This window comes from Coregonus lavaretus, assembly GCF_964263955.1.
Source record: "Coregonus lavaretus genome assembly, chromosome: 2".
Classification (NCBI taxonomy): Eukaryota; Metazoa; Chordata; class Actinopteri; order Salmoniformes; family Salmonidae; genus Coregonus; species Coregonus lavaretus.
The window spans coordinates 39,947,450-40,019,221 of record NC_139989.1 but is presented as its reverse complement, the minus strand read 5'-3'; the positions used below and the strand labels follow the sequence as shown (position 1 = coordinate 40,019,221).

Sequence of the window (71,772 nt, the reverse complement as noted above, 5' to 3'; positions counted from 1 at the left end):
ATTAAAGGGGGTGACTACATATGCACACACCACTTTTCCGTTATTTATTTTTTAGAATTTTCTGAAACAAGTTATTTTTTTAATTTCACTTCACCAATTTGGACTATTTTGTGTATGTCCATTACATGAAATCCAAATAAAAATCCATTTAAATTACAGGTTGTAATGCAACAAAATAGGAAAAACGCCAAGGGGGATGAATACTTTTGCAAGGCACTGTATTGACTCAGGGGGTTGAATACTTATCTAATCAATATATATTAGTGTTTTATTTTCCATTAATTAATTTATTTTAGAATTGTCTTTCTACTTTGACATTACAGAGCATTTTGTTAAGATAGTTGACAAAAAATGACAATGAAATCAATTTTAATCCCACTTTGTAACACAACAAAATGTGGAAAAAGTCAAAGGGTGTGAATACTTTCTGAATAGCCCCTGCACGTATGAAAGGGATAGAATTGGATTACCAATTTCTCACCTAATCTACATCAAGAAATGTACAGAGGTAGACTTGATGATGTGCAGGGCTTGAACAGTTTGTACTCTACAGTGGTCCTCTGTAGCTCAGCTGGTAGAGCACGGCGCTTATAACGCCAAGGTAGTGGGTTCGATCCCCGGGACCACCCATACACAAAAAAAAATGTATGCACGCATGACTGTAAGTCGCTTTGGATAAAAGCGTCTGCTAAATGGCATATTATTATTATTATTACTCGCTGAAGACCACTCTGAATATTTCTCCTTGTCAGATAAGATCTATCGTTTGTCTGTCTTGTAGGCTATCTCGAAGAGAAAGAGGGGGCAGTGTATGGCATGGTACAGTATAAGTACTAGGATTGTAACAACTGACAGGTACAGTATGTGTGATTTAGGAGAGCAGAAGAGACCATGCCTTGTTGGGGAAAAAATACATAAATCTACCTGTCCCACTTCTGCTCTGTTCCTCCACACCTCTTTGTGCCTCAGCCCTAGTTCCCCCTGCCTTTTTCCTCCCTGCCCCCCCTTCTCTTCCCCTCTTCACTCAGATGAATAGGGGGAATGCAGTGAGTCAGTGGAGCAGCGTCGGGCCTTGGCCCAGTGACAGTCTCCTGTGAGCTACCTCACTTCAAAGGGCCGCTGAAACCCGACTAGCTCCTTGTAAACAGGGCTGCCTGGCCTGAAGGCCCGCTTCCTGCGCTTAACTCAACTTAATGGCTGGCTTGTTTGGCTTTTCGCTGAAGCAGAGAGAGACGAATGAGGAGAGAGAAAAGAGAAGGGGGGAGGTGGGCGGGGAGGGGTGGTGGCAGGTAGAGTCTAAGATTGTTACAAGGGGTGGGCGGGGAGGGGGTTTGGAAGGTATTTTGGAAAATTCAGTTTAATAGGGGTGCTTTTCTTCTTCCTCCCAAGGTAAAAAATAAGGGTATAAAAGGAGTATCAGGATAGGGAAAGATGCTGTTGCCATATTGTGAATCTGTAGAAGAAAAACAAATATTTTCGGGAACCTGAAAACTAAACAGAAACAGATGCCCAGATTCACTTTTCAGAATGTTTGAGTTTCGCCGGCAAAGCTCGGTTCAGGAAACCTGATGTCTGATAGCGTGACCCAGCAGGGAGACTGCAGACCTTTACATGGTTTATACCTGATGGCTATTGCACATTTGTCCTTTTGTACTATATGTAGAGGTATGATGACTATCACCCTGTACACGGGTCTCACATTTACTAGATAGAGACACAGCTATCAAGCTGCATTTATTACCGACACAAAAAAGTTGCAATCTATGTAGACCTGATATTGTCTGTTTTTTGCGCGCTATTGACCAAGTCTCTTCTAGGTGGTCTCAGCTAAGCTTGTCTATGCTGTGGATTAGCTCTCTTTCTTTGTTGGTCTGAGAGTGAAATCTGCCATGCTGCCATATTCTCTCCTCAGGGGCAAGAAGGGACAAGCAGAGGATTGGGCAGAAAGAAAGAATGCTCTTCCAGAAAATGTTAATAATGTGATCTCATATCACCCTGATTGAAAGAAGCCCTCAGAGGCTGTTAACAAAGATGGATCATGTTGTTTGTCTGAAAAAATTGACAAATAATGGGAGTGAAAAAAGTAGCTCTCTGTGAAAGTTACACAGGAAAAAAGATGCAGAAAAGGTACAAAAAATACCTAGACTTGGGTCTGTTACTAATCAAGTCTTGCTCTGATCTCAAAGAGGAGTATCATGCTCTGAGTGCTTATGCTCAATTAGTCATAGTCAGACATTAGCCCTGCTAAATGAGGGCAGTTTAGATTTTCCAGCGCTCCCTCCATATCTCTGGATCTCGTTTTCCCCTTGAAATCAAAACAGGAAGTCCAATATGTTCCCTCTCCTCCTATCCCCTGCATGGATTGCTTCCTGAGGCCGCAATATAGATTTGGGGGAGGGGGAATCAGAGAGTTGGCAGGAGAAAGTAGGTAAAAATGTGCATTTTCAGTTTCTATGTTACAGAGGCCCTCCGCTTCAATATAGTGATATCCTGTTCGGTCACGGTGCTTCTCTTTGGGCAGACCCATTGCAAATTGCCATGAAATACAGTTCAACATAATGAGTGTTTTGAATGTCCTGTCCTGGTTTTATCAGTATGCTGTGAGAGTCTTTGTGAACATAGTTCTAGATTTATTAGGCAGCAGTAGAAAAGATCACAGATTCCTTGGCTGGACACTATCAGGGGGAAAGACACACAGAAAGTGAGGGGAATGGATATTTGGAAAGCCTACTCTCAACTCCCCGACTTTGGATGATCTTACCGACTGGCCACTCAGTCAAGATAGTCCATGGTCTGTTCTGGGGCTCAGAGGATTTGTAACTTAACTACAGCAGTAGGGAAGGGAACGGAACAGAAGCGGACAACAACTGTGGTGGCAGAGCCTCTGTTACAGCCAGACTCACTTCCTCCACCCCCTCCTTGGCTCACTCTCATGCCCCACACACACCATTTGTCTAGGGTTTTATGACCCACAAAGGCCATTCAGAGGTTGCTTCAGTGAGATAGACGGGTGGGGCCCAGGCTAGGCACACATACACAAACAGAGAGAGAGTTAATAAATACAGAGTACTTTAAAGGGGCCAACTCTTCCTCTGTGCGTCTGGGTGTGGTAGAGAGACGGTCGAGAGAGAGAGAGAGGGAGTCTGGGTGTGTGTGGTAAAGAGAGAGAGGGGGGGGGGGGAGTCTGGGTGTGTGTGGTAGAGAGAGAGAGATCCATGAAGAATTTGAAAACAAACCCAATTTTGATAAACTCCCTTATCTGCTGGGTGAAATACCACAGTGTGCCATCACAGCAGCAATATTTGTGACCTGTTGCCACAAGAAAAGTGCAACCAGTGAAGAACAAACAACATTGTAAATACAACCCATATTTATGTTTATTTATTTCCCCATTTGTACTTTAACTATTTGCACATTGTTACAACACTGTATATATACATAATATGACATTGGAAATGTCTTTATTCTTTTGGAACTTCTGAGTGTAATGTTTACTGTTAATATTTATTGTTTATATCACTTTTGTTTACTACCTACTTCACTTGCTTTAGCAATGTTAACATATGTTTCCCATGCCAATAAAGCCCTTAAATTGAAATTGAAATTGAATTGAGAGAGAGAGAGAGAGAGAGAGAGAGAGAGAGAGAGAGAGAGAGAGAGAGAGAGAGAGAGAGAGAGTCTGGGTGTGTGTGGTAGAGAGAGGATAGAGAGAGGGTAGAGAGAGGGAGTCTGGGTGTGTGTGGTAGAGAGAGGGTAGAGAGAGGGTAGAGAGAGGGAGTCTGGGTGTGTGTGGTAGAGAGAGGGTAGAGAGAGGGTAGAGAGTGGGAGTCTGGGTGTGTGTGGTAGAGAGAGGGTAGAGAGAGGGGGAGTCTGGGTGTGTGTGGTAGAGAGAGGGTAGAGAGAGGGAGCGCCCCGGAGCTTCTCCATCTGCTGCACAGAGTGGTGCTGACAGCTGCGTTACAGATATTTTGGGAGCCTGGAGTTCGCCTGGGATAATAATGGGCTTGATTTGGAGGAGAGAGGGGGGTTGATACACAGCCAGACACCACACTCTTTACACAACCATGCCACTCTTAGCTAAACTCCTGGGGCCATGGCACGAGTATAGGTTAACAATCAGGTGATGAGAATACAAACAGAGCAATAGGGATAATTCTTCTAGTCAAGCCCCATATAATACCCACCACTGTGACCTGTACGCTCTTGTTGGCTGGTCCTCACTACATATTCGTCGCCAAACCCACTGGCTCCAGGCCATCTATAAATCACTGCTAGGCAAATCCCCGCCTTATCTTAGCTCATTGGTCACCATAGCAACACCCACCCGTAGTCTGCGCTCCAGCGGGTATATCTCACTGGTCATCCCCAAAGCCAACACCTCCTTTGGCCGCAATTCCTTGCAGTTCTCTGCTGCCAATGACTGGAACAAATTGCAAAAATCTCTGAAGCTGGAGACACTTATCTCCCTCACTAACTTTAAGCATCAGTTGTCAGAGCACCTTACCGATCACTGCACCTGTACACAGCCCATCTGAAATTAGCCCGCCCAACTACCTCATCCCTATATTGTTATTTATTTTGCTCATTTGTACCCCAGTATCTCTATTTGCACATCATCTCTTGCACATCTATCATTCCAGTGTTAATACTAATTGTAATTATTTTGCACTATAGCCTATTTTATTGCCTTACCTCCATAACTTGCTAAATTTGCACACACTGTATATATATGTATTTCTGTTGTATTTTTTTTTTTGACTTTGTTTTGTTTTACCCCATATGTAACTCTGTGTTGTTGTTTTTATCGCACTGCTTTGCTTTATCTTGGCCAGGTCGCAGTTGTAAATGAGAACTTGTTCTCAACTGGTTTACCTGGTTAAATAAAGGTGAAATAAAAAATAAAAAATAAAACAATTTCATCATCTTCTATTGTGCTAGTGCCACTGACTGTGAATTATCTCCTATAATATGAAACTCCAGCAACTCTCAACATTTAACTGTTTTGCTCCTGGCAGTACATGAAACAGTCGTATACAACTCTAATCCAACCTGTATACGACCCAGCCAGTTCTGTTTGACTTGTTTTCCAGCTCAGATTGTTGTCCTGACTCCCGTGGCACAGAGCCCTTGCAAAGACAAACACAAACACCAGTGGTCAATTGGGTTGAAGGATTGGGGTGAAAGCACTTACTGTCCCACCTCAGTTCACAGGAAGCCCCCTGTCTGACGTAGCTGGGGTCACTGGTTAGAGCTCACTGCCTGGCCTTCTGAATCAGCCCTTGTCTCTATAGTAGCTGTGTGGTATAGCACAGAGAGCTGCTATGGCAACTCCACTGACCTGCAGACCTGAAACTGAGAGAGGGCGGGGTTCACGGGCTAGAATAGACCTCCACGACTGATGTTAAGATTTAGGCATTAGTTAGAGTGTAGGTTTAGGCTTAAGGTTCCAAAACATATGAAATGGAGCAAAGAGAAGATTTGTTTATTTTTTTTTGAATATATCCAAATAATTAAATTAGAAAACATTGAAATTTGACATTGTAGTTAAATGTCACAATTACAACGCTCATGTCATCTAATCACAACACAGTTAGTTCTAAGTTGTATACATCTGAAATAAAAATACATGTTCTATCCCTTCTATTTCTACGGTTCCTCTCCTCTGTGATTCTGCAGGCTCTGGAACCCTTCAGGCTCCAGGTGATCACTAATTTCTCCGGCTCCTTTCTGGCGAGCGCCAATCCCTGTTTTAATGGGAGCCTTCTTAACTGCTCTTTCAGAGGAATTTACAACCTTGGCCCTCACCGCTTGCTCACTTGGCCCACGAGAGGTGAGGCAGGAGAGGGAGGGGAGCACACTGGCGCATTGTCCTGACACAGCCAGGAGTGGAAATGTACCGCCAGAAGCAAGGTGGTAGACTGGTGGCAGTGCTCATGCATGTGTTTCTGTGCATGTGATTGCATGAGTGTGTGCGTGCCTGTATGTGTAAGTGAGTGAATGAGTGAGTAAGTGGATAAAGGAGAAGGGCTGGAGCTCTGTAGGTTCTCTGTAATTTCTCCCTCCCTGTGCAGCGTAATCACTTCCATCTGGGCCCTGCCCAAAGAGAGAGAGAGAAAGAAATGGTGGAGTGGCCTCGTCAAGGAGGTGAGAGTTAAATACACACACCCATATCATATGCACACACTCATAAATAACCCATATTCTAGCAGACACACAACACCCACTAATATACACATCCAGTCTACATATTCTCATTCCAAAAACACTCAGCATAAGAGTTACTAACAGTAGCACAGTCACTTTCTACAGTTTTCAGACAAGTAAAAAACACCCTAACAGTCATGCCCAGTCTCACACCACTCATAAAATCGTTCTGTGACATTATTACGTTTGCTACTATTAGCCCTCTGAACGAGTCATATCAGAAGAAGAAAAAACATTGACTCTCATTGAAAACTTTAGCCCACACTATCAATAGAAATTGATTGAACAAATCTTAGCATTGTGTGGTTATGGTAAGGGCATAAGACCGCATTTTCTAATTTCCTTCCATCAATCCTGAGGTTTTTCCTCCCTCTTTTTTGGGGTGGTTCCGTCTGTCCTGCTGCACATGTTGATCTGTATGTTGGAAGGCCTTGGGGACAGACAGACAGGCTCTCCTACCAGATGTTCATGGTCAACATGCAGCGTAACTAATAATAATGAAATATAAAACAGGCCCTTCTGCACGCCAACCCGTCTGCCAAGCGGACCGCTCAGATAGATCTCAGCTGTACCGCTGACCACAGGGACACCTAAAGCAGGCCAATCCTAATGCTGAATGAGGTCTTATCAGTTCTATGTCCTCCTTTACCATCCTTCAGATAAGAGGCTGAATGAGAAAATGAAAGTAAAAAGAGAAAAATAAAGGTGAAAGGAGAGATGCCGTGTGATCTTATCAGACAGAGAGAGAACGAGAGAGAGAGAGAGAACACATTCCTGAAGCGACTGCAGGCTACATACAGACAGTGAATAGAGGCCCCGAAGGCCTGGATTTAGTGGTGTGTGCTGCCTGCCAGTGCTGCTGGTTTGAACATTTCCTCTAAAACACAAAAAAAGAGCAGCAAATATCCTAAATTACTCCATGCCCCCTTGGCCCACATTACAGTATTAAACATTATGAGGAGAGGGGGAGGGGAGATGTATGACTTTACATAAGAGTTATTCTACCTCTAGTGAGCAACACCCCCTGCTGTTCTCCCATGCCCAGTCAGTCACACTGGGTTAGCTCACTTCTACATGTCCTGTTATCCTGGGTGACACAGGGCAGCCACTCTTGTCATGGTTTAAGTACAGATACAAATGTGTGCTAGTGCTGATCATAGTTTTTCTTCTGCTGGGTCAATATGTCTAATTACTAATAAGGGTCCTGAAATCCTACAAATTGGGGTCGCTGGCCTGGGTGTTGGCTGAATGTGTTTGACAGCACAATCCTCAATAACAGAAGACTTACTGGGAGCACATCCAATTTCCTGGGGATGCTGAGTACTACTACTGACCTAGTTACTGACATTGCAGGGCCAGGTAGAGCAGGAGGCAGGCCCCACAGCAGACAGACAGCAGTCTCCTGTCTCCATCGAAGCCAGCCAGAGGCCCAGTGGGCCTGTTTCACTGCAGGCCAGGGAGGCCAGCCTTCAGCCCAGCCTGCCGCCATGGGAGAGGTCAGGGGCCAGCATCTGGCTGATGTGTTACACTTGGATCCACTGACAGGCAGGGTGGGGTGCAGTAAGAGTGCTTGTAAACACCCGGCATAAAATGTGAGTTTGTTATTAAGGCTGCTGTTCAGATGGGGGGGGGGATGTGCTTGGATGGAGAGCGATGGTGGTGGTGGAGCTATAGCCTTAGCTGATCCCAGCTGTCTGAATAAACTCTAATTATCACCACCACCCCTTGGAGGTGTGGGGAGCAAATGTTCCTAGTGAACCACCCAGGAACAACAGCCTCACAGCCTAAACAACATGGGAGACTGACTGTGTGTGTGGCAGGTGACTGCCTCACCTCCTGGGCCAAATGGCCTGGTAAAACATGGCAGACACGGAATGCAGACAATCAAAACGACAACAAAAACAAATCAACTCAACAATGTGTGAATTCAAGCTGCAGTGTTATTCCTTCATCCTCGCCTCCACCACCATAAAAATGCTGAACATTCCAGAATGAAAACAACAACAAAACAACCAATCACTGATAACAATTCAATATTGGGAAAAACAATAGGCTGCACAGGATCTAAACTGCATTATGATGAAACATGGTCACAAGTCACAGCATTCTCCCCCTATTTACAATAGTATGGGCATTGTCATGGGTAAATGGTTTTAGCATCGGTCTGGATCGTTCCCTCCCTCCTTAACTGAAATTCTCATACACCTCTCTCTTCTTGACGTCCCGAAAGAGCTTCATTCCCATGATGCATCCCACTAACTGATGATAAAAATGATAATAACACAGTAAGTACAATGATGCAACATGTGACCTCAGTAGGACACCTTATATGTTTGTTTTTTTGTCATCTAGCAGACACTCTTATCCAGAGCAATTGCTCCTTGCTTAAGGGCACATCGACAGATTTTTCACCTAGTTGGCTCGGGGATTAGAACCAGCGACCTTTCGGTTACTGGCACAACGCTCTTACCCACTAAGCTGTTGTTGTAGCTCTATGAGCCCCAGTACAATGCAGGCGGCACCCAGCCACACCAGGTTCCTCTTCAGGTACTCTTTGATCACCTGCACACAGCCCTGGAGGGACGACACACACACACACACACACACACACACACACACACTCTAGCACAAAGTGTTGTGAAACCTCTCTTCCAGTGACTAAATGAGCTGTTAATGAACTATGTCTGTCCTCCAGGGGCCACAGTGTCTGCAGTCAGAGAACCAGCTGATAAACATCAGGAGTATATTGACCGTGTTTAACTTTATCCTCCCAAGTCACTGCTTGTCTTACCTGCTGAATTGCAGACCTCCAGGATCTGAGCTAAGCATGACTAAAACCTTGTTATTATGGGTTTTAGTGAAAAGACTCAGGGCATTTTAGATAAAGCCTCATTACTCTTTAGGGCCCTTAAAATGTCTCATCATTGTCACAGCAATTCCCATGTAGGAAATCACGATCACTTTTTTGTTAACCTGATCTATGGCCTTGGTAACCCCCTCGCCCTTCCCTGTGCTGGTTAATACTGACCCTCTGGTAGATGTTGTCTGTGGTGACGACTTTCACACAGGCCACAGAATCCACATGGCAACAGGAGTGTGGCAAAACACTAATATTCCCATGAGAGCTCTGCAGGAGCCAGTCAGTGTAGTTCCCTGCACCACAACAATGGAACTGAAACACACATACGCACATAAACAAACTTTGATAGTGTATCTCACAGACACCATTCCCCTGGTAAGGAGTGAATAGCACCCTACTTACAGCATCCTGTAGGTCATCGATGGCAACCTTATCCCTGGGGCTGTGCTTCATGATCACCTCTTTGGCTTTCAGTGTGATCCTTCTCTCCACCTGCAGAGGGTGCAAATGACACACAAAGCATTTTCACCCTTGTCAATCAAGCAATACTAGGTGAATTCCCTGGAAAACATACAGTGATCATCCAAGACTGCAGTAGGTTGAGACAGCCGAACAGAGTCATGTTCACCTTGTTTCTGAAGACATAGAAAAGAATCCCAGACACTATCTGCAGGCTGAGGATCAGCATCCGGAAGCCTGTGAACTACAGAGTACCAACAATTAAGATGTTACTCTCCAAAAGCATAATGCAAACGTGGCAGAGCTAGGACAGGTTATGATTCTGTCAAGGATGGGCGTAGGTGTGGTGTGGAATCAATTGCAGGATGCAGATGCAAGTCCAAAAACACTTTAATGAAGTCCACAGAAATAACGGCTACAAACCGAGCCGGTTGAACAAGGAAAAAATAAACGCACTCAGCGTAAAAGTACAACAAACGCACAACGTGCGGACTCTCTAATAACATAGAGCACAAACTGACTGGCAACACCTGCTGACATGGAACAACTACACACAACCACAAGACAGAAACAACGAGAACTTAAAGGACACATAATCAAGACGAAATGAGCAACAGGTGTAACAAATCAGACCAAACAAAACACACACAGAAACAACGAACGGTGGCAGCTAGTACTCCGGGGACGACGACCGCCGAAGCCTGCCCGAACAAGGAGAAGGAGCAGCCTCGGCCGAAACCGTGACAGTACCCCCCCCCCCCCCCTTGACGCGCGGCACCAGCCGTGCGCCGACCCCGGCCTCGGGGACGACCAGGAGGACGCGGAGCAGGGCGCGTGGGATGACCACGATGGAACTCAGTCAGAAGAGACGGGTCTAAGATATCTCTCCTCGGCACCCAGCACCGCTCCTCCGGACCGTACCCCTCCCACTCCACAAGATATTGGAGACCACCCATCCGGCGTCTCGAATCCAGGATGGACCGAACTGTGTACGCCGGAGCCCCCTCGATGTCCAGCGGGGGCGGAGGAGTCTCTGCTATCTCACACTCCTGGAGTGGACCAGCTACCACCGGCCTGAGGAGAGACACATGGAACGAGGGGTTAATATTCTTATACTCAATAGGAAGTTGTAATCTGTAACACACCTCGTTCAACCTCCTCAGGACTTTAAAAGGCCCCACAAACCGCCGACCCAGCTTCCGGCAGGGCAGGCGGAGGGGCAGGTTTCTGGTCGAGAGCCAGACTCGATCTCCCGGTGCGTACACCGGTCCCTCACTGCGGTGGAGATTGGCGCTCGCCTTGTGTCGACGGATGGCCCGCTGCAGATGTACGTGAGCAGCGTTCCACGTCTCCTCCGAGCGCCGCACCCACTCCTCCGGCCGGCCCTGGCAATACGACCTCAGAAACCTACCCACATCCTGGTTTACTCGTTCAACCTGCCCATTGCTCTCCGGGTGGTACCCCGAGGTAAGGCTCACCGAGACCCCCAAGCGCTCCATGAACGCTCTCCAGACTCGAGAGGTAAACTGGGGGCCTCGATCAGACACTATATCCTCGGGTACCCCGTAATGCCGGAAGACGTGAGTGAATAGTGCCTCAGCGGTCTGTAGGGCAGTGGGAAGACCCGGCATGGGAAGGAGACGACAGGCCTTCGAGAACCGATCCACAACGACCAGGATGGTGGTATTTCCCTGGGAGAGGGGAAGATCAGTAACGAAATCCACCGAGAGGTGAGACCAGGGTCGTTGTGGAACGGGCAGGGGTTGTAACTTACCCCTGGGCAAATGTCTGGGTGCCTTACACTGGGCACATACCGAACAGGAGGAAACATAAACCCTCACATCCCTGGCTAACGTTGGCCACCAGTACTTAGTGCTAAGGCAGTGCACCGTCCGGCCAATCCCTGGATGTCCAGAGGAGGGTGACGTGTGAGCCCAATATATAAGTCGATCCCGAACCTCGAACGGCACGTACGTCCGACCCACAGGACACTGGAGGGCTAGGATCGGTACGCAACGCCCGCTCGATTTCGGAATCGACCTCCCACACCACCGGTGCCACCAGGCAAGACGGCGGGAGTATGGACGTGGGCTCAACGTACCTCTCCTCCGTGTCATACCGCCGGGACAGAGCATCTGCCTTACCATTCTGGGACCCAGGGATGTACGTGATCTTAAAAACGAACCGGGCCAGCAACATATTCCACCTAGCCTGGCGAGGGTTCAGTCTCCTAGCTGCCCGGATGTACTCCAGGTTTCGGTGGTCTGTCAAAATGAGGAAAGGGTGTTGAGCCCCCTCTAGCCAATGCCTCCACACCTTTAGGGCCTGGACCACGGCTAGCAGCTCCCTGTCCCCCACGTCATAATTTCCCTCCGCCGGACTGAGCTTTTTAGAGTAAAAAGCACAGGGGCGGAGTTTCAGGGGCGTGCCAGATCGTTGCGAGAGCACGGCCCCTATACCGGCTTCAGACGCGTCTACCTCGACCTGGAATGGGAGTGCGGGATCCGGATGCGCCAACACCGGCGCCGAGGTAAACAGGTCCTTCAGTCTCCCAAAAGCCCTATCCGCCTCAGCAGACCACTGCAAGCGCACCGGACCTCCCTTTAGTAGAGACGTTATGGGAGCTGCCACCTGTCCAAAACCCCGGATAAACCTCCTGTAGTAATTCGCAAAACCCAAGAACCGCTGCACCTCTTTAACAGTAGTTGGAGTTTGCCAATTACGCACGGCCGACACACGGTCAACCTTCATCTTAACCCCTGACGCAGACAACTGATAACCCAAAAAGGAGACAGACTCCTGGAAAAACAGACATTTCTCTGCCTTGACATACAGATCATGCTCCAACAATCTCCTCAATACTCGGCGCACCAGGGCTACATGCTCGGCTCGGGTAGAAGAATACACTAGAATGTCGTCAATGTACACGACCACTCCCTGCCCCTGCATATCCCGGAAGATCTCATCAACGAAGGATTGGAAGACTGAAGGAGCATTCATTAACCCGTATGGCATGACGAGATACTCGTAATGACCCGAGGTGGTACTAAATGCTGTCTTCCATTCGTCTCCCTCCCTAATACGCACCAAGTTGTATGCGCTCCTGAGATCCAATTTTGTGAAGAAACGCGCCCTGTGTAAAGACTCCGTCATAGTCGCAATCAGTGGGAGTGGATAACTGTATTTCACAGTAATCTGATTGAGACTGCGGTAATCAATACACGGGCGCAAACCTCCATCCTTTTTCTTCACAAAAAAGAAACTCGAGGACGCAGGGGAAGTGGAGGGTCGTATGTATCCCTGTCTCAGAGACTCGGCTATGTAAGTCTCCATAGCTCTCTTCTCTTGAGACAGAGGATACACATGGCTCCGCGGAAGCGCAGCTCCTACCTGGAGGTCTATCGCACAATCCCCCTGTCTATGTGGTGGCAATTGCGTCGCCTTCGCTTTACTAAACACAATTGCTAAATCATCATACTCGGGGGGAATGTGCAATGCCGGCAGTTGGTTTGGACTTTCCACCGAGGTCGCCCCTACGGAAACGCCCAGACATCGCCCTACACACTGGACAGACCACTCCTTGAGAGCCCTCTGTTGCCACGAAATAGAGGGATTATGAGTAATCAACCAGGGAAGCCCCAGCACCACCGGATACGCAGGAGAGTCTATAAGATATAGCTGAATAGTCTCCTCATGACCCTCCTGCGTCCCCATCCCAAGTAGAGCTGTGACCTTCCTAATCAACCCCGATCCCAACGGACGGCTATCTAAAGCATGTACTGGGAAGGGACTACTGACTGGAAGGAGGGGAATCCCTAACTCAGCACAAAATCGCCGATCTATAAAATTCCCAGCTGCGCCTGAATCTACTAGCGCCTTATGCTGGGAATGAGGTGCAACCTGTGGGAAGCAAACAGGTATGGTTAGGTGATCAACAGAGAGCTCTGGGTAAGTGGGGCGCCTACTCACCTGGAAGGACTCCCCAGAGCGTGGCCTGCCGTCTCTCCCCCTAGGAGACCCCCCCCAGCACCTGGCCGCAGTGTGTCCTCCATGGCCACAGTAGGTACAGGGGTTGGTTCCCCTGGGGCTCCTTCTCCTCTCCTCTCTAGCGCCAGCACCCCCGAGCTCCATAGGACTAGGCTCGGAGGTGCTGGAGGGTGGAATGGACGACCCCCACTCAGGACATCCGCGTGTGGCCAACAGGGTGTCGAGGCGAATGGCCATGTCAACTAACTGGTCAAACGTGAGGGTGGTGTCCCTGCAGGCCAACTCACGACGGACGTCCTCCCGTAGGCTGCAGCGGAAGTGGTCTATGAGGGCCCGCTCATTCCACCCTGCGTCTGCCGCTAGAGTCCGGAACTCCTGTGCAAAATCCTGTGCGCTCCTCTTCCCCTGTCGGAGGTAGAATAGACGTTCTCCCGCCGCCTTCCCCTCAGGTGGATGGTCGAATACAGCCCTGAAGCAACGGGAGAACTCCGCATAGGTGATCGTCGCGGGGTCTATTCTCCTCCATTCGGCGTTGGCCCACTCCAACGCCTTGCCGGTGAGACAGGAGATGAGGGCGGAAACGCTCTCGTGTCCCGAGGGCACCGGGTGTACGGTGGCGAGGTTGAGTTCTACTTGTAGGAGGAAACCTTGACACCCGGCAGCGGTACTGTCATACGCCCTCGGGAGCGAGAGCCGAATCCCACTGGGTTCCGGAGCGTGGACTAAGGGACTGACCGGTGCTGGTGGTACTGTGGGAGGAGGCGTGGGTGCCCAACTGGTCTCCAGGCGATGCAGGGTATTCATTACTCCTTGTAATGCGTTGGTGATCTGGGCTATCCTGTCATCCTGTCCGCGGACGCGCTCCTCCCATGACTCGGTCGCTGCTGCTCCTGCTGATTCCATGAATGGTGTGTAGTTCTGTCAAGGATGGGCGTAGGTGTGGTGTGGAATCAATTGCAGGATGCAGATGCAAGTCCAAAAACACTTTAATGAAGTCCACAGAAATAACAGCTACAAACCGAGCCGGTTGAACAAGGAAAAAATAAATGCACTCAGCGTAAAAGTACAACAAACGCACAACGTGCGGACTCTCTAATAACATAGAGCACAAACTGACTGGCAACACCTGCTGACATGGAACAACTACACACAACCACAAGACAGAAACAACGAGAACTTAAAGGACACATAATCAAGACGAAATGAGCAACAGGTGTAACAAATCAGACCAAACCAAACACACACAGAAACAACGAACGGTGGCAGCTAGTACTCCGGGGACGACGACCGCCGAAGCCTGCCCGAACAAGGAGAAGGAGCAGCCTCGGCCGAAACCGTGACAGATTCAGTATGTGAAGATGGAACTTGGCATATTAACTGTTCTCCAAAACATGAAGCCCCAAGTTACCATATCTCACACTGTGCTGTACTTCCCACCAATCCAAGGAGCAGACGGCTGTCGGACCACGCCCCAATGCTACCCAGGAAGACCAGCAGGGAGACGATGATGCCCACCACTATGAGGAGGATGGAGGTGTGAGACAGGCCCTGGGACATGTGGGTGAAAGACTCCACTTCAGTGTAGGTGGGACATAAACACATGCCATATAATCACAGGTTAGTCAAATAACTGTCGTTTTCTCAATACAACCTTTAAACCTTTTTAAAGGTGCACTCTAGAGCAATTGGAGTCAGTCAGGCACATATGAGTCAGCGGTCTAAATACCAGAGCACCTGCCCAAATGTGTTCTATGAAAGTGCCCCTGGAGTGATCAGGACAGGTAATGGTGTATATTTGAGGACATTGTGCATGTAAGAGGGGAATGTATGACTTACCCAGAATAGAGTGTTTAGGAAGATAAAGATGAACTTAATGCAGGAGAAAATCATTCTTCAGAAATATTTTGTTCCAAACTGAAAAGTATACAGACATTTTGAAGTCAACATTCAATATTTCTCATTTCATAGTCACTTCTCTACTTTTGTATTACTTCTACAACTTTGCCTCTACCTACTTACCATTTGTTTTGTATTAATAGGCTAAAGAAAATATCAGTTAGGGTAGGTACACCGGAACATTTTGTATTTCATTGAGAGTTTTGACATATATGCATGCCAGTATAGATCTAACACACCAAAACCACGAGACTCACCTGAAATGTGTGCAAACACCTGGAATTATTTAATAGGTGGCACAATTAACATGACATTTCTGTAGCTTCAAATGTCTATATTACTTGTCAGAGAGAGAGAGAGAGAGAGAGAGAGAGAGAGAGAGAGAGAGAGAGAGAGAGAGAGAGAGAGAGAGAGAGAGAGAGAGAGAGAGAAAGACAGAAAGACAGAGAGAGAGAGAGAGAGATGCAAAATAAGTTATTTGGATAAAGCAAGCAGACTGCATCAGCTAGGCCTATCCTTGGAATGATTCGGTTGACATAATCACTACAATGAACTGTAAAACTGGATATGATGGGTGTAATTTCGTGACACTGTTACATGTCAGTGAGAGCGCTGAGTCTCGAGACGTTGATCTAATTGAATTAAATAGAAACAGAAATAAAAGAGAACTAGGAGGGTATTCACGATTGTTCTCCTCTGTCTCGTTTTATTTCGGACTGTTATTTCTGACGGATTGTTTTTGTCAACAGTCCGTGATGTCCTATCGAAACAAATTGTTTAGGCCGGGTAAAGTTGCCCCTAGACGTTGATCTTGGGCCAGTTTCGCATTTCCCCTACTAATGGTTAATGTTAGGATTGGTAAAGGGGAAGCTGTTGATCCTACAGCAACGATGTAGCCTATTGAGCGATGCAAAGAGCTTTTAAACAGTTTCACCAGGCACCAAGTCGGACTCAGAACTGCAGAAAATAGCAGTAAGAGATACGGTGCGTCATTGTTGCTACTTAGGTCACAGTTGTTGCGCGTCATATTCCCCACATATTCACTTGGAAATTCCATCCTTTGTACATTTGGTACAGGGTGGAATTCGGGATCAGAGGCCCTGCCACCGCTGGTGCCGGAGGCTCGGTTCTTTTTCCATCTCTGGCCTATGGCGTATTGGTGATTATGCTCTTTTAAGAGGTTTGTTAAAGCTATGCATTGTATAACAATAATCCCCCTTGTTCCACAATAGCATATTCGTTTACCAATTCCAAACATGTTTTCAAAGTATTCTTTTGGGAAATTCAGGAATTTGTTTGGTAGTGGTATTGGGTTATGTGAGATTTTAAATGAGAGCACCACCTGAAGCCTTCTTAGTAGTTTAGTAAAGGCCTATCACTTTTTAGTTCAGCCCTCAGAGGCAGGTGCAGCTCAACTATTTTCCTACCAAGCAGTCATATCATCAAACAATGGAGGAAGATTGGAGCTGGAAAGAGGCAAGTCAAGTCACATACACCTGTAGGGCATGATATATCACAAAGCTATGTTATAAGGTTACATTCACATTATGTTTTCTACATCTTTGTACATAATATCTCAATACCTTATTCTGGGATGGGTCTTACATTTACCTCTATCACCCCTCCCCCTCAGCTATATTGATATATCAATGAGTGTTGTATGTTTGGGTATGTTTACCAGTGGGGGAAAAGTACCCAATTGTCATATTTGAGTTAAAGTAAAGATACCTTAATAGAAAATGACTCAAGTAAAAGTCACCCAATAAAATACTACTTGAGTAAAAGTATTTGGTTTTATATATACTTAAGTATCAAAAGTAAATGTAATAGCTAAATTATTCTTAAGTATCAAAAGTAAAAGTATAAATTGTTTCAAAATCCTTATATTAAGCAGACCAGATGGCACCATTGTTTTATTATTATTTTTATTTGTTTTACTGATAGCCAGAGTCACACTCCAACACTCAGACATAATTTACAAACAAAGCATGTGTTTAGCGAGTCCCCCAGGTCAGAGGCACTAGGGATGACCAGGGATGTTCTCTTGATAAGTGTGTGAATTTGACAATTTTCCTGTCCCGCTAAGCATTCAAAATGTAACAAGTACTTTTGGGTGTCAGTGAAAATGTATGGAGTAAAAAGTACATTATTTTCTTTAGGAATGTAGTGAAGTAAAAGTAAAAGTTGTCAAAAATATAAATAGTAAAGTACAGCTACCCCAAAAAACGACTGAAGTAGTACTTTCAAGTATTTTTACTTAAGTACTTTACACCACTGATGCTAGTGACATTTATTGGAGTGTTTTGTTCTCTCAGGAGGCCCAGAAGAAGGTGTCAAGGTTCCTGGTGAAGCTGAAGCTGAAGAGTCATTCTAGGAGCTCTGATGACAGGTCCCGTTTGGCTTCAGAGCGAGCTAACGCTGAAGTCCGCCAGTGGGCAGTCATGCAGCCTTCGGCAGAGGGCAAAGCTCACCACAGCTCGCAGGGAACTATCCATAATAACTCACCGCAGCGCTCCCCACCCACCGGCACCAATAAGAGTTGCAGAGGGGCAGAGGGATCTACGTCCCCAGAAAACACTGACAGCGGCAGGAAGAAGATCAGGTTCCCACTCCTCTTCACCAAGACAGCCGTGGCTGTGACCACCACCAACCCCCTTGTCACTCAGAATGACCGGCCCAGCGTGAAGCTTTCTGCCAAGATAGAGAAGGCACGTAAGATGGGGAGGGGGGCCAGTATCCCAGAGGAGATTGGTGCTGGAGCTAAGATCATGCAGAAGACCTTACCGGCCATATCCAAGTTCAGCTGGTCACTGCCCAGTCCAAGTGAAGGAGATGACAAAGTCCAGGGCAAAGTCAAAGACTTCTGCAAGACCAAACTAGGTAAACAGGAAGAAGATAACATCCCGCCAATAGCCAAAGAACCCAGGAGGAAAGGGTCCTTCCATGGAGCAGAGCAAGGCAGAGGCAGGGACTACAGCAGGAGGAGGGCGCCCCTCTCCTACGACATCCAGCACAGACTCAACCAAGCCATGACAGATTCAGACAGACTCAAACCTAGAGAGGTCACCAAGAGAAGCAGAACCATCCAATGTGAGAATCTCCAGCAAAGGCCCAACCGACAGATGCCAGAGTTGGAGCGATTCAAACCCAGGGATATCACCAAGAGGAGGGGCATCATTCACTGTGATGAGCTGCACCAAAGGCCCAACCAGCCAATGCCAGAGCCAGATAAAGCCTCCCTGGTTAAACTCCCAGCGATTCCACGGCAGAGGGGCTCCATCTCATATGAGAAGTACCAGAAGCTGAACCAGAAGATGCCAGTCAGCACCATCAACACATCATCACTGTCAGTACCTACCCTCTGCTCCGTACTCACCATTCATACCTCATACCTATTATATTTTCTATTCCCCACAACTGTCACTGTTATTCCCGAACACCACTATCTGCTTGTGCCTGTTTGCTTGTAGGGGAATTATTCGTATTGAAGACCTGGCAACTATGGTGCCTGACGAACCCCTGATCGATGCCCAGTCTGATGGTAAGTAGCATGCATACTGTTAGCCTGTCTTATATTGTCAACTAATACTACAAATACTACCTACGAATACAAAATCTATTTTTTTTATTAATGATGATATTCTATTGTACATGTATTTTAAAGTGATGTTCCTATGTTATGTGCAACAATCATCTATTGTATTTTCTACCCCATGTAGCCTTCAAAGAAGTCTTTGAGCAGTTTGCGAAGAACAGTGATGGCTCTATCAATGAGGAGGGCCTGGCATCCACGCTGGACAGAGTGGGGATCAGTATCAGTCCAGAGGAGGTGAAGAAAGCCCTGCAGATGGCTGACTACGACAGTATGTTTCTGCCTCAGTATCTGGAATTACACCCAAATATAATAATGTGCTTTCCATTATAAACATGTTAGAACAGAATACATAAAAATCGTTGTGTCCCAAATGGCCCCTTGTTCCCTATATAGTGCACAACTTTTGTACCCATATAGGGCTCTGGTCAAAAGTAGTGCACTATAGGGAGCCATTTGGGGTGCAACCATACACATTCCCTTAGTTGACATGAGTTGACAGGCTGGCTGACTGGCTGTTTTTGTTTCTTGGCTTCAGAGGATGGCGAGGTGGGGTTAGAAGATTTCCTGCATGTGATGGAGGACAGCCAGCACTTCTCCAAGTGTGTGAAAGGTGAAGATCCCCGACTAAGATTTTGCCTTCACTAAACATATCTGGATTCAAATATAAATATGAACATATGACTCACAGAGCTGCCATAGCGTTTGTGAGACTGTATTAAGATGGTACTTACTTTCCGTTCTCTCACCCTCACACTCCCTCTCTTTACCTCTCTCTCACTCCATTCTTTCCCTCTTTCTCTCTGAGCTGAAGGAGCGGACCCATCCCAGTCTGTTAAGGTGTGTGAGACAGTGTTTTACAAGGCCCTGACCAAGATGATGGCTGCTGGTATCCTGTCCAGTGGTACTACAAGAGAAATAGTACAGTAAGCCATTCGAAGTCATTCTACTTTCTTTTCGCATATGAATAGCCGACCAACATCATGTGAAGTGTACATGAGTGTGTACTAACTGTATGTCATCAAAGATTATGTAAGGTTATCAAGATAATTTTCATGGAAAAACAGCATCTTAAGAATTTTCAGTAAAAGTTCTCTGTTTAAACAGAAATAATACATTCTTGTGGTCAGCTGTGTCAGCCATATTTGACTGTCCCCTACCTCTGACCAGGTACTACCATAAAAAGACTCTGAGGCTGATCCGGCTGGCTGTACGACCAGATGGGGATGTTCTCACCTACTACACCAAGGGAGCTCATCTGCTAGGGCTGAAGAGCAAGCAGCTCCTCAAGTACATCCAGCCAGTGGGTGAGCAAACATATGATAACACCCAGCACATACAGTACTCCTTTCTCCCTCCTCCCTCCTCCCTATATTCATATTGAACTGCTTTAGCTTTCATACTCTCCTAGTCAAATCTACTGTATATTGATTGGCAGAGGAGTGATGAGGGACTGTTGTTGTTTTGATGTGCAGAGACAATTGCCCAGAGCCAGAAGGAGAAGGACAGCCCGTACCTGAGGCGTCCCAGCCTGAACTTGACCTACACCTCCTGGGACCCCCGATGCATGTCCCTGAACCCTGCACAGAAGTCTGTCAAGACCTGGAAGACCGTTGAGATCGAGGATCGCATCAGACAAGTAATTTTCGAAAACATTTTCACATATTGAATTATGTGAGAAATATAGAAAGGCAGCGAAAATATGTTGCTAATCTTCTTGTATTTGTACCAGCTGTCAATCAAGCACCCTGGGATGGAAAAAATGGAGATGATCACACCTGTGAAGATGAAGGTGAACATGTCCATGAAGGAGAGGGACCACCTCACTTACAATGAGATCAACCAGATCACACAGAAGGTAAGACGGGATGTGAACTGAATGTATGACGATATTGATGCAGTCAGTCTCACATTTAAGTTATCTCTGTCTCTCTGTCTCTCTCTCTCTGTCTCTCTCTGTCTGTCCAGTCTAAATCAGGTCTGAAGGGGTACCTGAAGGACCTGACCCAGCTGAAGCGCAGGGACATGTGGAACTCTTGGGGCTCCCTTCAGTGTTACTGTGTCCTCCACAGCCGGAAGGACTTCCCCAAAACCTTCACCACCTACTCCTGGTCCTGGAGCGGCTGTTGCAACATGATGGAGACTGGAGACCTGGACGCTCCCTGTAGGTCCACCCTACGCCCCCGTATAGCCAACCACTGGAACCCATCGTCAGGAAGCAGCACACCTCGTCCAATCATGGCGGCCAAAAAGAGAAGACCCCGGCGGCGACCCCCGCTGACAGGAAGAGCAGTACCCTGTAGAAAAGAGGAATAACACCAATAGCAATCATAACAATATTGATATGATCAATTACTCTAACCACAAAGATCCCACCCCCCACTTCCTCTGACCACAGTATCCACTCCCCCACCCCACCCCTCCTGATCCCAGTCCCTATGATGACTTCGACCTGAGCAACTATAGCTATGAGTGCAACAACCCCCCACGCTATGTGTACAAACAGGACCGGCCCCCTAGCTGATCTGTTGCCCTGGCCCTAAATGACATTAGCCCCACCCTGAGGCCCATGAGAGAGGGAGGAATGGAGGAGAGGACATGCAGTGTCTCCCTGCTCAGCAGAAATAAACCCATCATCTCTGAATAAATAGGAGAATGAGTCAAACAAGTGTCAATGGTTTGTTTTTCGGTCTGCTAAACATGGGAAAAATGCACCATGCAAAGGTGAGGAGGAGTAGGGATAGATAGGGAGGGATCTGGGGTCGATGTGCATGAAACCATGAAGGTAACTGAAAGAGTGATATGGACAGGGGGAAGTGGCTGTGCTTTAGGTGTCCAATGTGAATAGCAAGATAATGGGTTAAGAAAATATGGTTCAGAGCTAAAAATAGATAAATAGATAAATATTTTTCTCCAAATAAATATATAATTGTTTGGAAATCTAAAACTAGGCAAGGCTGGCCTGTGTCTTTCTCTGGATGTCATGGGGAAAGAGAGAGGGCCCCCTGGTGCCTTTGACTGGTTCCTAAAGGATTATTGTTGTTTGACTGAGACAGCCTCTTCAGATGGTTTACCACAAGGTGGTGCCAGTGTATCAGCCCATATTGTCTGGTTCATTCACATCACTTCCTCTGATAAGCTCATTGACTTGATAATGACTTTCATTTTTCTCTGTCTTGTTATAAAGAAGATATACATTTTAGGTCTAATGAATCTACCCTTTAGTATAGTAGCTTATTACTGTTGATATGAAGTAATAATATACTGTAGTAGTACTCAAAACTCTTTAAAATGTTACGCTTCATCAAACTCCTGTTGACAGATCTGTCAATATCTAACATCCCTTGTTTGTAACATGATCTTAATGTTGTTAATGATGTTCACACCAGGCTATTGACTTCTGAAACCACTTCCTTATCCTCACCAGATGTTATTTCCACAGAGGAAACGTATATTGATGTGTTGTTCACTAATCAGAGGTGAAGTCCAAGCAACAGCAGCCTTGTGTCGGGCTTCCACCTATTCATCTGTTCTTTCTCAGCTTTCATTATTGCACTCTGTATCTGAGAATGCAGGAAGGTTTCAGATCTTTAGTATTATTCGGTTTCTCTAATTTTCAGTTCTCAGTTCTCTCTCTGTACCTATTTAGTTAACTCATTTTCCTTTTGTGGGTGTTCCTTGACTTAGTAAATGGAGACAACATATATCAGGTACACATTTCCAAAAATGTGAAAATACCAGATTCTTACCCTCAGCTGCGTATCTGGCATCTCTCTTTAGAGATGTTCCTTTCAAAGTGACTGAAAGCAGCACCAGCTGCATGTTTATCTCCAGCCACATCTAGATGATGTTTAGACTGAGGAGACACTCAGCCCCCACAGGAGAGATATAAAGGCCATTTAGACTTATCACTGGAACTGTACATTTAGATAGCGTGAACGTTAAGAACCTGCATGCCAGGTGGGTGAGAGAGAGTAGGACTCACTAAGGACAGACATAACAAATGTAAACCATTTAAAAGTAATTAGATCAATTGGTGTCATTGGTGCTGTAAAGTTTATATTGTCTGTATGGATGTGGCTCCTCCCATGAATTACCCAGGAGCCTCTCTGTCCTGTGTCGTTAGAGGCTCCCGCTGATGAATGAAGCATTATCACCCTCTGTTCTCATAACGAGCTGCTTACAGCATGACTTGCCAAATGTTTATCCAACTCTGTACTGTATGCTATCCATCTATCAACACTGCACTGATTCAAACTCCTGTGTAGGCTTTTGTTAGGGAGCCCAATTTTGTTAGGGAGTACAAATAGTGTTTTTTGTGTGGATTCTGTCCTGCATAATAGGGCCTATATGAGTGGTCCTGTGTAGTAGCAAAAAAAAGCGTATAAATCTGATGCCAAATTAGACGTGTGGATGTGTGCACGGTCTACTCTGTGTGTGTCTGTGTGCGTTTGGCCTCACACTGAGTGTGTTGTAGCTGTGTTGTGGTTGGAGGAGGTAAAAAGTTTAGACAAGAGGTTATTTTATGGATTTATCAAAGAGCCCATATTACCTAGTCACACTCTGGAATCTGCCTGCAACCTGGACTCAGGTGTAGACGTAACATAGTAAACTAAAATCCAGACACCGAAATTAATATGATATGTTACGTTTGGTATGTTATGTATTAATTTGTGGATGTCCATCATCCATTTCGTATGATATGTTACAAATCACAATTCATATTATATGTTACAAATTGCAATTCATACAATATGTTCAGAATATGCAATACGTATGATATGTTATGAATTCCAATTAATTGTGGCTAATGTTAGCTAGGTGGCTAGGTGGCTTACGCTAACGTTAGCTAGGTTACGGCTTAGGGTTAAGGTTAGGAGTTAGGTTAAAGGTTAGGGGAAGGGTTAGCTAACATGCTATGTAGTTGCAAAGTAGCTATAAACTAGTAAGTAGTTGCAAAGTTGCTAATTAGCTAAAATGCTAATGTTGTCCGTGATGAGATTCAAACACGCAACCTTTGGGTTGCTAGACATTAGCGTTATACGCCAACACATCCACCCCGACCAACCACCCTCCTTTCATTTTTGCCTTAAGCAACCTTCTGTCTTATGTAGCCACACCAAATGTAACAAATCATACTAATTTTAGTGTTACAGATTTTCCTTTACTATGTTACATCTAGTGTATTAGACCAGCCTGGGAATATTTACTGTCCTTCTAGTAATGCATCTCAGCTTCATTCTCAAATTGGCTTGTGAAATAAAACGACAGACTGCCTCATCTATGAGGACTGAGGACACAGTGTTGCATAATGCCATTCACATTCATCTTGTAAGTCTTAAGTCTAAGTCCTAGTGGATCCCACTAGAAGGGATTCTAGGGATTCCTCCCTGCCTGTACACAGGGTCTGTTTTTACTATAGTGCTGTCATTCTAGTAGAAATGTGATGGTTAACAGAGTAGAGTTTAGCATGCACCTCCTAGCAGCGCATCTTGAAACATGCAGACCATCCATAGTCTTTGCTTTATTTCAGTTACTGTACCAATGGGTTGTTGCAATATGACATGTATTGCAAGTGGTGTAATTCCAATTTTGTCTTGGGTTGTCAAAGTGTAATCTAGCAAGAATGTACTTATATCACAATATCGTAGCTAAACAGCACCTCCTCACAATGTCCCCTCTCTCTCTCTATCAAATGTGTTTGCTTTGGTAATTCTTATCCCAGATTCTACAGAAACCCAAACAGCCCATCTCATCATAGACCTTGAACATGGCAATCTTTCTGTGTGGTTAATGATGTGGAATTTGGGAGGGCAGGAGCAGGCAGGGGAAGAGAGGGGATCAGAGTGATATTGAGTGAATGATCTACTACAGTATCACTGCATAATGGTATTTGAAATTAGGGCAGGGAAACACAAATGCTCTGTGTGTGAGAGGGATGCAGAAGCATTAAGGAAGGTATTAAGCAACTATCAGTAAAGGTATCAACAGTTCTGGGAACAGTTTCAATAACTATGCTAGACAACCATCTGTTGTATTTGTTGTTGCCAGTGCAGTACACAAGACTGCAATACAAGACTTACTGTCGTCAGGTTGACATATTGTAGTGTAGTTTACTGGCTTACTGTGCTGCGTGAGAGAACTGACTAGACCTAGATCTACATAGGTCATATTACTATTACCAGGGATGCTCATAGTAATACTGTCTGCATAGTGAGGCTTCTTCTCTACTGAGCCATGAGGAAAGGGAACGCACCCAGAGAGCTGCTGGTTGCTTTAGTAGCAGCCGTTTGTTCTAGCCCCTGTGTTACCATGGACACGACTCAATGTGGAGAGATTTATAGTGGCTGTCCCTCTGGGGTTTATATTTTGTTATAGGGGCGAGGCTGTTGTGTTTAATGCTCTCACCTACCGGTGTGAAATTATACATACAGTACCAGTCAAAAGTTTGGACACACCTACTCATTCAAGGGTTTTTCTTTATTTTTACTATTATTCTACATTGTAGATGTCACGCCCTGGCTCTGGGACTCTGTTATGTTGAGCCAGGGTGTGTTGTTTCTATGTGTTTTGGGTGCTAGGGTTATTACCTAGTTCATTTGTTTCCATGTTGGCCGGTGTGGTTCTCAATCAGAGTCAACGTGTATCAGCTGTTGCTTGTTGTCTCTGATTGGGAACCATACTTAGGCAGCCTGTTTTCCACAGTGTGTTGTGGGATCTTGTTCCGTTTGGTTTGTATTGTAACCGTAGGACTTCACGTTTCGTATCGTTTGTTGTTTTGTTTCGTGTGGTGAAAATAAAAGTATGTTCGCATTCCACGCTGCGCCTTGGTCCTCTGTGTATGACGATCGTGACAGAAGATCCCACCATAACTGGACCAAGCAGCGTGTCCAGGAGCCAACGCCAGAGGTGACTCTGATGAATATCAACCTCGACTGGGTCAAGCAGCGTGAGGAGGAGAGAGGCTGGACTTTGGAGCAGAGGAGCGAGAGTCTGGCGAGAGCCATGGAGGCCTGGCCCACGGGGAGGAGAGACGCCCAGACATTTTTTAGGGGGGGGCTCACGCCGTGGAAGACGGGGCAGCAGGAGGCCGGAATAGAGTGGTTCAGCGGGTTGGCAAAGGAGGCCGCCAGGTTACGGGAGTCACTGGTCACCAGGGGGAAGGAGAATGTAGAGGCACGGCGAGAGGTACTGGGGCCCGTTCCAGTCCGGTCCGGCCCGTTCCTGATTCCCGCGTAGGGCCAGTGGTGTGTGTCCCCAGTACGGTCCGGCTTGTTCCTGTCCCTCGCACCGAGCCTGTGGTGCGCGTCGCCAGCCCGGTCCGGCGTGTTCCTGCCCCTCGCACCAAGCCAGTGCTGCGCTTTGTCAGCCCGGTTCGGCCCGTCCCTGCTCCCCGCACCAAGCCTGTGGTGCGCGTCGTCAGCCCGGTCCGGCCTGTTCCTGCTCCCCGCACCAAGCCAGTGGTGCGCGTCACCAGCCCGGTCCGGCATGTTCCTGCCCCTCGCACCAAGCCAGTGGTGCGCTTTGTCAGCCCGGTTCGGCCCGTCCTTGCTCCCCGCACCAAGCCTGTGGTGCGTGTCGTCAGCCCGATCCGGCCTGCTCCCCGCACCAAGCCAGTGGTGCGCTTCGTCAGTCCAGTTCGGCCCGTCCCTGCTCCCCGCACCAAGCCAATGGTGCACGTTGTCAGCCCGGTCCGGCCTGTTCCTGCTCCCCGCACCAAGCCAGTGGTGCGCTTCGTCAGCCCGGTTCGGCCCGTCCCTGCTCCCCGCACCAAGCCAATGGTGCGCGTCGTCAGCCCGGTCCGGCCCGTCCCTGCTCCCCGCACCAAGCCAATGGTGCGCGTCGTCAGCCCGGTCCGGCCCGTCCCTGCTCCCCGCACCAAGCCTGTGGTGCGCGTCGTCAGTCCGGCACAGCCCGTGCCTGTTCCACCGGTGCCTGGTCCGGCACCGGTCAGCTGCTCCACTCCGGAGCTAGAGCAATCCGCTCCACCAGTGTTCAATCCAGCTCCGGCCAGCAGGGCCAGACCGGACCAGGGGCGCTTTGGGGGGTTTGTTGGAGGGTGGGAGTCAAGCCCGGAGCCGGAACCGCCTCCGAGGAGGAATGCCCACCTGGCCCTCCCCTGTTCGGTTTATGTTTGGCGCGGTCGCAGTCCGCGCCTTTGGGGGGGGGGGGGTACTGTCACGCCCTGGCTCTGGGACTCTGTTATGTTGAGCCAGGGTGTGTTGTTTCTATGTGTTTTGGGTGCTAGGGTTATTATCTAGTTCATTTGTTTCCATGTTGGCCGGTGTGGTTCTCAATCAGAGGCAACGTGTATCAGCTGTTGCTTGTTGTCTCTGATTGGGAACCATACTTAGGCAGCCTGTTTTCCACAGTGTGTTGTGGGATCTTGTTCCGTTTGGTTTGTATTGTAACCGTAGGACTTCACGTTTCGTATCGTTTGTTGTTTTGTTTCGTGTGGTGAAAATAAAAGTATGTTCGCATTCCACGCTGCGCCTTGGTCCTCTGTGTATGACGATCGTGACAGTAGAATAATAGTAAAGACATCAAAACTATGAAATAACACATATAGAATCATGTAGTAACCAAAAAAGTGTTAAACAAATCAAAATATATTTGAGATTCTTCAAAGTAGACACCCTTTGCCTTGATGACAGCTTTGCACACTCTTGGCATTCTCTCAATCAGCTTCATGAGGAATGATTTTCCAACAGTCTTGAAGGAGTTCCCACATATGCTCAGCACTTGTTGCCTGCTTTTCCTTCACTCTGCAGTCCGACTCATCCCAAACCATCTCAATTGGGTTGAGGTCAGGTGATTGTGGAGGTCAGGTCATCTGATGCAGCACTCCATCACTCTCCTTCTTGGTCAAATAGCCCTTACACAGCCTGGAGGTGTGTTTTGGGTCATTGTTCTGTTGAAAAACAAATGATAGTCCCACTAAGCGCAAACCAGATGGGATGGCGTATCGCTGCAGAATGCTGTGGTAGCCATGCTGGTTAAGTGTGCCTTGAATTCTAAATAAATCACTGACAGTGTCACCAGCAAAGCACCCCCACACCATCTCCTCCATGCTTCACGGTGGGAACCACACATGCGGAGATCATCCGTTCACCTACTCTGCGTCTCACAAAGACACGGCGGTTGGAACCTAAAATCTCAAATTTGGACTCATCAGGCCAAAGGACAGATTTCCACTGGTCTAATATCCATTGCTCGTGTTTCTTGGCCCAAGCAAGTCTCTTCTTCTTATTGGTGTCCTTTAGTAGTGGTTTCTTTGCAGCAATTCGACCCTGAAGGCCTGATTCACGCAGCCTCCTCTGAACAGTTGATGTTGAGATGTGTCTGTTACTTGAACTCTGTGAAGCATTTATTTGGGCTGCAATCTGAGGTGCAGTTAAAGCTAATGAACTTATCCTCTGCAGCAGAGGTAACTCTGGGTCTTCCATTCCTGTGGCGGTCCTCATGACAGCCAGTTTCATCATAGCGCTCGATGGGTTTTGTGACTGCACTTGAAGAAACCTTCAAAGTTCTTGACATTTTCCGGCTTGACTGACCTTCATGTCCTAAAATAATGATGGACTGTTGTTTGTCTTTGTTTTTTTTAGCTGTTCTTGCCATAATATGGACTTGGTCTTTTACCAAATAGGGCTATCTTCTGTATACACCATACCTTGTCACAACACAACTGATTGGCTAACACATTAAGAAGGAAAGAAATTCCACAATTTAACTTTTAATAAGGCACACCAGTCAATTGAAATGCATTCCAGGTGACTACCTCATGAAGCTGGTTGAGAGAATGCCAAGAGTGTGCAAAGCTGTCATCAAGGCAAAGGGTGGCTACTTTGAAGAATCTCAAATATAAAATATATTTTGATTTAACACGTTTTTGGTTACTACATGATTCCATATGTGTTATTTCATAGTTTTGATGTCTTCACTATTATTCTACAATGTAGAATAATAGTAAAAATAAAGAAAAACCATGGAATGAGTAGGTGTGTCCAAACCTTTGACTGGTACTGTACGTAACAGAGATGTCACACACATCCACATTTCAGTCACTACACTGATAAGTGAGCACTCAAACAGTAAGACAGGTGAATGTGAGTAAATCAAACACTTGACAAAGCGACCTTTAGCTGTGTGTGTGTATGTGTGTGAATAATCTCTCTCTTTCTGTAGGTGTGTGTTTCTATTGGCTGTGTGAGAAGGGGACAGAGAGATACACAGACACACTGATAGGGACAAAGTGAAAGGGAAGAAGAGATAGAGAGAGGGGTTTGAGGGAGGAGACTAACTAAGACTAAACTATGAGTTGGCTGTGAGTATGAAAAAGCAGCAGTGAGAGAGAGAGGGAGAGGAAGCTTGATAAGCGGCTTGGGAAATGACTGTTGATGTTTGTGTGTTGTATGCAGAGACATTGTGGTGCCGGACATGAGCAGTGACAGCAGCTCCAAGAAGCGTTATGTATCAACCCTCAGGATGTACATCGGACCCACCAACACTTCCCCTGGGCAGGGAAAAAACGTCTTGGCAGCCAGGACCACTTCTGCTACTGTCACTAGGACTGGGATAGACACAGTCTCTGGTACAGGTAAGAGACAGCCATAGCGTGTGTGTGTTCAGTCTGTGTGCATGTTCAGTGTGTGTGCGTGTTCAGTGTGTGTGTGTGTGTTCAGTGTTAATGCGTGCGTGCGTGTGTGTAATGTATGTGGTGGTGGTGGGGGTGGGGGGGGGGGGGTCTAGGAGTGTAACTATTGGCATTACTGTCTAGTTGTTCGGGTCAACATTGTAATAAACAAGTTAGAACAGACGTTTATCTCAGAGATTGCACAGCTGAATGAACCCTAACCACACACCATGACTTTCATTTTCAGACAGCTTGTTTTACATGACAATGATTTTTATTAGTTTTGTTTCTGCTTACCAGGTTGATATTGCAGATGTTAACATCTTCTATTGTGTTTGGACTCTGTACTTCTTGAGTACTGGCTTTTGTTTTGTCGTTGTTTATAGTTACAGTGCAGAACTTCCACTGCTATCCACCTAACAAAATGTTTGAACATGTATGTATTGAGATGTATTATGTGTACTTCCTTATACGTGCACCATCAAAGCGCATAGCATGTACAGTATTTAATGTATTTTCTGATTTTCCTAATTAGCATTGGCTTCATGCCCATTACCTGAGAAGTGAAGGGTGCAGGAATCTACATGCTCAGTTGTTTGTGAGTGCATTTAAAGGCCATGCTGTTAACGGTTCTCGTTTTGAACAACCTGAGGGAGGGGTTTGGAGAAAAAACATGAGTCCCCCCGCCCTCAGCCTCCTTTATACATGTTTTGTGATTGTGTTTCTCTCAGAGTGTAGTATCCTAAAAACCTGTGATGGTGTATGACATTACTGTGACAGTTCCATCCACACTTGAAAGTAAAAGAGGCGTATAAGCAGAGTGCAAATTATATCGTTACATTCGGGGGGCTCAATTATTTATTACATTCATTGATGATGTGATAATCACAGCTAAGTCAGTTCTAGAAGGCAGATGGATTTTGGAGGATCTGGAAGAGCTCACCAAATGGGCCAGAATGGAGTTCAAGCCTGAAAAAGGGAAGTGTCCAGAAACGGTACCAATTCAAGATTGGAGAGGAGACCATCCCCACCGTCAGGATGGGTATGGTCCTGGGGAAGTGGTAAAGTTCTCTGGTCTAGAGGCACCAAGGTGGTCCACCTCGAGCCTGGGGAAGTGGTACAGGGCTGAGCTCAATGACAAAGAGAGTGTGAAGGAGATGCTCTTGCAAGCCGACACGTGGATGACATCTCTGAAGAAGAGCGGCCTACCAGGCAAGTTTAAGGCATGTGGCTACCAACACAGGGTACTTCCCAGACTCCTCTGGCCACTGCTTGTCTATGAGTTACCTCTTTTAACAGTGGATGCACTAGATAGGAAAATTAACAACTTCCTCAGGAGATGGCTGGCGGTCCCAAGAAACTTCTCCTCCATCTTCCTGTACAGCACAGACAGCAAGCTGCAGCTGCCATTTTTGGTAGAGGAGTACAAGGCAACAAAAGCACGTCAGGCTATGATGCTGCGGGACAGCAAGGATGAGAGGGTTCGCCAGGCAGAGATTGAGGTCAAAACAGGTCGCAAGTGGTCAGCTAGCAGAGCGCTCACGGAGGCGGAGGAACGGCTGCAACACGCTGACATCGTTGGGTCGGTAAACCAAGGCAGGCTGGGTCTGGGATGCACAACCAGGCCAAGCTGGAAGAAAGCAGGTCCAGAGGAGCTTCGTGGCATGGTGCAGAGGGCGGTCCGAAAGGCTAAGGAAGAAAGCAGGTATGTCAGAGCTGTAGCCAGGAAAGAAACAGGGCAGCTGGACATGCGTGCGAGAGAGGGCACTCACCTGGCAAGACATCTGGAATATGGAAGGGCAGCGGATTACGTTTCTGCTTCTCTCTGTGTATGATGTGTTGCCCACACCAACAAACCTCCACACATGGGGGTTGGCAGAGAGCCCCACCTGCACACTATGTGGATGACCAGCCAACCTGGAGCACATTTCCTCTTGACAAGCAGGTCTGACCGATGAAAAATTCAGGTGGCGACCAAATACTTACTCAGGACTGGCCACGGGACTGGAGCAAGCAAGGAGAAAGCCAAAACATCTCACTCAGGGCACCTGTTTCATCCACTTCCTGTTTCAGGAGAGAGCGCAGCAAAGGGAACAAGGACCAAAGGGATCCTTGCCACAGCAGGTGACTGGAAGATGTGGGCCAACTTCAAGAAGCAGCTCCAATTCCCAGAGATGATAGCCAGCACAAGCCTCAGACCAGATATTGTTCTCTGGTCTACAGGCACCAAGCATGTGGTCCTCATCGAGCTCACAGTGCCCTGGGAGGAGAGGATAGAGGAGGCACATGAGCGGAAGCTTGAGAAATACCAGTCCCTCATCATTGAGTCAGCAGAATTGATGGAGAGTCTGGAATCTACCAGTTGAGGTCGGCTGCAGGGGCTTCGCAGGCCAATCACTCTGGAGAGCCCTGGGGCTGCTCAGCATGGAAGGAGTGGCAAGGAAGAAGCTAGTGGCTGACGTCAGCAAGCAGGCAGAAGTGGAATCCCGTTGGATCTGGCTGAAGATTAATACCAGGGATCAATGGTAAGATGGAAATCAAGATGAAAGTTAGGTTGTTGTCAATCAATATGTATTGTTGCATAACACATGGCAATGCACAGAACGGATTTACAGTTCAGATACTGTGAGATGTTTTAGTGCCGAGATGTTGGCTGTGTGCTACTGCTGTCTTTATACTAATTTGGTGGTCTGTTGGAGAAACACAGAGGAAGTGTTTCAGTGTTTTGGTTGCAGTTGTTTTTGTTCAGGCTTATTTTCCCAATATACTGTACATGTGTGGGTTTGGGCTATTTGTGTCTGTGTTGTAGACAATGTAGTAGGTGTGAAGGCATGCTGGAGTCTTTCCTGTAACAGGCAGAGCTGATAAATACACTTCTAGATGAGAGATGTGGTTAGCACATTAGAGCAGAGGAAGAACAGAAACACAAAAGCAGTGATGAGGAAACGTTGTCAGTAATGCAAGATGACAGGCCTGGCTGAACACCCCGCTGTTAGTGCCGGCAAGCTGACCAAAAGTATTTTAGCAGCTGTTTTCCTCCTGTGTGAGAAAACAGAGTGGTCAAATTCCACCCAAATTAGTAGGTCTATCGGTATCCAAAAACGAAGTGCTGAGTGTTGATTGATTAATTTCAGAGCACATGCACAAAGACGTTACATGTACATGTGGTTGTTTCACATGCCAGAGCAACACAGCTATAGGAGCCTGCTTATCAGGCTGTCATAGACCAGATGGCCTGCTGTATGAATTTCAAATGTGCTTATGATACTCTCTGTCCCTGTCTCTCACCCCCTTGTCGCCGGGCCCTGCACCATCTCATCCAGGGGACAGCTGCCCCACACCAACCCCCCTCAGAGGTCTGGATCCACCCCTGTTCACAGAGCCATTGGAGGACTGCTCGGTGGATGAAGGAAGTGACATCACACTCCGAGGGGTTATCACAGGAAGTCAGCCGATCAGTGTGTCCTGGCTGCACAATGGTGAGCTGAGAACAGGCCTTATTCTCCATGTCCTGCACAGAGTTTGGCTCTATGCCATTAGAATTCAACTTTATGAATTTGACTTGGAATTTGAATAGAAAATGTCATTAAAATCAATGTCCACTATGACATTTTATATCCATTGCCAAATGGACTTGAACACCCAAACAACTAGCTAATTTGAGGTAAATAAAAAACACATTTGCGTCACTCTGCTGCCCTGCCCTGCTGCCCAGGTCGCAGTTGTAATTGAGAACTTGTTCTCAACTGGCTTACCTGGTTAAAGGGAGGTAGCTCAGTTGGTAGAGCATGGCGTTTGCAACGCCAGGGTTGTGGGTTCAATTCCCACGGGGGGCCAGTATGAAAATAAAAAATAATAATGTATGCACTAACTGTAAGTCGCTCTGGATAAGAGCGTCTGCTAAATGACGTAAAATGTAAATGTTAAATAAAGGTGAAATAAAAATAAAAGTAAATGTTGCAAATTAGTACAACCTTGTGATGTTTTTTAGTTCTTTATATATCACTACATTTTAGTCATTTAGCAGACGCTCTTATCCAGACCGACTTACAGTTAGTGAGTGCATACATCATTTTTTTATTTTTCATACTGGCCCCCCGTGGGAATCGAACCCACAACCCTGGCGTTGCAAACGCCATGTTCTACCAACTGAGCTACATCCCTGCCGGCCATTCCCTCCCCTACCCTGGGCCAATTGTGCGCCACCCAATGGGTCTCCCGGTCGCGGCCGGCTACGACAGAGCCTGGATTCGAACCAGGATCTCTAGTGGCACAGCTAGCACTGTGATGCAGTGCCTTAGACCACTGCACCACTCGGGGGGGTCTAAGGATAAGAAACTACTTTCAAGTGACACTGCTCACGCTCCATTAACACCTTCATTACATTTTCATTTTAGGACAGTGGGTGTTCACCCTCCCACATACTCTGTTTTTCTCTCTCTATGCTTCTCTCTATTTCACATTCATACTCTCTGAGACGAACAGACACACACACTGAAGCTGAGGACTAGTGGCAGTGGCCTGAGCTCTGAGAGAGTGTTTCATGTTGCTGTATCTGGGTGTTCCTGTGGGCAGGTGAGGCTGTGTTTTTTGGGATGCCCCTCTTCGATGGCAGTGAGACTAGGCTGGTGGTGAGGGAGTGCCTACCTGAGGACGCGGGCGCCTACACCTGTGTGGCAGAGAACCGAGCGGGCAAGACCTCCAGCAGCGCAGCTGTGTGTGTGAGAGGTAAGACAACACACACACACAATGCTGAAATGAGCTCAGGTCACTGGCGTACCACACGCAGCCCCGCGAAACTGTAGTATGCCACTGGCTCAGATGGTACAGCCGGTGGCTTTATTTTGCATGAACACCAACAACACAAAGGGTTAACTGCACTGCAGTAAGATTTTAGATTCTGATGTTGTGGTTTTTTCTTTTGTCCCTTCTGTAACGGGATATGAAACTGAAATTGTCCCCTGATGGAAACAATCCAGACTTTGAGACTATCTGCGGAGTCCTAAACTCAACTTCACACACTTCCCCTCCCCTCAACAACAGCATTATGGAAAACAGAGGCTCAAAGTTACTTCTGTCATCCAACAATGACAGTGTCTTCAGACAATCCAGCTCCCCAACTAGCTCGAACACCCCGAGCCCAGGAGGAACCCGAAAAGGTAAAACATGAACTCATTAGAGACGATCTCTTATACACTGAGTGTACAAAACATTAGGAACACCTTCCTAATATTGAGTTGACCCCCTTTTGTCCTCAGAACTGCCTCAATTAGATGGGGCATGGACTCTACAAGGTTTCAAAAGCGTTCCACAGGGATGCTGGCCCATGTTGACTCCAATGCTTCCCACAGTTGTGTGAAGTTGGCTGGATGTCCTTCGGGTGGTGGACCATTCTTGACACACACGGGAAACTGTTGAGCGTGAAAAACCCAGCAGTGTTGCAGTTCTTGACACATTCAAACTGGTGCACCTGGCACCTACCATACCCCGTTCAAAGGCACTTAAATATTTTGTCTTGCCCATTCACCCTCTGAATGGCACATACACAATCCATGTCTCAATTGTCTCAAGGCTTAAAAATCCTTCTTTAACCTGCCTCCTCCCCTTCATCTACACTATTTGAAGCGGATTTAACAAGTGACATCAATAAGGGATCATAGCTGTCATCTGGATTCACCTGGTCAGTCTATGTCATGAAAAGCGCAGATGTTCATAATGTTTTGTACACTCAGTGTATATATCTTTCATATTGTATACATCTCTTTAAAGCAGGCAAGGTTATTTTTACAAAAATGCTACATTTACTTTTGGCTCATTTTCAAAGACATGAATATGCTTTCTGTCCAACACACTATGGGTTATTACCTGGTTAAGGTTCATATGAACCACATCAGTCATATTTGGGCATTAATCACTTCAACCATTCAATGCTTAGTTCAACAAAGGAGTCTCTGTATGGAAGTCCCATCCAGCTGACTGCCTTTGCACCGTTTCCCTTGTTCTGTATTACAATGCTGCTTTGATCTGCTCTCTCACCGCTCTCTGTACAGCACCATGTAGGGGAAGAGACAGTCCACTGTAGCATAGTTAAACCTAGAGACAGTGGGTGTGTCCGAATACCCATACTAGCGTACTACAAACTAAAACTGCATACTCATTTCGACGTTTCAACTAGTAGAATTCACTCATCTTTACCGACTCATGTGTTTGACAACAGCTGATAATCAAATAAATTGACCTCGCTGTACCAAAGTGAACGAATGACGAGAGTCAATGCAATCGCGCATTAGATGACAAAATGTCACATACTATAAGACATTATTTTTTTAGGAAACTATTTAGTACGCTGGTATGGGTACTACAAAAACTGTAATTGCTAATTTGCTACGTGAGGCTTATTTGATCGAATAGTAGTTTTGCAATGGTTAGGTTGTTATGAATCCACTGATAAGTGGACACACGTGGCATTTTCGGCAACTCACCCCAAAATTACCAGTTGTTCCAGTTGTCATAGAGATAAAGGACTCATCATGGAAATAACCCATTTTAGCATGGACGTTGCCATTGAGGGCTTCCACCATTTTAAACTAGTCAACTGGGTGGGGATTCCTATGCATTGGGAGCAATCAGCCAATGATGAAGGAAATGTACTACTTTAAAATGGAGATGCCAATGCTGTCACAGACACTATAATGGCACAGATAAAAAGATGAGCCCTCTATTTATCTCTATGGCTTGGTGTTCACACGCATATCTGCCTTCTCATTGGCTAGAATGGTCCCACCTGATCTCGCCTCCTCCCGTCTGGCTTCCATATTTGAGGACATCTATTTCCATTGTTAGAGCGTTCACTCGAATATCTTGTCAATATAATAGACAATCTTTGGTAATGGTCCAGAGAGAGCTTAGCCACGCCCTCCCACACCCCTATCACTAACTACCTGCACCTGTGATCTCATCTCGCCTCACCTCCATTCCACCAGTCTCCACAGAAGTCACGCCAAAGAAGAGAGCCAGCTCAGGGACAGGTAAGATACACACTAGTCTTTCTCTCTCCCTTCCTCTGTGAGCAAGCCAAGAGCTGCACCTGTCTCTGTCTCTCGTTCAATGCATTTATTCTGTATGACATTTCCAGTTGCTGTCCTTGCTTTCATCTATTGTGTTTATATCAACCCACAGCTTTTAAATCATATTGTCGTCCAGCCTCAGATACTAGAACTACACATTTAGTTTGACCCTTTGTACTCTTCTGTATTGTCAGGGTGTGTTGTGTTGCTGTAGTGAGGGACTTCGCTCTGGTCTGGGTAAGGCTAGAGTGTTATTGTGTATGAACTGGGTAAGGGTGTTACCAGGTAGACCCATAAAAGCATGTATAGTTCACGCGGGCCACCAGTTGCCCATCCCTGACTTAATTGCATACGTTTGTGTAGATAACTTGTAACTTTGTCACTAGATGGTGTAGGTTTACGTCGTTCAGTGGATTGCACAGAAGCTGATTTGTCATAACTTAATGTATGCTGACTGTCCACTCTTATCAGTTGCCTCTAATCTGTGTGTAAGAAAGAGGAAAGTTGTTTACAAGTAGACCGGTAACTGAATAATTTTATTCAATTTGAAATGGAGTGATTAATATAGAGCTATTTGTTAGGCTAGATGGACATCAGTTGAATGCATTCCATGGGAGGTTTTGTGACGTCAGTCCTACTTGTCTCAAAGAGAAAGTGCTTTATACACTCACACCAATTAAAACACAAGTGCAGCTTTATCTTAGTGGTTCTAGTCAAATCTACCATACTGCCATACTGATTTGACTACTGACTGGAAAGAGGCTGTATCCACAAAGCCCTTCGGGCTTTGCTCTTAAAAGGAATGATCTTCTGTAATGTAATGTCAGGGTTATAAGGAAGTTATCTGTACGTGGTTATGAATTATATCTAACCATTTATCTTCAGCATACTTGATAACAGTATTGACAATTCATTTACATTGAAAATGAGTGTTTGGTCTGTATGCTTGACCATGTTATGTACTAGTGTGTAGGCGTTTGTAGTTGAACTTGTTGGATACTCATGGTCTCATAAGGACTGCTCCTACTTGTGTGGTATGTCATCTGTGTTTGGTCATGAAATCCTGCCTTTGTTTTCGGTTGATACATCAGGCCCACCATGAATCGTGGTAGTAAGGGTTGCTAGTGATGAGAGGAACTTGCGCGCGTGTGCACAGACAGACAGACCTACAGACAGACGTAACCACGCAAACACACATACACAACAGTGTACTAACAAACAGAACCACTTACACACATACAATAACACTTACATGTACAAAAACAAACATAGTTGTTCTCACACACAGTTAATAATGTTTTGTACCCAAATCATTCTTGTGGCCCCTAGTCAAAACTCTGAAGTTGGTTTTACCCTGTCTTTCACAGCCTCGTTGCAGTTTAAAGATCCCCCGTCCCTCATTGAGGCACGGCTAGGAGAGACAGCCCATCTGACGTGTGTGTTCAGTGGCAGTCCCCCTGTGGTGTCCTGCTGGATACGAAATAAAGAACCGGTACCAATATTATTTTATTATTATATCATTTTCGAATGAGTGAACAAATATCACTAGCCTTCTTTTCGCAGCCTTCTGAACATGTGAGTGTACAGGTTGTGTCTTTCTTTGTCTAACTCACTCTCTCTGTAGGTTGTAGATGGGTCTGAGTTGTGGGTAGAGAGCAGTGATCAGAGCAGTACGTTGGTGATAGCAGAGCCAGGACCTGAGCACGCAGGACGCTACACCATTGTAGTACGAGACCGCAAGAGCTCGGCGCAGCACACCGTCGTTCTTTCTGTCATACGTAAATAACACTCGCAAAACATTTCTGTGCTTTGTGTGTTTTTCTGCCGAACCTGTTTGTAACCTGTACCGTGTCTTCCTGGTCCCAGAGCGGCCCCAGTCCCCAGCCTCCAGCCCTGTGGTGTCTCTCCTCTCTGTCTCTCCTCTCTGTTTGGTCCTGTCCTGGTCTGGGCCCTGCTACGACGGAGGCAGTGCTGTCCTGGGCTACGTGGTAGAGGTGAGGAGAAAAGGCCCCGCTGAGTCTGGGGACTGGAGTGAGCTCACAGCCCATTGCAAGAGCACCTCTTACAAGGTGCGCTCCGGGCTTGAGCCCCAGGCGGAGTACTGCTTCCGGGTGAGGGCCTACAACGTGGTGGGGGTGAGCGAGCCCAGTGAGGAGTCCCAGCTTATCAAGATGGAGCAGAAAGGTGAGCCATGTCAGTGTCTAGTTGATTGGTTCCAGCAGCAGTAGTATACCCTGTAGCTCAGTTGGTAGAGCATGGCGCTTGCAATGCCAGGGTTGTGGTTTCGATTCCCACGGGGGACCAGTACGAAAGATGTATGCATTCTCTACTGTAAGTCGCTCTGGATAAGAGTGTCTGCTAAATGACTCAAATGTAAAATGTTAATCTAGCTTGTTTATCACATGGACTTCATGCCTTCAGCTGCAGACAGGAACACATTGACAGGATTTTTCGGTCTGTTTCCTATAGATTTGTATCAACAGCGTGCAATAGGTGCATCGTTTCATGCTGCCTATCTGATGACTGACAGCTCAAATGTCTGTCTCTGTGTGTGATCTGTAGCTGAGCCACAAGAGGAGGAGTCTCCTCGGACATATGAGGACGTCACTATCGACTCCACCCACAAGGTCACTGATCACTACAATGTACTGGAGAAACTGGGAGTGTGAGTATCTCCCATGAAACATTACACAAAACACACATTGAATACTTTAATGTTCACAACAAAACACACACACATGCCTGTGTGTGATGCAGTGTAGCTAACAAAATGAGTTAAACTTACTGCCCCCAGATCGGCAGGTTAGCGATAATCTCTCTTATTCTCGTGTAGGTTCATTGACAAAAACAAAAATGTATGTTCATCTACAGGTAAGGAACACTCACTATCTTGTTTAATGCCAGCTCTTGTTCACAAGGTTTTTCAAGCGAAACAAATGGTTCCCTCCTCTCTGAAATGTCAAAGTCATGGCTGATCTGGCCTTGACAAAAACACTTGTTGATTCAGTGTTCAGTGAACAGAGAGAGGAGAGGAGAATATCGCTGGGCCTGCCAAGTCACAGAGCATGGAGGAGAGAAGTGTTCAAACAGACAGACCATATAGCAACACTGATCAGCTCCGTTTAGTCAGAATGAGGGATGTGGTTTAATTTTCTGACCCATTCACTCTACCATTTCTTTACATGTGTATGTATCTCCACTAACACCTAACTCTAGCTCTCCGTCCTCTGAACTCATACAGTATGAAGGCAGAGAGTTGTCTAAGTGATTTTAGTGGTTAGGACCATATAAATATAATCTCTTCATTCTAGTTCTGTAGTTGAGACCCTGAGTTTTTCCTGACAATGACCTGACCAGGAAAACCCCAGAGTTTTTCCTGGTCAGGTCACATGGTCAGGGAAAACTCAGAGAAAGCAACCCTTCCTCTACATTCCTGAGTAGATCTAGGTCAGATCTCTAGTTAGCTCAGATCTCCAGATGGAGGAAGTGGGTCTGAAGCCATGATTATACATGGGCTTTACAGACGGTTTGGCACCGATTACCATTGCATTATGGTCCATGGGGTTCACAGCTCTGTGTGTCTATGTACAGTACCAGTCAGAAGTTTGGACACACCTACTCATTCAAGGGTTTTTCTTTATTTGTACTATTTCCTACATTGTAGAATAATAGTGAAGACATCAAAACTATAAATTAACACATATGAAATCATGTAGTAACCAAAAAAGTGTTAAACAAATGAAAATATATTTGAGATTCTTCAAAGTAGCCACCCTTTGCCTTGATGACAGCTTTGCACACTCTTGGCATTCTCTCAACCAGCTTCATGAGGAATGCTTCTCCAACAGTCTTGGAGGAGTTCCCACATATGCTTAGCACTTGTTGCCTGCTTTTCCTTCACTCTGCGGTCCATCTTATCCCAAACCATCTCAATTGGGTTGACGTTGGGTGATTGTGGAGGCCAGGTCATCTAATGCAGCACTCCATCACTCTCCTTCTTGGTCAAATAGCCCTTACACAGCCTGGAGGTTTGCTTTGGGTCATTGTCCTGTTGAAAAACAAATTATAGTCCCACTAAGCGCAAACCAGATGGGAAGGCGTATCGCTGCAGAACGCTGTGGTAGCCATGCTGGTTAAGTGTGCCTTGAATTCTAAATAAATCACAGACAGTGTCACCAGCAAAGCAACCCACACCATCACACCTCCTCGTCCATGCTTCACGGTGGGACCATACATGCAGAGATCATCCGTTCACCTACGCGGTTGGAACCAGAAATCTCAAATTTGGACTCATCAGACCAAAGGACAGATTTCCACTGGTCTAATGTCCATTGCTCATGTTTCTTGGCCCAAGCAAGTCTCTTCTTCTTATTGGTGTCCTTTAGTAGTGGTTTCTTTGCAGCAATTTGACCATGAAGGCCTGATTCACGCAGTCTCCTCTGAACAGTTGATGTTGAGATGTGTCTGTTACTTGAACTCTGTGAAGCATTTATTTGGGCTGCAATCTGAGGTGCAGTTAACGCTAATGAATTTATCCTCTGCAGCAGAGGTAACTCTGGGTCTTCCATTCCTGTGGCGGTCCTCATGAGAGCCAGTTTCATCATAGTTCTTGACTGTTTTTGTGACTGCACTTGAAGATACTTTCAAAGTTCTTGAAATTTTCCAGATTGACTGACCTTAATGTCTTAAAATAATGATGGACTGTCGTTTCTCTTTGCTTATTTGAGCTGTTCTTGCCACAATATGGACTTGGTCTTTTACCAAATAGGGCTATCTTCTGTATTCCCCCTTACCTTGTCACAACACAACTGATTGGCTCAAACGCATTAAGAAGGAAATAAATTCCACAAATTAACTTTTAATAAGGCACACCTGTCAATTTAAATGCATTCCAGGTGACTACCTCATGAAGCTGGTTGAAAAAATGGCAAGAGTGTGCAAAGCTGTCATCAAGGCAAAGGGTGGCTACTTTAAAGAATCTCACGAGCCCATTCAATTTGAGTATTTATAAATGTTTTGGGGAAATTATTATTATGGGTTAAAAAAACACTCCAGGCTACTCTTGAACGTCTAAAACTAGATAGAAAGTTTGTAGATGTCACGCTCTGACTTATGGGACTCTAGTATGTTGAGTCAGGGTGTGGAGTGCTATGTTGTATTTTCTATGTTTACGTTCTAGGTGTTGTAGTTCTATGTTTGGCCGGGTGTGATTCCCAATCAGAGACAGCTGTCGCTCGTTGTCTCTGATTGGGGAGCATACTTAGGCAGCCTATTGGCAATCATTAGTTGTGGGATCTTGTTTTGTGTTTAGCCTGAGGACTTCGCGTTACGTTGTTTTGTTCGTGTGTTTATCGTTGAAATAAACATGTATGCATTTCACGCTGCGCCTTGGTCTGACCCGTCCTTAAACGAACGTGACAGTAGAAATTATAATGGACCTATATATTTTCAAGTAACTGCCCTTTTTCTGGACTGAAAATTGATTTTGACAAAACAAATCGGTCCCCCAAAAATCTGTGCGGCCCTCTGTTGAATTTCGAAATCCAGATGTGGCCTTCGAGACATTTTCCCACCCCTGGTCTATAGAATGTGTATATGAAGATTGTACACACATTCATGTCATCATAGACTGATTCTGCTTTGTATGGACAAAAGTGTCTTATCAATCCATGGCATGTATGGCAATATTAATGCAAAGTACTCTACTAGCTCTGTGTATGTGTAAAGCAGTTCAACTACTCTGTTGTCCATACTTATTCTTCTGTTGCCGCCTGTAGTGCCAAAACCGTAAAAGCTACCGACACCAAAACAACTTTAAAACGTGTCGGCTGACCCTCCGCGGTGTGCTTGGAAAACCTTTTTTTTATACCACTTATACTTTTCAGCGCCATAGGCTTGAATGGGAAGTATTTGGCTAAGCCACTACTCTTGTACCGTTAAAGCTACCAATACCAAAATAACTTTAAAATGTGCAGACTGGCACTTGTACTGTTGCTTGAGCAAAACAATTATACTACTTATACTTTGCACACTACCACAATATTTGCATTAATCCCAATGCATTTCAGAGGCAATATATTTGAATAGGAAAAATTACTACTAGTCCTCCACTGTTTTCAGCTAGAAACGTCATTCAAACTTTAAAACGTGCAGACCGGTCTGGAATAGGTTGCTTGTATACTGACCGCAACTGCTGACCACACAACTACTGACAACACAACTACTGAATCATACAACTACTGACCACAACCACCCAACTACTGACCACAGCTACAAACACCACCCCAACGTTGACATGTGCAGACTGACTCAATTTAGATGCCTTCAACACAGCTTTTTGCTGTCATTCCTACTTCATAAACTATAAAGCTGGTTGTATTCCCATTCATTTCAATGGCGGAATGCAGGCTTCAACATTCAAAACTAAAATCACTGCCACAACTTTCAGACAAAACATTTTAAGAGCTTAAAAACACATTATATGGCTTATGATGATAGTACTCACTCTAGCCTACTATACCAGCCTACTATAACCCATTATAATAACTCCACACCTACAACCATTCCAAAATAGGTCACTATCACTAACCCGTAGCCTATGAAAACCCTATTTCTACCATTATTACTACAGCCTTCACTACAACTGCTTTCATTACCATGAAAAACACCTAAAGAGGAGCAAGCAAACCACATTTTATTCAGGAAATGTCCTTTTCTAGTTAACAACGTGTATCTGCTGTGACACTCCACAGGGGGAAGTTTGGCCAGGTGTTCAAACTGACCCACAAGGAGACGGGCCGTGTGTGTGCCGGGAAGTTCTATAAGGGCCGGCGTGCCAAGGAGAGGGAGGCAGCCCGTAAAGAGATAGAGCTGATGAACTACCTGCACCACCCCAAACTGGTCCAGTGTCTGGGGGCCTATGATCTCAAGCCAGAGATGGTCATGGTCATGGAGTTGTAAGTACAGTATCTAGACAACAACCATTGACCACAATACATGGCAGTGGAAGCCATAGAGCCCTGTAGAAGTAAATGCATGAGGTCCGGTGTCACTAATGTGAATTGAGTTAAATTGAATTGAATACAACTTAAATTACAACCTTATTGATCCTGTGATTGTTTGTGTATGTGTGCAGCATTGCTGGAGGTGAGCTGTTTGAGCGTATAGTGGACGACAGCTTTGTGCACACAGAGCCGGCCAGTGTGCGCTACATGCAGCAGATCGTGGAGGGGATCGGCTACATGCACCAGCAGAACATCGTCCACTTGGACCTGAAGCCTGAAAACATAGTGTGTGTTGACCACACTGGCACGCGCATCAAGATCATTGACTTTGGCCTGGCCAGCAAGCTGGGTGAGTGTGGGGCTGACTGAGGGACAGAGCCACGGGTGTTGAATGGTGCTGCATGTTTTGGAAGCATTGTTGGTTTGCATTGCAACACCTGGAAAATGAATGATGTCCCTGAAAAGATTTAGAGCTCAAATTTCTGCCTCTGTGTTCACTGTGATATATGGGCTGTCTCAAATGGTACCCTATTACAGTGCTATGAAAAAGTATTTGCCCCCTTTCTAATTGTCTCTACTTTTGCATATTTGTGATACTGAATGTTATAAGATCTTCAACCAAAACCTAATATTAGATAAAGGGAACATAAGTGAACAAATAACACAACAATTGCATATTTATTTCATAAACAAAGTTATGCAACACCCAATTCCCCTGTGTGAAAAAGAAATTGCCCCCTTACACTCAATAACTGGTTGTGCCACCTTTAGCTGCAATGACTCCATCCAAATGCTTCCTGTAGTTGTTGATCCGTCTCTCACGTCGCTGTGGAGGAATTTTGGCCCACTCTTCCATGTAGAACTGCTTTAACTCAGTGACGTGTGGGTTTCCAAGCATGAACTGCTCGTTTTCAAGTCCTGCCACAACATCTCAATTGGGATTAGGTCTGGACTTGGACTAGGCCATTCCAAAATGTCAAATTTGTTGCTTTTTAGCAATTTTCATGTAGACTTGATTGTGTGTTTTGGATCATTGTCTTGCTGCATGACCCAGCTGCGCTTCAGCTTCAGCTCATAGACGGATGGTCTGACATTCTCCTGTAGAATTCTCTGATACAGAGCAGAATTCATGGTTCCTTCTATTAAGGCAAGTCGTCCAGGTCCTGAGGCAGCAAAGCATCCCCAAACCATCACACCACCACCACCATGCTTGACCTTTGGTATGATGTTCTTACTGTGGAATGCAGAGTTTGATTTTCACCAGGCATTACTGGAACCATGTTGTCCAAAAAGTTATACTTTTGACTCATCTGTCCATAGAACGTTCTTCCAAGAGTCTTGATGATCATCCAGGTGTTTTTTGGCAAACTTGAGTCAACTTTTTGGACGAGATGGGTCCCATTATGCCTGGCGAAAACCAAACACTGCATTCCACAGTAAGAACATCATACCAAAGGTCAAGCATGGTGGTGGTGGTGTGATGGTTTGGGGATGCTCTGCTGCCTCAGGACCTGTACGACTTGCCTTAATAGAAGGAACCATGAATTCTGCTCTGTATCAGAGAATTCTACAGGAGAATGTCAGACCATACGTCTGTGAGCTGAAGCTGAAGCGCAGCTGGGTCATGCAGCAAGACAATGATCCAAAACACACAATCAAGTCTACATGAAAATTGCTAAAAAGCAACAAATTGGAAGTTTTGGAATGGCCTAGTCAAAGTCCAGACCTAATCCCAATTGAGATATTGTGGCAGGACTTGAAACGAGCAGTTCATGCTTGAAAACCCACACGTCACTGAGTTAAAGCAGTTCTGCATGGAAGAGTGGGCCAATATTCCTCCACAGCGACGTGAGAGACTGATCAACAACTACAGGAAGCATTTGGTTGGAGTCATTGCAGCTAAAGGTGGCACAACCAGTTATTGAGTGTAAGGGGGCAATTACTTTTTCACACAGGGGAATTGGGTGTTGCATAACTTTGTTTATGAAATAAATATGTAATTGTTGTGTTATTTGTTCACTTATGTTCCCTTTATCTAATATTAGGTTTGGTTGAAGATCTGATAACATTCAGTATCACAAATATGCAAAAGTAGAGAAAATTAGAAAGGGGGCAAATACTTTTTCATAGCACTGTACCTATATAGTGAATAACTTTTGATAAGGGCCCATAGGGCTCTGTTAGAAAGGTCCTGGTCAAAATTAGTGCACTGTGTAGGGAATAGGGTGCCATTTGGGATGAAGGGATGCAACCTCATTATCCTGAGGTGTTGTCTGTCCTCCAGACCCCTCCACTCCCCTGAAGGTGATGCACGGGACACCAGAGTTTGTGGCTCCAGAGGTGATCGGCTATGAGACTGTTAGCTTAGCTACAGACATGTGGAGCATTGGAGTCATCTGCTACATATTGTGAGTACTAAGGCACTTTTCTGTTTCATTCATTCTCAATTAGACATCCTTCTTCTCTGCCTACAACAGGGCTTGACAAACTGTAGCTTTTCTGCCACCTAGTGGCCATACATTTATATTGCTCATATATCAAGTTCAAACGCGTGTGTGTGTACATGCGTGTGTGTGGTGTGTGTCTGTGCATGCGTGTGTGTGTTCAGACTGAGTGGCGAGTCTCCCTTCCAGGGTAACAGTGAGGCAGAGACCCTGGCCTTGGTAACTGGTGCTCAGTGGGAGTTTGACGAGGAGAGCTTCGAAGAGATCACTGACCAGGCCAAAGACTTCATTAGCTCCCTGCTCAACAAGGAACCAAGGTCTGGGACAACACCATATACCATATACCTGTCTATGGATGAGCCTAGCCCTCAAGGACCTGCCCTCGATGTCTCCCCTCTAACCCTCCCTGTTTTGCCTCTTAGCCTCCCTGTCTCCCCTCTAACCCTCTCTGTCTGTCCCCACCCAGGCGCAGGATATCCTGTGAGGAGGCTCTGGTCCACTCCTGGATAGCTGAGCCCATCTCAGCAGACCCCAGGACCACCAAGTGTCTCTCCAAGGAGAAGATGAAGAGGTACCTCGCCAAGCAGAAGTGGAAGGTAGGTAGTGGGTTCCCCACCAAAATTATACTTTGTATTTTAGTACATTTCAGTTCTTTCATTATTTCATCATCCCCCGGTAGGTGTGTGAAACCCATTGACTGAAGCCTCTCTGTGTATCTCCTGTAGAAAACAGGGAAGGCCCTGCTGGCGCTGAAGAGGATGGCTCTGTTGTCTAAAGCCGATGGGTCTGGCTCTCCCACCGCTCCTGCAGAAGGTGAGACCTCCCGCCATACTTCCAAAGCCTGCCATACTCAATCCAAACCATGTCACTTTTTCTCCTATTATTTTAGGCTCGTAACCCTACCATTCCTCATGTGATAAATGACCCTGTTTGCCCGGTCAACCAGATGAGAGCTACGCATACCATTGGTTCACTTGTGCTCAGTCTGGCTGACCAGTCTATGACTCTGCTGTGAGCCTTGACCCTGTGTCTGACCCCTGACAGACAGTCCCCTGAGTCCTGAGGCAGAGCAGGCCCTGCGGTCTCTAGAGGTCAAACTCCAGGGGGTGCCCCAGTTCTCCCTGACCCTAACGGACCAGACAGCCTCCCAGGGCTCCACCGCCCGCCTCTCCTGTCACCTCACAGGTACCTACCTATACACTGATTTACACTACAAAAGGCTTCCACATGTTTGGTTGACCGAATTATACATTTTCACTAAGTTTCAGCTGGTGCTTGTAAAGATTTTAAATGCTTTGTTTTAAAGTTGGACATTGATTAAGAGCAATCATGCCTAACTAACTCCCTTGTTCAAGGACGCACAGCTGCATCCTGCTGTGTAAAACACTTAAAGCTTTTCAAGTAGTTAGTGTGTAAGTGTTACATTCCATTTCCTGAGCTCTTGTCATTGGCTGTTTCCTCTCTCTCTCCCCCCTCTGATCCCTTCTCTGACCTCTCCTTTCAGGGTACCCTGACCCAGAGGTGGTGTGGTTGAGGGGTGAGGAGCCTCTGGAGGAGTCATCCCGGGTGCAGATAGAGTATGAAGAGGATGGGCTCTGCACCCTGGTCCTGGCCCAAGTTGGGCCAGAGGACTCTGATATTTACACCTGTAGGGCCACCAACGACCAGGGGGAGGCACTGTGTTCAGCCAAACTCATAGTAAAGGAATATGTTTGGTCAGAACTGTGAATACATATCGAAACACAAACAAGCAGAAATTCAGACACCCATGTTTGTGAAATGTCTTTCAAACATTCCAGAAAATGTTGTATAGCGCTTGAACCACTAAACTCTGTACATTGCGGCTCTTGTGAAACAATTCTCTGATTTCAGATCGAAAAACCTCTAAGTCCTACTAGTTATTTTGGACATATGTACGGTTTTGAAAAGAATAACCCTGTGAATTAAGACTACTGTGAATAGAGTAAGTGTCTTAATAATAAAGGAATATTTTTGCACCAAGTATGGATGGTAAACATTTGACAGATGTAAGTTTAATGTACCACCCATACACAAAAAATGTATGCACGCATGACTGTAAGTCGCTTTGGATAAAAGCGTCTGCTAAATGGCATATTATTATTTATTATTAATGTGCATGTATTGTAACCGCTATGAATTTGGAAGTCTTTTTTTCTTTATCTCAGTGAAAGTTTACTGTACAAAAAATGTTTAGTTGCCTCTAAGACCAATGGCTTTTTATTTTGACAGTTATGTCCACCAGATGACAGCATATTCTTTTGTGAAAGAGTATGGCTTGTGGTGGAACAGCAGCCTTGTGGAAAGTGTGACAATAAAAGATAGGAAGCATATAATTCTACTGCATTATAACCTCACTGTGTGCTACAGATTACTATTTTATGTCTACTAATTTAAGGACTGGATTCAATCCATATCGGTTAAAATCTGCGCTGTAGCGTGCTTGAAATTATGCAGTGTTTGCTGTAAATGCAGCCGCCGCCGCGGGAACATTGCCTTTAAATGTCAACGTGGTACTTTGGCGATATGGCTTGAATACAGCCCTTATATAAAAATTAAGTAATATCAACCAGTTAGCTGTTGAAATGTGTTCCATGTTTACATGGTGAAGAGCAGGAAGCCACTGAAGGTGTTGTAAATAATAAATAATTGGTCATTTAGCAGACGCTCTTATCCAGAGCGACTTACAGGAGCAATTAGGGTTAAGTGCCTTGCTCAAGGGCACACCGACAGATTTTTCACCTAGTCGGCTCGGGGATTAGAACCAGCGACCTTTCGGTTACTGGCACAACGCTCTTAACCACTAAGCTACCTGCCGCCCATGTGTTGTAGTTCATGTCGTCATCATAGACCAGCCTGTTAGCCTGTAACTCAACATAGACATTATCTCCCACCTCCAGAGGAATGACCACTGCGTTGCTGCCACTGTCTTGGGCATTGGTTCCTACAGTGTCCCAGACAGACACCAGCCTCTGGCCATTCTTGGTCAAGCACACCACAAAATTGGGAGTGTCATTCAGGTTGTTCATCATCGTGAAATGGAAGTAGTACATTCCTTTGACTGTGGCAGTGAAGATACTTGTAGGGGCATAGCTTTTAGTTTCAAAACACAACACCACACAACATGATGCAACACACACACAGAATATCTAGTACCTGTGGCAGGGTTTGAGAAGACCTTCTTGTACTGCAGGGGAATGGGAGTGGTGAAAGGTCCAGTGTTCCCAGCGGCATTACCTGTCTCCCGGAGAGTTGCGGAGAAGGCCACCTGAGGCCGGCCTGAGAGAGATACAGGATGGATGAGATTACCTATATTAAAAAGTACACTGAGTGTACAAAACATTAGGAAGACCTTCCTAATACACCCCCTTTTGCCCTCACAACAGCATAAATTCGTCGGGGCATGGACTCTATAAGGTGTCGAAAGCTTTCCTCAGGAATGCTGGCCCATGTTGACTCCAATGCTTCCCACACAGTGGCGGCTCCTGAAAAAATTCTCAGGAGGGGCAATTTTTCTGATGATTTAGGTGACCTACACACATTTTAAAAAAGATATGTCCAGCAACAACATGAAGACAGGGGCAGCATATAAGTCAATACCAGAAGCATTTATTGACTGATCTGGGGAGATGGATTCCAGTTTCTGTGACAGATTATAAATAATCTCTGATGCCTTTGTTATATTAGCTTTTGGTTGAATGTACTGTCGTAGTAAATATATAATGTTATAGCTTGGTCTGACTAAAATCTTGTGCATGACCCATTTTGTGTTGGGCGTTTGTTTTCAATCAATGCTGTTCCTATCCTATAACAATGGACAAAAGAGTCCTATCTTGTCAGCCTTGTCAGCAGGTGGCCAAGGACAACACCCACGCCATAGGTCTCTCAGTTCTTCCAACTCACGAGTTCTTGCTCTGAGGACACACACACACACACACACACACACATCATCACTGATAACACACACACACACACACATCATCACTGTTAAACACACACACACACAAAAAAATCCCCTCTCTTTAGGCTGAACATTTGAAGACAGAGAACCCGACTCAGAGCCAATGCAACAGTGGAGGGGACCTCGCCCAACTCATCAGGACCAATCAGAAGATCAGAACTACTAGATTCAACCTACATCATTTATTGTATAAAATGTCTGCACACAATGTTTTCGGGGCTCTCTTCAGATAGCTCCCTAAGAGTTTGACGAACGAGTCCGTGCACGCGATTCCAGATATCTTTACCTCTGAATAAACTGCCTTTATTATACCATATCCACCCTGTCCAAAGTCTCTACTTGGTCTCAGTTCTCCAGTAAACTTGTGATTATCAACAGTACACAACGGTAACAAACAATTGGGGGAACTCACGGGGCAGATAGTAAGGTCGCAGTGACACAGAAAGCAGTTCAATGTCGGGGGTACAGAGTCGCTCTCTTACCAGGATCGATCTGTGACTGTCAGATCGCGGTCCGCTCTGACCAGGGTGAAGCCGGCCGGCTCCACTTCTCCGGGACTCTGTCATCCAGCCAAGTCTCCCAGCTGTATTGGATTCCGCTGCCAGCAGCGTTTTCATTATTTAGTCCGTTCGTAGCGGGTATGTACACGATCAACAAGATCAGTCCAAAACCCACCACTGGAAATCCATGGTTGGCAGAATGTTTGTAAACTAAGTGTACAAATTAAAAACATAAAATAACGCCACTAAGTGTACAAATTAAAAACATAAGATAACGCCACACTGCAGGTCGCAACAGAGACGCTGCTAGCCGCTATTTGCTTAGTTACGTTCATGGTTACGTCACGTATGATGAAAGCGCGTAAGTGCAAGCCCACAGACCCCCATAGAGATTGTATTGAAAGCTTTGAAATTTGAAAAAAATAGATTTTACATGACAGGCTATGAGAGACTTCTGGGCGATTTTCAACCTGACTGAAATCGCCCCAAAAACGGGCGGGGCCATTTGAAGCACGACTTTAGCCTGATTTGACATTTAGTGGCAGTCAGATCAGATTACAACACTGATAACTACTGTTGCCGTGATATAATTGATTAGAAAAAAAATCCCTTCCTTTTCCCGTTTGGCAGTGCGTCGCCCATATCGCCCTATTGAACAGGCCGTCCCTGTTCCCACAGTTGTGTGAAGTTGGCTGGATGTCCTTTGGGTGGTGGACCATTTTTGATACACACGGGAAACTCTTGAGCGTGAAAAACTCAGCAGTGTTGCAGTTCTTGACACTGCGCCTGGCATCTACTACCATACACTGTTCAAAGGCACTTAAATATTTTGTCTTGCCCATTCACCTTCTGAATGGCACACATATACAAACCATGTCTCAGTTGTCTCAAGGCTTAAAAATCCTTCTTTAACCTGTCTCCTCCCCTTCATCTACACTGATTGAAGTGGATTTAACAAGTGACATCAATAAGGGATCATAGCTCACCTGGATTCACCTGGTCAGTCTGTCATGGAAAGAGCAGGTGTTCCTAATGTTTTGTACACTCAGTGTATACCATCAGTTGTATGCAATAATGTATTCACAGATCAGAGGCTGTTAGAAAGTTAAATATAGGATAATCCCTATAATAGACAGAGAAGCAATGGGTGGATAGGAGGCTGGGACAAATGTGAAAGCGCTACATTACCTCCAGTGACTCAAATCAAATCAAATCACATTTTATTTGTCACATACACGTGTTTAGCAGATGTTATTGCGGGTGTAGCAAAATGCTTGTGCTTCTAGTGCTTCTGCAATAATATCTAACAAGTAATATCTAACAATTTCACAACATATACCCAATACACACAAATCTAAGTAAGGAATGGAATTTAAGAATATATACATATATGGACAAGCAGTGACAGAGCGGCATGGACTAAGATACAGTACAATATTATAGAATACAGTATATACATATGAGATGAGTAATGCAAGATATGTAAACATTATTAAAGTGACTAGTGTTCCATTTCCTAAAGTGGCCAGTGATTTCAATAGGCAGCAGCAGCCTCTAGTGCGCTACTGCTAAATGGCATATTATTATTATTATTATTATTATGGCTATTTAGCAGTCTGATGGCCTTGAGATAGAAGCTGTTTTTCATTCTCTCGGTCCCAGCTTTGATGCACCTGTACATGACCTCGCCTTCTGGATGATAGCGGGGTGAACAGGCAGTGGCTTGGGTGGTTGATGTCCTTGATGATATTTTTGGCCTTCCTGTGACATCGGGTACTGTAGGTGTCCGGGAGGGCGGGTAGTTTGCCCCCGGTAATGTGTTCGGCAGACCGCACCACCCTCTGGAGAGCCCTGCGGATGCGGGCGGTGCAGTTGCCGTACCAGGTGGTGATACAGCCCGACAGTATGCTCTCAATTGTGCATCTGTAAAAGTTGTTGAGGGTTTTAGGTGCCAAACCAAATTTCTTCAGCCTCCTGAGGTTGAAGAGGCTCTGTTGCACCTTCTTCACCACACTGTCTGCGTGGGTGGACCATTTAAGTTTGTTAGTGATGTGTACGCCAAGGAACTTGAAGCTTTCCACCTTCTCCACTGCAGTCCCGTCGATGTGGATAGGGGGGTGCACCCTCTGCTGTTTCCTGAAGTCCACGATCATCTCCTTTGTTTTGTTGACGTTGAGTGAGATGTTATTTTCCTGGCACCACACTCCCAGAGCCCTCACCTCCTCCCTGTAGGCTGTCTCGTCATTGTTGGTAATCAAGCCTACTACTGTTGTGTTGTCTGCAAACTTGATGATTGAGTTGGAGGCGTGCTTGGCCACGCAGTCATGGGTAAACAGTGAGTACAGGAGGGGGCTGAGCACGCACCCTTGTGGGGCCCCAGTGTTGAGGATCAGCGAAGTGGAGATGTTGTTTCCTACCTTCACCACCTGGGGGCCGCCCATCAGGAAGTCCAGGACCCAGTTGCACAGGGCGGGGTTCAGACCCAGGGCCTCGAGCTTAATGATGAGCTTGGAGGGTACTATGGTGTTGAATGCTGAGCTATAGTCAATGAACAGCATTCTTACATAGGTATTCCTCTTGTCCAGATGGGATAGGGCAGTGTGCAGTGTGGTGGTGATTGCATCGTCTGTGGATCTATTGGGGTGGTAAGCAAATTGAAGTGGGTCTAGGGTGACATGATCCTTGACTAGTCTCTCAAAGCACTTCTGAGGGCTACGGGGTGATAGTCATTTAGTTCAGGTACCTTTGCTTTCTTGGGTACAGGAACAATGGTGGCCATCTTGAAGCATGTGGGGACAGCAGACTGGGATAGGGAGAGATTGAATATGTCCGTAAACACACCAGCCAACTGGTCTGCACATGCTCTGAGGACGCGGCTAGGCCAGCAGCCTTGAGAGGGTTAACATGCTTAAATGTCTTACTTACGTCGGCTACGGAGAAGGAGAGCCCACAGTCCTTGGTAGTGGGCCACGTCGGTGGCACTGTGTTATCCTCAAAGCGGGCGAAGAAGGTGTTTAGCTTGTCTGGAAGCGAGACGTCGGTGTCGGCGACGTGGCTGGTTTTCCTTTTGTAGTCCTTCATACTCTCTTCAGCTCCTCCACTTCATTCTCACTGGTTTGTAACCGGGTCTCCATGAGTCTCAGGTTATCCCCCATAGTTCACAGTTTCTCCCCCATGGCTCCTAGTTTCTCTCCTATAGATATCAGTTCTTTCATCAGAGAACCAGTGTCAGATGGACAGCATGCTTTCTGGTCCTCGTGGTCTCCCTGAGAGACAGATAGACAGCAGCATAGTGCCAGCAAAAAGACTGCAATACCCTTCATTCTCAAACTCATGTTCTTCTGAAACCTTTCCTGAAGTATGGTTCTGTATTGTTTCTCAGCCCAGTCTTCCTCTTTATAAATATGCCATCAGGAAGTAGGAACTATTTGTCTGAGAAGTGCTTAACAATAGGGGCTCATAAATGAAGATAGTTCAGCTCTCAGTTAAAATGGAAAAAGTTCAAACAAAGCCTTTTGTTTCTGGATATTCATGCTCTTGAGTGTCATTCTTTCTGCATTGGATATATTTGGTAAAATCATTTTAGGACAAAAGAATGCAGCCCATGCTGTGATAATATAATTTACTTGCCTTTTATGGTGCATACTATAATTATAGTATCAACAAATAGCAAAGACATATAAAAGAGGGTTAACCATGTTGGGGTATATTGATAGTTGTAGTTAGTTTTTATTGGGCCATTGTGTAACAATTAATTGAAATAACTTTTCATTAGATAAGTTGTATGTTTTGATGGAAGTAGTTGATTTTGTGTCATGTATTTAATGTTTTTATTCTTAATGCATTTAATGCACCATGATCATTATGTCCACTAGAGAGCAGCCTATTCATCAGAAGAAAAGTCAATGTGGGGCTTTTTCAGAGGCTTGATATGACACATTCTGGCTGAGAAAAGTGGATTCTAACAGTACAGTCCTGTACTTGATACTGTAGAACTACATAATGTTCTTTGAACCAGTTATGAGAGGATGAATGTGTAATTATATAAAGACACTGGGGTAGGGAGGGTGTGATGCTTGTGATAAATCAGTTGTAGCTGACTACAGAACAACTGAGCTAGCAGCATCTGAGTGTGACTGAGGCACTGGTCTGGCTCACTACCAGCCTGGGTGTCCAGGTCTCTGCCAGCTGACATGAAAGGCAGACTATAGGGGGCCTGTCCCGTGGCATTCCTAAATCACAAGCAGTAGACTCACTGATATCAAGTTGTATTACTTCAAGGACTAAAAAAGATCAAATGCAAACTAAGAGTATGGTCTTTAGTTACCCCCGGAGCACTTTCTCAACTGAAAACTAACCCAACTGCCAAGGCAAGCCAGTATCCACATTCTCACAATTTGATACACAACAGGAGTAAGCTTTTTCTGGATTGGCTGTGGTTTAACTGTGAGGAAGCGGGAGGGAGGAGTTGACCCTGTCTTCAGGTCTTTTGTGTTGTGTTCCTTCCTGGCTCTTACTTAACTAATTCTCAAGTCATGTGCCTTCCTGGAACTGTCCTGATGCAACAGAACATTGGTAGACAGTAAGAGAACAGGTCTACTACAGGACAACTTTCTCTAACTGGAGCAGAGTTGTTCTCTTGGCTATTGAAACAATACTTTCTACACATCTGTGATCCTACCAACTTTCACCTAGCTCCGTCTTGACGATTACAGTAATCAACAATGAACAGAAGACATGCAGTTGACAACACATACAAAATAAATTAGGCACAAAGAGTTTAGCAAAATATGAGCTTTTTAAATTTTCCATTCACACACCAAAATAATCGTATTAGTGTCGGAGAAGGAAAAGCTGACCTCTCAGATGTTTTTGAACACCGCAAAGGAGTCACTTCATCATCTGTAACTTAAATAAGAAAAAATACGCTAAAATGTATGCACACATGACTGTAAGTCGATTTGGATAAAAGCATCTGCTAAATGACATATAAGAAGGTCCCTTTCAAACATGAACATCTGATAACAAACATCCACTTCCATCCCAAATAAAAATAGTATGTACATTCAAGTAAATAAATTAAAGTTTCTGTAGTGCAAATAAATAAGTGCTTGTGTACATAAGAACAAAATCCAAACGAGAAGACTCAGTCTCCTGCATAAGGCACTACCATGTTGAAATTGAGTGGTGAGGGGTTTCAGGTGGTGATGGAGGTAGGGAGCGGGTCTTATTTCAGTCCATTGGTCGGTGAGTGGGGGGCCAGGTAGGGGTCTCCTCATGCTGCTCGCCTCCTTGCTAGCGCCTCCTGGAGGGGGGCGTGGTGGCACCCGTATAGTTTGGCTGCCCGTGACTCAAAGGCGTTCACCATCTGCTTCACCACCTTGTCAAAGAACAAGGTGGCCAGCTGGGAGTGCAGCAGGGACCTGAACTCGAAGGATACCTGAAGAGTGAAGGGGAGAAAATAATAAGTACTCTCAAATGCCATAACCATGCTGCTGACACAAGTGTACCTATCCATCTGAGGAATATTGTTTCCTTTAAAAAAAAATTTTTTTTTAACCTTTATTTAACCAGGTAAGCCAGTTGAGAACAAGTTCTCATTTACAACTGCGACCTGGCCAAGATAAAGCAAAGCAGTGCAATAAAAACAACAACACAGAGTTTCATATGGAATAAACAAAACGTACAGTCAATAACACAATAGAAAATCTATATACAGTGTGTGCAAATGTAAGAAGTTATGGAGGTAAGGCAATAAATAGGCTATAGTGCAAAATAATTACAATTTAGTATTAACACTGGAGTGATAGATGTGCAAAAGATGATGTGCAAATAGAGATACTGGGGTGCAAATGAGCAAAATAAATAACAATGTAAATAACAATATGGGGATGAGGTACAGGTGCAGTGATCGGTAAGCTGCTCTGACAACTGATGCTTAATGTTAGTGAGAGAGAAGTGTCTCCAGCTTCAGAGATTTTTGCAGTTCGTTCCAGTCATTTGCAGCAGAGAACTGGAAGGAATGGCAGCCAAAGGAGGTGTTGGCTTTGGGGATGACCAGTGAGATATACCTGCTGGAACGCATACTACAGGTGGGTGTTGCTATGGTGACCAATGATCTAAGATAAGACGGGGATTTGCCTAGAAGTGATTTATAGATGACCTGGAGCCAGTGGGTTTGGCGACGAATATGTAGTGAGGGCCAGCCAACGTGAGCGTACAGGTCACAATGGTGGTTAGTATATGTGGCTTTGGTGACAAAACGGATGGCACTGTGATAGACTACATCCAATTTGCTGAGTAGAGTGTTGGAAGCTATTTTGTAAATGACATCGCCGAAGTCAAGGATCGGTAGGATAGTCCGTTTTACGAGGGCATGTTTAGCAGCATGAGTGAAGGAGGCTTTGTTGCGAAATAGGAAGCCGATTCTAGATTTAACTTTGGATTGGAAATGCTTAATGTGAGTCTGGAAGGAGAGTTTACAGTCTAACCAGACACCTAGGTATTTGTAGTTGTCCACATATTCTAAGTCAGACCCGCCGAGAGTAGTGATTCTAGTCGGGCGGGCGGGTGCAAGCAGCGTTCAATTGAAGAGCATGCATTTAGTTTTACTAGCGTTTAAGAGCATTTGGAGGCCACGGAAGGAGTGTTGTATGGCATTGAAGCTCGTTTGGAGGTTTGTTAACACAGTGTCCAATGAAGGGCCAGATGTATACAAAATGGTGTCGTCTGCGTAGAGGTGGATCTGAGAGTCACCAGCAGCAAGAGCGACATCATTGATATACACAGAGAATAGAGTCTGTCCGAGAATTGAACCCTGTGGCACCCCCATAGAGACTGCCAGAGGTCCAGACAACAGGCCCTCCGATTTGACACATTGAACTCTATCTGAGAAGTAGTTGGTGAACCAGGCGAGGCAGTCACTTGAGAAACCAAGGATATTTAGTCTGCCAATAAGAATGCAGTGATTGACAGAGTCAAACGCCTTGGCCAGGTCAATGAAGATGGCTGCACAGTACTGTCTTTTATCGATCGCGGTTATTATATCGTTTAGGACCTTGAGCGTGGCTGAGGTGCAACCATGACCAGCTCGGAAACCAGATTGCATAGCGGAGAAGGTACGGTGGGATTCGAAATGGTCGGTGATCTGTTTGTTAACTTGGCTTTCAAATTCTTTCGAAAGGCAGGGCAGGATGGATATAGGTCTGTAATGGTTTGGATCTAGAGTGTCACCCCCTTTGAAGAGGGGGATGACCGCGGCAGCATTCCAATCTCTGGGGATCTCAGACGATACGAAAGAGAGGTTGAACAGGCTAGTAATAGGGGATGCGACAATTTCGGCGGCTAATTTTAGAAAGAAAGGGTCCAGATTGTCTAGCCCAGCTGATTTGTAGGGGTCCAGATTTAGCAGCTCTTTCAGGACATCAGCTATCTGAATTTGGGTGAAGGAGAAGCGTGGGGGGCATGGGCAAGTTGCAGCGGAGGGTGCAGAGCTGGTGGCCGGGGTAGGGGTAGCCAGGTGGAAAGCATGGCCAGCCGTAGCAAAATGCTTATTGAAATTCTCGATTATCGTAGATTTATCGGTGGTGACAGTGTTTCCTAGCCTCAGTGCAGTGGGTAGCTGGGAGGAGGTGCTCTTTTTCTCCATGGACTTTACAGTGTCCCCAAACGCTAGCCTTTACTTTCCTAACTGATTGTGTATATTGGTTCCTGACTTCCCTGAAAAGTTGCATATCGCGGGGGCTGTTCGATGCTAATGCAGTACGCCACAGGATGTTTCTGTGGTGGTCAAGGGCAGTTAAGTCTGGGGTGAACCAGGGGCGATATCTGTTCTTAGTTCTAAAATTTTTGAATGGGGCATGCTTATTTAAGATGGAGAGGAAAGCACTTTTGAAGAACATCTAGGCATCCTCTACTGATGGAATGAGGTCAATATCCATCCAGGATACCCGGGCCAGGTCAATTAGAAAGGCCTGCTCGCTGAAGTGTTTTAGGGAGGGTTTGACAGTGATGAGGGGTGGTCGTTTGACCGCGGAACCATTACGGACGCAGGCAATGAGGCAGTGATCGCTGAGATCCTGGTTGAAGACAGCGGAGGTGTATTTAGAGGGTAAATTAGTCAGGATGATAACTATGAGGGTGCCCATGTTTACGGATTTAGGGTTGTACCTGGTAGGTTCCTTGATAATTTGTGTGAGATTGAGGGCATCTAGTTTAGATTGTAGGACGGCCGGGGTGTTAAGCATATCCCAGTTTAGGTCACCAAGCAGGACGAACTCTGAGGATAGATGGGGGGCAAGCAATTCACATATGGTGTCCAGGGCACAACTGGGGGCTGAGGTGGGTCTGTAGCAAGCGGCAACAGTGAGAGACTTATTTATGGAAAGGTGGATTTTTAGAAGTAATAAATAATTGTCCAGGCTAGAGCTGGCTGGTAGGTAGTGCAGGCCACGGACAGTGTTGAAGACCGCTAACGGTGGCGGCAGGTAGCTTAGTGGGTAAGAGCGTTGTGCCAGTAACCGAAAGGTCGCTGGTTCTAATCCCCGAGCCGACTAGGTGAAAGATCTGTCGATGTGCCCTTGAGCAAGGCACTTAACCCTAATTGCTCCTGTAAGTCGCTCTGGATAAGAGCGTCTGCTAAATGACTAAAATGTAAAAGTAATAGCAAGTAGCTAGTTAGCTGGCTAGTTTCAGCCGTAGGTTCTTGATAAAAATAAAGAAATAATAGAATCCGTTCCACATTGGGTGAGGCGGGTTGCAGGAAAGTATATTTAGTTAAAGGATGGAAAGTGAGATAGAGAAATATATACGAATAAAAGACAAAAAAACTGGCTATTTACACGAGGACACAACACAATACACGACCGCACTGCTACGCCATCTTGGACATATCCTTTGAGGACAGTCCTCATATCCAAACGATGGACCACTGTCTGTATTCCTGATTTAATGGCTGGCTGACTGACTGAGAATGAACTCATTCCACTACACACTATTCATTATTCCTGCCAAGTCATCCTAAGGCCTTTCCTAATGAGCCTGTCCAAAAGACAGTCTGTCCTCCATCTCCCAAATCCCTCGCCCCGTTTCCACTACAGGTAACCTGTCCCAATATTTGGGTCACAAAGTCCCTGAGGAGTAGAGAGGGAGAGATATCGCTATGACCTCTCTGGACAGCTATGTCAAGAGGCTAGGAACACTAACACAACCGTACTGGATATAAATAAAACCTAATTGGCTTTACTCAACCTCTTCCTTCCAAAAAAGAGTATCTTTAGAGGTTGAGAGAAATGCAAGGGCTGGTGTAAAACTAACCCCCTGGCAGGCAATTTGATCTCAAGCCCTGAAGTTCACTAGTAATCATTCATATTGGTGTGAGTAGACCGATGTAACACTGGTGTATCATTCATGATTGTTAACTACACTAAGACGATGTGTACTTCAGTGTGCTATTATCTAACCTGGCTGACTTTTAGTCTCAGGCTGACACCAAATGAAAGTGAACTGTTCTGGTGGACAAAATGGTGGTACTCACATGGAACTCGATGTTGCAGGAGTCTGGTTGGTCCTCGGCAGGGGAAAACCTCCATATCGTCTCCAGGTGGCTGAAGAGGGATCCGTCTGTACACACGGCCTGTGAGACAACATGCACACTCATCATTACACACTGCTCTTGTCCAGGACATGGCCCCAGACAAAGCCTCTCTAATCCTTGCTCTATGGACGGAGGAGCAAAATGTTAGCAGCTAGGTGATCAAAAAAACTATTTTGTATTTATCCCCTAGAAGGATCTAATCAATGTATTACAGATGATTTAACCCATTAATCTGGTCCCATAGTACATTGAAATCCCATAAGTTACAGTATTGAAATTCCACAGTACACGATATTCTTCAGAAAGTATTCACACCCCTTGACTTTTTCCACATTTTGTTATGTTACAGCCTGAATTTGGAATGGATTAAATTTAGATTGTGTCACTGGCCAACACACAATACCCCATAATGTCAAAGTAGAATTACGTTTTTAGAAATGTGTACAAATTAATAAAGAAGGTAAAGCTGAAATATCTTGAATCAAGTATTCAATCCCTTTGTTATGGCAAGCCTAAATCAGTTCAGGAGTAAAAATTTGCTTAACAAGTCACATAAATTGCATGGACTGTGTGCAATAAGTGCTTAACATGATTTTTGAATGGCTACTTCATCTCTGTACTCCAAACATACAATTATCTGTAAGGTCCCTCAGTCAAGCAGTGAATTTCAAACAGATGAAACCAAAAAGACCAGGGAGGTTTTCCAATGCCTCACAATGGGCAACTATTGGTAGTTAGAGAGTTTAATGGCTGTGATAGGAGAAAATGGAGGATGGATCAACAACATTGTAGTTACTCCACAATACTAACCTAATTGACAGAGTGAAAATAAGGAAGCCTGTACATAATACAAATATTCCAAAACATGCATCCTGTTTGCAATAAGGCACTAAAGTAAAACTGCAAAAAGTGGCAAAGAAATGAACTTTATGTCCTTAATACAAAGTGTTATGTTTGGAGGCAAATTTAACACAACACATCACTGAGTACCACTCTTCATATTTTCAAGCATGGTGGTGGCTGCATCATATTATGAGTATGCTTGTCATCGGCAAGGACTAGGGACTTTTTTAGGATAAAAAGAAACGGAATAGAGCTAAGTACAGGCAGAATCCTAGAGGAAAACCTGGTTCAGTCTGCTTCCCAACAGACACTGGGAGACAAATTCACTGATCACCAGGACAATAGCATAAAACGCAAGGCCAAATATACACTGGTGTTGCTTACCAAGAAGACAGTGAATGTTCCCGATTGCCCGAGTTACAGTTTTGACTTAAAATCGGCTTGAAAATCTATGGCAAGACTTGGAAATGGCTGTCTAGTAATGATCAACAACCAACTTGACAGAGCTTGAAGAATTTTAATAATAATAATGTGCAAATATTGTACAATCCAAGTGTGCAAAGCTCTTAGAGACTTACCCAGGTTTCACTGCCAAAGGCGATTCTAACACTTATTGACTTATGTAAATGAGATATTTCTGTATTTCATTTTCAATATGTGCAGAAATGTCATGTTTTCACTTTGTCATTATGGGGTATTCTGTGTAGATGGGTGATTAAAAAAATGTTTATCTGTTTTGAATTCAGGTTGTAACAACAAAATGTGGAACAAGTCAAGGGGTATGAATACTTTCTAAAGGCACTCTAAATAGGGCACAATTTTCATATTGATACAGGATGTTTACCCTCTCCTAGCTATAAACCGTGTTGTACCATGTTATTGGGGCTTACCCTGACTTGGTGGTTTGGGACAATTGTGACCTCCGAGGTGTAACGCTCCACGATGGGGGGGAACCCAATCTCCAGCTGGGCCCGGACATCCCCGTTCCTTCCCTTCACGACCCGGGACTTCTTACACCAAGGGACAAAGTGCTGGTACTGGTCCACACTGGCCACCACACTGTACATCTGCTCTGGAGTGTACCTGGATGGGGAAGGAGAGGGGGATCCATCAAGAAGATGCTCATAGGACTACTCAGGTACACTTTAAAAAAAGAAGCTAGGAGTAAACATTGGCCTGTGATATAGTAAAGATACAATATGCTCAGGTCTATTTCAATCCAACCACATGTTAACTGAAGGTTATTGGAGTTGAGAATAGGAAAGTGGGGCTTTAGAATCACCTCTGGTCAAAAGGGGCTGACAAGACAGAGACGAGTTGTGTGTGTGATGATGTCTCACCCTAGTATGCGGCTCTCAGAGTACTCCATCCTGCGGGCAGTGATGGCAGCAGCCAGGTTAATGAAGCTGCGGGAGGGTGTAGACCGGAGGAGGGGGGAGGACAGGAGCAGGGTGGCACGCCGTTCTGACAGTGCCCCACAGGTGCCCAGGTGTCTGGGAGGATGAGGAGAGGGAGAAAAGTATGTGTTCATCTGTGGTAAAGCACACTGGTCTTATGCTCAGATAGCTTTAGCCGCCTGCCTTGGTGACTTTTTTGTTTGATAGTCAATCTTTTCAAACTCCAGAAGAAAATAACAGTTTTAAAGTATTATAACAAAAACAATCTACATTATTTTGTCCCAGTTTGGTGAAAATAGTCTGACAGTGTGTTTAAATTCCAGACTTAAAACAATGAGATTGGACCAAACCCTTTCAAAAGCTCTATAACTTCTACTATGTAGTAGGCCTATCTAAAATGGTTACTAAACTCAAAGACAAATTTGATGGATAAAGTAAGACACCTGAGGGTTATGAACAGAGCATGTTGACTGGACATGTGTAGGAGCCTAGAAGACCTGCCAGAGGGACCCCCTTCCTCTCTCAGTCCTGTGACTCAACATTCCAATGCAACATCTCGCATTTGCCCGCTCAAAAAACACTGCCATACGAAATATCTCACTGCTTCAAAAATGAAACCACCAGCTTCTAGCCGAATTGATAACCTTCCCTACATAATCACCTAGGCCAGTGCTAAACTCTTTCACACATGACCCCATAGCCGCAGGAATATGTTTGGGGGGGAGCTGCAGATGGCTGTATCGTCTCCTAATAATACAGGAGTAGTAAAGGCCTAGTGCACTACCTTTGTGATTTTTTTTTTTTTTTTTTGTATTATTAATATATATTTTTAATTCAAAAATGTTCAGGGGGCCCTACTTCCCGGCCCTATGACCCCCTTTCATCATGAGGGTACATCTCCTGCCGCCCACAATTTATGCCTTCAACTTTTGTATTCTAAACATAATACAGAGGATTGATTGATTCTGCTGGTCAGAGTCTGGGAGACAGGCAGGCTGCCTCTTACTGGGGAAACATACTTTTTTTTAGCCTACTGCCTGACACAGAGAAACAGCAATTTTCCAATTCTGTACCCTACTAGAAACCATATATTCTAAGGTTTATAATGACGCTAAAGTTGTCTTTTAGCTCTTAAAAATGTACGCCAATATAGGCCAAAGCGTTATCAATCGTGAGATGTGCATCGTCACTTCGCAATAGAAACTTTCTCCATTTGGAAAAATATATAATTTTCTATATAATTCTTATTCGTGCTTATGCATTTAACATATTCAATTGTACTGCACTATTTTATTTGTTCCAAACTAGCTCAGATTTAACCAACTTTAATTGAATTATATATATATATATAAAAATTGTTTCTTATTTTGTTCGTTTATCCCCTACCTCTCTGCTGCACCATGCAGACCCTAGGGAGGAGCGTCCTAGGCCTACATTTTACACCAACGTCTCAGATTCAAAACGTATTTTTTAATGTACACAAATTAATTTGCGTTGTATTCCACAGATTCAACCATTGTGAAAAATAAATCAGCCACAGGCTACAGTTGGTAAATGATCAAAATAGCCTACACGTCGCCGGTTGCTGCAAACTTGCTGGAGGATTGCTCACCGGCATTTTTGCTCTTACCTGATATTTGCTCTGTTGGGATTTCCTTCAGACATCTTAACCAGTGCCCGGAAAAGAAGAGGGATGGTTTTGTTGGCCATGCTCGCAGTTTGTGGTAATGCAAATTCTCAAAGTTTGAAGAGAAGCGATGACTCCCTGCGTAGCCCGGCTTTGTCCAAGGTCTGCTATAAAATCATGTGGCACTCAGGTTGCATAAAATGGAGCCATAATGTGTGACGGGGGGGGGGGGGGGGGGGTTCTATGTCAGACGACCAATCGGAACGAAAGATAGGAGTGTTATAGGCTATTGAGTATTCATGATTCATCAATCAGTCATCAAGCTGTAAATTCCCATACAGACCATTCATTATTTTGAGTAGTTTCAGTTTTTCCTGTTCGCTATAGAGAACTGTACACACACACGCACGCACGCACGCACACACACACACACACACACACACACTCATTCAGTTGCCTACTGCAGGTATGAAAACTATATATCATGCTGTGTATTACCTAATTGACTTGACATTCAGATACACTATTCTTATATTTCATATTTCAATATTTTAGAGGAGATGGATTGATATTGTCAACTAATTCTCAATGTCACTGCCAGCAGCATGGGCAGACATTTATGTGTGGCTGGGCCAACATTTTCCAGCAAAAATACAGCACAAATTCCCCCGACATATTTAAGTGAAAATTAGTGCCATCACATTGCATAATTTAACACATAACACAGGATAAATGTGACCAAGAAACACCACAAATTTCCCTTGACAAACGAACCCGTTATTATTGCCAAGTAGTCAGCGCAAGTGCACAACTGTGCAACTAACTACACAACCGCTTACAACAACACCGCTGACAAAACAGGCCCACTGTCCTAGTACGACAGTAAACAAACATAATGGAATATACAACATGTCTATCACCTACATATTCAGAGAGAGAGAGAGAGAGAGAGAGAGAGAGAGAGAGAGGCAGAGAGAGCGTGAGAGATATACAGCACAGGAACAACAGGTGGATTCAGGACCATTGTCAGCGCATCCGCCAGACACCAGCTTGGATTGGATGCGCAAACAGCTTATGGCACAAATAAGCGAGGAAGAATAGAAGCCCTGAAGGTGTTTTCATTAAGCCCAAAACAGCACACTTTTTGCCATATGAAAACAGCCACCCACAATACAATACAATCACTTTAGGGCTATATCTTGAACTGTACGGCAGGTATGAAATGAATAGATTACTTTGAATAAGCAAACGCTACAGTATAGTCACTCAGGCGTAAAAACATGACATCATTATACATAATTCATTTATGACTAGCTCACTTGAATCAGCAAACATAAACTTGGCCTGCCCAGGCAGGCATGAAAACATGAAATCATCATATATAGCCTAATATCAAGGCGGGTATGAATACAGTAGCTCACTTTGAATCAAACACATATAAAAAACAGAAAATATCACATTCACATAAGTATTCAGACCCTTTACTCAGTACTTTGTTGAAGCACCTTTGGCAGCGATTACAGCCTCGAGTCTTCTTGGGTATGACGCTACAAGCTTGGCACACCTGTATTTTGGGAGTTTCTCCCATTCTTCTCAGCAGATCCTCTCAAGCTCTGTCAGGTTGAATGGGGAGCGTCGCTGCACAGCTATTTTCAGGTCTCTCCAGAGATGTTAGATCGGGTTCAAGTCCAGACTCTGGCTGGGCCACTCAAGGACATTCAGAAACTTGTCCCGAAGCCACTACTGCGTTGTCTTGGCTGTGTGCTTAGGGTCGTTGTCCTGTTGGAAGGTGAACCTTCGCCTCAGTCTGAGGTCCTGAGCTCTCTGGAGCAGATTTTCATAAAGGATTTAATTGTACTTTGCTCTGTTCATCTTTCCCTCAATCCTGACTACTCTCCCAGTCCCTGCAGCTGGAAAACATCCCCACAGTATGATGCTGCCACCACCATGCTTCACCGTAGGGATGGTGCCAGGTTTCCTCCAGACTTGACGCTTGGCATTCAGTCCTAAGAGTTCAATCTTGGTTTCATCAGACCAGAGAATCTTGTTTCTCATGGTCTGAGAGTCCTTTAGGTGCCTTTTGGCAAACTCCAAGCAGGCTGTTATGTGCCTTTTACTGAGGAGTGGCTTCAGTCTGGCCACTCTATCATAAAGCCTGATTGGTGGAGTGCTGCAGAGATGGCTGTCCTTCTGGAAGGTTCTCCCATCTCCACAGAGGAACTCTGCAGCTCTGTCAAAGTGACCATTGGGTTCTTGGTCACCTCCCTGACCAAGGCGCTTCTCCCCCGATTGCTCAATTTGTCTGGGCGGCCAGCTTTAGGAAGAGTCTTGGTGGTTCCAAACTTCTTCCATTTAAGAATGATGGAGGCCACTGTGTTCTTGGGACCTTCAATGCTGGCAAAAATATTTGGGTACCGTTCCCCAGATCTGTGCCTCGACACAATGCTGTCTCAGAGCTCTACGGACATTTTATGTGGTACCATATGATTGTGATATTACATTAGATCCCAGGAACCTCCTACTACATTTTTCAAAATGTCTGATTAGTCAGGAGACAATACAAACATTGAATTTTTATATATTTGAAGCCAGTGTTCAATCTGGCAGGGCCTCTGCCCAGACTGGCCGTGCCATGGCTTCACCTCTGGTCACTGCCCAACTACCCCCCAAATTGAATGGTCAAATTCCAATGCAGTGTTCTCAACACTGTCACAGTGATGCTATTGTGGAGAGTCAAAGTCCAAACCCACCATGCATGATGTGGGTGGGTGTTTCATGACGGAGGGGATGACTGAGACAGACGACCTGTCTGGTTATGATGCAAACCTGGACCTTGGTACGCTGACTGGTACACTATCTCCAACTGTGGGTTTAAACAAAGTCAGGGCAACTTGCAAATTATAGCAGGTTGACATGGGTCACATGACATGACCTACTGTACTGCAGGCCTAGAAAGAACATCCATATTGGTATTACCAATATTTCAGAATAACATTGCTTTAATCCACTATTTGATTAAAATAATTGAGGCTATACTGTATGTTGACCTCCCGCACTAATTAATGTCCTATTGCTTAGGCTATTATAAGGGCAGCTATAACACTGTTAGTCTAACTAACCACTTAATTATTAATGACCTATGTGGCAACATAGCCAGAAGTGGAGGAATTAGGTCGCATTCAGGATCGTCAGGCCTCTATTAGGCCAGCTTACCAAACAGCGATTGGACAGTCAATCCAATCAGAGATGGTAGGTACTGTACATATACGTACAGTGGGGAAAAAAAGTATTTAGTCAGCCACCAATTGTGCAAGTTCTCCCACTTAAAAAGATGAGAGAGGCCTGTAATTTTCATCATAGGTACACGTCAACCATGACAGACAAAATGAGGAAAGAAAATCCAGAAAATCACATTGTAGGATTTTTAATGAATTTATTTGCAAATTATGGTGGAAAATAAGTATTTGGTCAATAACAAAAGTTTCTCAATACTTTGTTATATACCCTTTGTTGGCAATGACACAGGTCAAACGTTTTCTGTAAGTCTTCACAAGGTTTTCACACACTGTTGCTGGTATTTTGGCCCATTCCTCCATGCAGATCTCCTCTAGAGCAGTGATGTTTTGGGGCTGTCGCTGGGCAACACGGACTTTCAACTCCCTCCAAAGATTTTCTATGGGGTTGAGATCTGGAGACTGGCTAGGCCACTCCAGGACCTTGTAATGCTTCTTACAAAGCCACTCCTTCGTTGCCCGGGCGGTGTGTTTGGGATCATTGTCATGCTGAAAGACCCAGCCACGTTTCATCTTCAATGCCCTTGCTGATGGAAGGAGGTTTTCACTCAAAATCTCACAATACATGGCCCCATTCATTCTTTCCTTTTCACGGATCAGTTGTCCTGGTCCCTTTGCAGAAAAACAGCCCCAAAGCATGATGTTTCCACCCTCATGCTTCACAGTAGGTATGGTGTTCTTTGGATGCAACTCAGCATTCTTTGTCCTCCAAACACGACGAGTTGAATTTTTACCAAAAAGTTATATTTTGGTTTCATCTGACCATATGACATTCTCCCAATCCTCTTCTGGATCATCCAAATGCACTCTAGCAAACTTCAGACGGGCCTGGACATGTACTGGCTTAAGCAGGGGGACACGTCTGGCACTGCAGGATTTGAGTCCCTGGCTGCGTAGTGTGTTACGGATGGTAGGCTTTGTTACTTTGGTCCCAGCTCTCTGCAGGTCATTCACTAGGTCCCCCCGTGTGGTTCTGGGATTTTTGCTCACCGTTCTTTTGATCATTTTGACCCCACGGGGTGAGATCTTGCGTGGAACCCCAGATTGAGGGAGATTATCAGTGGTCTTGTATGTCTTCCATTTCCTAATAATTGCTCCCACAGTTGATTTCTTCAAACCAAGCTGCTTACCTATTGCAGATTCAGTCTTCCCAGCCTGGTGCAGGTCTACAATTTTGTTTCTGGTGTCCTTTGACAGCTCTTTGGTCTTGGCCATAGTGGAGTTTGGAGTGTGACTGTTTGAGGTTGTGGACAGGTGTCTTTTATACTGATAACAAGTTCAAACAGGTGCCATTAATACAGGTAACGAGTGGAGGACAGAGGAGCCTCTTAAAGAAGAAGTTACAGGTCTGTGAGAGCCAGAAATCTTGCTTGTTTGTAGGTGACCAAATACTTATTTTCCACCATAATTTGCAAATAAATTCATTAAAAATCATACAATGTGATTTTCTGGATTTTCTTTTCTCAATTTGTCTGTCATAGTTGACGTGTACATATGATGAAAATTACAGGCCTCTCTCATCTTTTTAAGTGGGAGAACTTGCACAATTGGTGGCTGACTAAATACTTTTTTTCCCCACTGTAACTCAGAGGCTGGCTCTGTCTGTGCTGAAATTGTAGGTTAGGTCATAGGCCATAGCTCGCTCTGTGCTGTAATGGTATGTTCTTAGACTAGCGTTTGGCTCTTGAGTGTTGGAATATCACACTGTACTTTACATAACCCACAGAGGGTAAAATAAGACCTAGTTTGCTCTGTTGAGAGTGGTGACATTTTGTGTCACCTTTTTGTGCCAGTTTGGGGATGGAACGAAACAGGAGCCTGAAGTGAGAGATGTATTTGTCTTGAACTTAGGCTTTTAGAATTACAGTGTACTTCATTGTTTCCATTAGACTCAAATTCAACATTTTTTAAAAACAATTTGACCAGTGTCCGCAACTTCACAAAGGAGACAAAGGAGACAAAACAAACCATCACTTACAGTGACGTCTTTACGCTTTAGAGATGTCATCATCAGTCACCTGGCTGTATGTTTTACGTAGATGTGCCAATTATTTAACTTTATAGGCTTACCCCTCTTTCAAATCAGGAACTTTAACTACCCGATGGATAGGATTACTCTATACACCACCTGGTGGACAAAATAAAGAACATCTGTTGACTCATGTTGGATCATGTGAGAAACACTTCATTAATATTTACAGTAAATCAGTGAATAACACAGATTACAACACATAAACAGGTTAAACAGGGATGTTGATGAGGAGCTTGTATGCGGTCTCTTGGAGGTTGAAATCTCCTCCTTCAAACTGAAATAGTTGTCATCAGATTTCATGAGTCACATCATGGACCTTAACCAGAACAATAGAGACTGTAATTATCTCCTTGGGAACATAACATTGTGTGTATATGTGTGCGTGTGTGTGTGTGCGCGCGCAGACGTTCGTATGCATTGTTTGTGTTCAGTTTTTTGTTGCTTTGTAGCAATGTTTGGAGAGGAAGGACAGAGAACCTCTGGGTTAGAGATATTTCAAACATGTCCATGAAACAGGTCACAGAGCTAGAAAATAACATGAGGGAGAAAGTCTGTACATAGTTCAATGTCAGAACATTGTGAACTGGCAGGGAAAACATACTGGGCTGCATACTGTGTTGGGGAGTAGTGAACTACATTTAGTTAAACTAGTAATGTAACTACATTTTGCAATAGCTTGGTGGTAGTTGAACTTAATTCAAATATTGTGTGTTAATTACTGTTCTTTAGCATGTGGTGGTGTAGCTACTGGAACTTCTGTAACTACACATAAAATATGGGTGAAATAGGCAAGAATTTCCTTTGTTTTTCGACATCAGACCTGTCTATTTCTCACTTGAAATTAGACATTGTGTTGTGACTCCAGAGTGATCTGCTCTTGCAATTTGTCATCTATGACATTTAGATATGATCATTTATCACAAAGTAGTTTGGATGTAGTACTTTTGTCTATAAAAATGTATATTTCAAATCTTGTTAATATTAAGACAAATGTAATGTAATAGAAAAGTTGGGATTGTCCCGTCTTTCAAGAATCCCTGAGAGACAAATCCGCCTCACTCTCAGATAAATGAGTAGTACTCCTAGGTTTTACACAGTCAAATGTAACAATAACTACATCCTTTATAAAGAACTGTATGAATGATACATTTGTGACATCAATATTTACAAAATATATTTAAAAAAGCATTCAATACAGTAATATTTGACATTTTAATAATTTAGCAGATGCTCTTATCCAGAGCGACTTACAGTAAAAGTGCATTCATGTTAAGATAGCTAGGTGAGACAACCACACATCACAGTCAAAAATACAGGATACAAACATTTCATTCCATGCTAAACAATGGATATATAGCATTTAGCAACAAAAAAAAAACGAATTCTCATACACATACACTAAAATCTAAGAACAGTAATATCTTACACACACATGAAGGTACCCATAAGCAATCATTTCTGATGAAAAACATTGGTGGATATAGAGTTTTGGAAATAAACTCTTCAAATGTATAAGAGGGTTGTGACATCAAAGCAAAGCGTTGTGACATCATAGCAAAGCCCCCACCTTGAAGTTGGTGGTTGAACATTGTGTGTAAAGAAGACGATTTTGGATGTCCATGTTGTTGGCTGAAATGATGTGCTTGTGTGTGGCTCCAATGCAAATCATATGTATAACTTATGTATATAGCCTATGTATGTATAAAGTAAAGGGTTATATTACATTCTATAGTTTTATGGCTATTTTTGTTCCTCTTTCCCGTTGGTTGAGAAGATGATCTTGCTCATAGTTCTGATGTACTGGGACCCGTCCAGTGCTGAGATCTTAGGGCTGCTGAGGGGAAGGAGGGCATTGTTGGTGTAGTATCTGAATGCAGGGTTCGATGACTGGATGGCATCCAGAAATACCTATAGTGAGAGGGGTCCTGCTATCAAATCTACTCAAAAGTACTACTTACACTTCCATAGAAAATCTATAAATATCTAGTATCATATACATTATATGTATGTACATGCAGTATGCACTGGAGACAGGGAGGAGAAAGAGGGAGAGGAGCACCTAAATAACTAATTGATGTCAAGTAAGCACTAGGAATATTACCCCCTCTAGTGGTCCTTCTTGCTCACTGCAGACACACCACAGCCTACTGTACCTTCACAATATCCTCTGTGTCCTGAGCTGCATTCTGGAACACCATCCCACAGTGTTGCAGGTACGTGTCATAGAGGCTGCGTGTGTGGGCGTCGACCTGCTGCAGCGAAGAGTCCCCTGGCTCTGCCCTCTGCAGGTTGTCCAGGAAATCCGTGTTGACAGGGCCGCACTCAATAAGACTCACACTGCATAATGGTGGATGGAGAGA

At 45.0% G+C, this 71,772-nt stretch overlaps 4 protein-coding genes across 4 annotated transcripts in view; 1 reads left to right on the top strand and 3 right to left on the bottom strand.

The window, feature by feature from the left end:
• Positions 1 to 8,670: 8,670 nt before the first annotated feature.
• Positions 8,671 to 15,067, bottom strand: LOC311139038 (CD151 antigen-like; the record flags this gene model as incomplete). Its single annotated transcript, XM_084173884.1, has 5 exons — positions 8,671 to 8,778; positions 9,233 to 9,376; positions 9,467 to 9,556; positions 9,639 to 9,767; positions 14,948 to 15,067. The coding sequence occupies 5 exons, from the start codon at positions 15,065 to 15,067 to the stop codon at positions 8,671 to 8,673; spliced, it is 591 nt and encodes a 196-aa protein (XP_084030010.1).
• A 14,294-nt stretch (positions 15,068 to 29,361) lies between these two features.
• Positions 29,362 to 48,937, top strand: LOC311148787 (myosin light chain kinase, smooth muscle-like). The gene is made up of 17 exons (XM_084185749.1): positions 29,362 to 29,595; positions 32,955 to 33,110; positions 34,207 to 34,359; positions 34,611 to 34,790; positions 36,615 to 36,659; positions 38,066 to 38,190; positions 38,323 to 38,476; positions 38,565 to 38,882; positions 39,261 to 39,363; positions 43,451 to 43,654; positions 43,834 to 44,051; positions 45,987 to 46,110; positions 46,311 to 46,463; positions 46,613 to 46,742; positions 46,872 to 46,959; positions 47,191 to 47,331; positions 47,651 to 48,937. Exons 1-17 carry the CDS (start codon positions 29,436 to 29,438, stop codon positions 47,872 to 47,874), a joined length of 2,676 nt encoding a protein of 891 aa, XP_084041875.1. The 5' UTR covers positions 29,362 to 29,435; the 3' UTR covers positions 47,875 to 48,937.
• Positions 48,938 to 54,334: 5,397 nt separating this feature from the next.
• Positions 54,335 to 64,268, bottom strand: LOC311103223 (coenzyme Q-binding protein COQ10 homolog, mitochondrial-like). Its single transcript, XM_084144765.1, has 5 exons — positions 64,091 to 64,268; positions 62,404 to 62,556; positions 61,954 to 62,146; positions 60,161 to 60,259; positions 54,335 to 56,065 (listed from the first exon to the last, which is right to left on the bottom strand). Exons 1-5 carry the CDS (start codon positions 64,168 to 64,170, stop codon positions 55,901 to 55,903), a joined length of 690 nt encoding a protein of 229 aa, XP_084000891.1. The 5' UTR covers positions 64,171 to 64,268; the 3' UTR covers positions 54,335 to 55,900.
• Positions 64,269 to 71,152: 6,884 nt separating this feature from the next.
• The window catches only part of LOC311145115 (estradiol 17-beta-dehydrogenase 1-like), a gene marked incomplete at its 3' end in the record, with an annotated part of 2,055 nt that continues 1,435 nt past the window's right edge, over positions 71,153 to 71,772 (bottom strand). Inside the window, exons 5-6 of the mRNA XM_084181306.1 lie at positions 71,566 to 71,749; positions 71,153 to 71,320 (exon numbers count right to left, since the gene is read on the bottom strand). Of these exons, the coding sequence (XP_084037432.1) occupies positions 71,153 to 71,320; positions 71,566 to 71,749 (352 nt within the window). The remainder of the gene's footprint in view (positions 71,321 to 71,565; positions 71,750 to 71,772) is intronic.

Bases quoted from the DNA above. Each gene is read 5' to 3' on its own strand.
- LOC311148787 (XM_084185749.1), top strand. From the start codon at position 29,436: ATGAGCAGTGACAGCAGCTCCAAGAAGCGTTATGTATCAACCCTCAGG. The intron at 43,655-43,833 runs GTAAGTACAGTA...GTATGTGTGCAG, and splicing joins ATGGTCATGGTCATGGAGTT to CATTGCTGGAGGTGAGCTGT. The intron at 46,111-46,310 runs GTGAGTACTAAG...GTGTGTGTTCAG, and splicing joins GGAGTCATCTGCTACATATT to ACTGAGTGGCGAGTCTCCCT.
- LOC311103223 (XM_084144765.1), bottom strand. From the start codon at position 64,170: ATGGCCAACAAAACCATCCCTCTTCTTTTCCGGGCACTGGTTAAGATG. The intron at 60,260-61,953 runs GTAAGCCCCAAT...GTTGTCTCACAG, and splicing joins TCCCAAACCACCAAGTCAGG to GCCGTGTGTACAGACGGATC. The intron at 56,066-60,160 runs GTGAGTACCACC...TTCACTCTTCAG, and splicing joins CCTGCAACATCGAGTTCCAT to GTATCCTTCGAGTTCAGGTC.